We start from the raw sequence: 63,151 nt of genomic DNA on the forward strand, positions 1-63,151 counted from the left end.
ATAAGAGGACTTTCGAGGGAGACGTCGTCGCAACAGCCTCCATCGGGGGACGTAAACAGGTAGCAGCGCTACAACCACGTGTCTCGATGGGTAAGACACCTACACCGGTCCGGTCGCAATCAAAGCCGATGGCACCAACAACAAACAAAAGAACCAACACAAGAGCCCGATGACTCCAGTCGTCACAATGCGGATCGCAATCAGGCACTGTGGAACCAACACAAGGTACTACCTTGCGTTGGTTTCACAGTATTTCACCTATCCATTTCTATTTCAATCTAGCGACGGAACCGCTCGCGCAGCCGGTCCGGCACGTGGCTCAGGTCGAGTTCCTCCACGTCCGGCGGGGGAGGCTCAATCCGCCGCTCCGGCGTGGTAGTTGCCGTCGCGGAGAGCCTTTCCTCCCGTTCTACTTGCTGGTCCTCGCGATCTTGATCCGACGGTTCGCATCTTGCCTCGCCCGTAGGCGTCTTGGTGGAATTAGGAAAATTTTCCTTCTTCCTTTCTTGAATTCCGAGAACTTCACCAATGGTGGTTTTGCTCTCGAGCGCGGCTCTCGGGTGCGGTAATAATTCTGCCACCACTTGGCCTTTTTGCACCCTGACAGAGTACGTCGTAAAATTGGCAACGAGTAAACGAAATGGCCGGTCAGGCTCGACCTGAACAACACCATTTGTCCACGTCAGCCCGTGCCTTTCGTACAACGTCGAGTACGGCTGAACCACAACCAAGCCCGCCCTCTTCGAGGTGCACTCCACGACGCTTTGCGTCCCTGGCTTGATAGTCGTGGCTCTTGCCACTTTTACCTTAGGGGAAATTCGCTCCACCTTTCCATTATTCTCGTCCTCTCCCGGGACGAGATTCTTCTTCCCTTTTCTCGTCGAGAACCGCCTAACTATGGGAACCTCCGAGCAATACGCCAACCCAACCGTTTTCTTCCTTGGATAAAATGCTTCCACAAACCGGTCACAGTAGTCCGCGCCTAGAATTAGCGGGACGCCTAGTTTTTTGCATACAATAAATTCGGCTGCGGCCACAAATTTTCCAAGCCTCACAGGCAATCTAATTGTGCCGAGAGTCCGGAGTGGCCTATTGTTCGCGTCGCAGATATCTTGGGTCGGTCCGTAGGACACTAGAGATTCCATTCCAGCTGGGAGTTCCGATTTTCACACAAGGTTTGGTCCCGCGCCGGTGTCTAAAACAGACAACACCCGGCTCATCAATCCAATTGTGGGTCCGATGTCCGCGTAAACTTTGTAGTTTTTTCGCGCAAGGACCAAAATCTTCTCTGGATACTCCCTTCGCTTAACCCTGTACCAGGGTCTTCGAACTTCTTCCAGCGGATGATCTCGGGCTCGGCTCAAAATTTTCTTGACTTGAGCTGGCCCTTTGGGCTTATCCACCAATCCAACAACCTCCTCCTCGAGGCCTGATTTTTCCTTTAGAGACGGGGAACGGGGCTGAGCCCCGGGCACAGTACGTCGACCCTGTGCCTCTCGCGACTCATGCGAGATTCCCCTCTCTAGTTTTCCTGCCGCTGCGGGATCCTTCTCACATCCGACGGCGCGGACCCCGCGGTGGGCCCTCTGAAGGGTTGGTTCGACCTCGGCGTTGAAGCACTCGGCGTGCTCGCTGTCTGCAAATCGAACCAATTCTTGACCTTCAGGTAACTCGTCGATGGTATCCCTAACCTCTCCATCGGAGACAACGCCTCATAATTTTCCAAAACTCGGTGCATTTCCCGGAGGGAAAGAATGCACGTTGGCGCGGCGTGCCCCTTTTCATAGCAATGATAGCACACCAGACCGTGCGTCTTAACGGGATACGGCGTCCTAGGTCCTCCACGGGCCGGCGGCCTTCCTTGGCGTTGCGGCCGTCCCATCCAGCCTGGCCTTCGAAACGTCGTACCCTTGTCTTCCATCGGAATGCGCGGCGCCGGCGTGTGGCCGCGCCCCCGAAACATCATCACGGGATCCGTGGGCTCCGAAAACGACTCCGTCGTGTATGCAGGCGTCGGTAAAGTTGACGACCCGCTGTCCCCGTAGTCCTCGTGTCCGTAGCCCTCCGATGGCTCAATGAACTCGCCTTCGGCTACTAACGCTCCTTCGTAGTGATTTTCGCTACTTCCATGCGCACCGCGCTCATCTGACGCGGACATGGACTCGGCTAAATGGACTGCGGCGTGACTTTTGCGACCGGGATAAGAAGCCCTCGGCTTCTTCCCCGTCCTGAACGTCGACGGCGTCTGAATCGTGACCTTCTTGGTCTTCTTGTCCTTAGCGCGGCTTGCCGAGCCATGCGCCTTCGCGAAATTCACTAGTCTTAAAAATGAGACGTCCCGATTGTCTTGACGGTATTGAGATACCATCGGCTTGATACTCGAATCGAGTCCTTCAATAAACATCGTCATCTGTTCTTCCATTGAATATACGTTTCCACATCGGTTGCTTGCGTCCGTCAGACGGATATAAAATTCCATCTCGTCTTCAGGCGGTCTTTGCTGAACTTCTCGCAATGCGAGCACGGCTTGACGGATCGCCTCGTCGGTTGCGAAACTCCTCAACAACCACTGTACGGCCTCTGGCCAAACGGATATCTTTCCGTGATGGGCCCCGGCCGTCTGAGACACCGAAGTGTACTGTCTCAAGGCGATGCCGCTTAAAAGTTCAGGCAACAGGCGGATCGCTTGCCCCTCGTTCATTTCTTGAGTATCAAACTCTTGAACTAACTTTGCCAAAAAATCCAACACAAGGACCCCCGTCCTCTCCTGTGAACGTGTTGTCCTTTTTCACCTTAGGCGGAATATCTCTCCTAATTTTTCGCACGGCGGTCCGCCGGGAACTTGACAAATATGTCTGCGGGTTCCGCAAGCGGTACGTTCGGTACGAAAGTAACTTCTTGAAGAGGTAGTTGGTCGGATTCAGCTCCTCCAACTCCTCCCATCGCGGCCCGCGCCGCGTTGCGACATCTTCGGGCTCTGCGTCCTTGTCTCTCCGCGAGGCGGACGAAGTGACTCCGCCTCGTCTGGAGGAAATTTTCTTGCTTGACGAAATTCCGTTTCCGTCTTCTGAACGGCGTTCGGAATCGCCCGAATGGGTCGACGATCCGCCGTTACCATCTTCGGAGGGACCAAGCGACTCCGACTGTGAGTCGCGGTTCTCCGGATCGTCACTACAGTGACCCTTGCTTGCACGTCGCTTGTCCTTCTTCGAGGGCTTCGACTTAGAACTCCGCTGCCGAGCGGGCTTGTCCTTCTTCGACCGACGGTCCCCCTCTCTACCCGAAGGGAGCGGCTCGTCGTCCGATCCTTGCGGAGCTTGATCCGCGGCCTGCTCGAGGTCCTTGAGACGTTGCGCGGCGCGATCGAATCGGTCATCGATGCTTGTTCTAAATTTTCCTAAGGACTCCAAGGCTTGATTCGCGTCGCGCCTCGCGTCCTTGACCGAAATTTTCAACGAGGCTAGGACCTCCGGCTCCAGACCGTCGGTCGCCTCACCTCGCTCCTTCTCGACGAGATCCACTCGAGCCAACAGCTCTCCCAAAACGGTGTGGAACTCGGATGCTTGCAACTCCAGTTGCTTCCGGACGAGGGCTAATTCAGCCTCGAGATTTTTCTTCGCTTCTTCGCAAATTTCGCTGCTCATCTTCTCCAACTTCTCGTCGAGGTCAGTCTTGTCGGCGGCTATCCCCGTAGGGGATTCTTGATCTCCGGGGTCCGTGGCCGTATTGGCCTGGCTCCGGGTGCGAGGACCCCTCGGGATCCTCGACGCTCGTGCCGATCCGGCTCTGCTCGCCCCGGGACCGACGTCCCCGGGTGCGCTTGTTGACATCGCTCGTACGAGCGGACCTACGCAGCAAAAAAGTTACAAACAAAAAGAAAATAAAAAAGAGTCCGTTACCCAGACCACTTTTGTAGTGTGTCTTCAGACCGAGACTGTCGTCGACAAAAATCCTAGGTCGGGTCTCCTGAACAATAAACAAAAATTCTAGGTCGGGAGACCACTTTTGTAGTGCAATGCGCCTGTCGGGCAGAGACCGCGGTCTGATGGTCCAGCAAAAACAAAAACAGCAACAAAAAGAAGAACTGCCGACGGCACAGCGCTACGGAGTGTCCGACTCTCCCTTCTCCGTTTAAACGAGCTTGCGACTCGTAATAGCTCGGATCCCTGATGGGGGGGGGGGGGCACAAAAAAATAACCCGGCCCGGGATCGGTGTGGTAGAGACTTGCGAAGAGATCTGCTCGACGAGTGTGGAGTGGGGCGCGTACATAGGTACCCCGGTTCCACTGGGTTGTAAGGCCAATGCTCGTTGAGCTTCTTCGACACCTTGTAACGCGACAAAGCCTTCGACGGGGGCGTCGCAACGCAGCCCGACGGGATGAAATGAAAGTAGCAGCGCTACGTCAACCGTGCCGCCCGATGGCTCGAAACACCTACACCGGTTCGGTCGCAACCGACACCGATGGTACCAACACTGGCTCGTAATACGACGGAGCCCTTCGAGGGAGACGTCGTTACAACGGTCTCCGTCAGAAAATGGGTCACAGTAGCAGCGCTACGTCAACTGTGTCGCCCGATGGCTCGAAACACCTACACCGGTTCGGTCGCAACCGAGGCCGATGGCACCAACACAAGATAAGGGAAAAATAGGTAGAATTAGAGATAGAAAAGGATAGGGAAATAAAGGAAAGAGAAAAGGGAACCCCGAGCGATAGAGGATGCCGTAGGCTTAGGTAAACGGGAGCGTCTTGAGAGAGACGGACTTCGACCAAGGCGACATTCAACTCCGGCAACTCGGGTTGGTTTATTGACTTGTTCGGTCAAAGGGCTAAGTTATATAGAGCCCCGCCGGGGCGAGTACAGTAGCTCCCGGCTCTAGATTCTAGATCTAATCTAGTGTCAGCAAAATTAATGCCAACTAATTAACTAAATAAAATAAAATAATTAAAAATTAAAACTGTGCAATTATTCACACGTGTGTCCCCCAAACCCGGACTACTTTTCATATCCAAATGTTTTCCTTTCTTTTCACCCCCCTTTCCAGGTGCGTATTGCACTACAGGCCGGTGTCGGAAATGACGAGCCGACCCGAAGGGAGATTCTGCAGAGGATTGAGAGCGATACTGTAGAGCCAGAGGATACCCCCGCAACTACACGTGGTGGAAGCACTGCGACGAGTACAGGTGGCAGCAGCGCAACCACGCGTACCGCTGCGCAGGTTACGTCCCGGCAGGCGAAAGTGGACTAGGAAGAACTACTGTACTGGCATTGAAACTGGTGTAGAAGGAATTGTAAGCCGGAGGTGCCCCAGGTAGCACACGTGGTACGCTCCCTGCCACGAGCACAGATAGAAACAGCGTAGCCAAGTGTAACACTGTGCAGGCTACTCCCCGGCGGGGTACAGTAGATGTACTCTCCTGTAGTGATCCGAAGTAGAATTGGATCACTACAGCACTGCCCGGTCGCTGGAGGTCAGAGTACTTAGGTACCGAGGCAGTACGGCCCCGCGGTAATGAAGAGCAGCGACCACGTGACGTCTAAGGAGGCCCTATCGGAAGAAAGTGTCTACTCGTCCGGCGTGGGCCTCGTCCGTCTTACAACTTCTAAAGCGCCCGCTCCCCAGAGGGTTCCACACATACCTGGTGGAAGCGTATGCCGAGCAGGCCCCCTCCCGCTACAAGGTCGCCTTTTCTCGTCCGTCTTCGGTACTCATACTTGCTAGTTTCGAGAGAGGTCGTTGGCGTTGTAATCTACCCCTACTGCCAGGGCCCCCTCCACATAGGTCGAAAACGCCCTCTGGAGGAACCCATTCCGTTACAGACGCACACCCAGTCCCCTCCTGCACACAGCTGGACCACGAAATAGCTTTCAACGTCTTTGTGGCTGCTTTTGCAGCTTCCCACGTTTTAATCTTCTCCTGTGTGAGGTGGACAGCCTCCAGTTTGCTTGTTGGAAGGGGCGATGGATATGTCTCCTTCCCGCCTTTCTTCCACCGCCGCGTCCAGACCTTTCTTCGCCCTCTCGCTGCGCTTCTTTTCGCAAGAGCGACCCAAGTGGTCCTTCCGTCCGCAGTAGTAGCAGGTTGCCGAAGCGAATCGCTCATCCGTTGTGGCTGGGGATTGTACGGTTGGTGACTCGGTGGAATTCGACTGGGTCTCTCCGTTGCGACATTCACCATCTTCTATCGTGCGTACGTGCTCCGGTCTCAATCTGGGCTCGCGGAGGCCATCTGACTTCGTCCTTCCCACCATCGAGACCCTGCTCACACCGCCTCAAAAGTTTCATATATGGCGGAGGCGTGGTCTCCGCGCTTCACGCCCAGAAACTGGATGAACCGATCGAAAAGTCTTTAATCAGGCACACGTTCTGGTAGGGCTGCCGCCGCAGTGCGCAATCCATGCGTAAATTGACTGACTTATTCATTGCCCTCGTTCCACTGCATCGTATCGAACATGCCTCGAGGGCTTCTTCGATGGCTTTCATTGCATAGTCGCGCTTGTAAGAGCACCCAGAGTCCATCAGCGTCCCAGTCTATTTGAGTAGATGCGATATCCACGAAAATAGCAAGACCTGTGCCAGAAATGCACAATCCAACAGGCGAAGATGGCATCAAGGGCGGACCTGAAAACCTTGGCAAATACTTTTCCAGGATTTCTAGGCTACGTAAAAGTGCGCGTCTCCGGATTTCAAGACCTGTACCGGATCCAGTGACCTGCTATATATTTGTACGCTATCTACGGTGGTAGAAATAGCGCTTTGCGGTGTGAGTTTGTGCTTGCTTTCCCTAGTGTCCAGCACCCACCCTGCATTCAGGTCCTTCACTTTGCCCTGCACTTGGCTCCTGGGCTTCTCGAATACCTGGTTCACCAGATTCTTTTGCAACGGGCGGGCTGCAGGGGACAGCAGCCGAACATCTCTATATGTTTTCGGAAGGACCAGGCATGGCCTTGGAAGAATCGGTGACAGAATTTCCTACCGTGACGAATGTTTTTGTGTTCCGACCCATCTACTCTATCATGCCTTGCGTGAATTCTCTCACGCTTGAAAGGGCTCGAGTCACCCTAGGTCCCAGATCACTTCCAAAGATTTCTGAATCATCTTTGGTAACTGTCTGGGCTTGACCAGCGCCACTCACACCTGTCGCAGCTAGCCTTGAAGTTGCCGGCGTTATTGGTTCGGACATATCCGTAACTACTCCTGTCACAGGGCTTGATAATGAGAACTCTTCAAACTTCCCATTCAATGCACCAAGATACGGATTATCAAAACGTTTTCTTTGCAAACAAATGACTTTCGCACAACAATGCACCCCTTGTTCCTTTTCTCAAACACTATACAGCAGCCTGATAACACACTACCGCGATCACTTACAAGCTTGTAATGATGCGACTATCCCAATCGCCTGGCTCCGGACAACCTGTCGGAGGGGATTCCGCACCCAATTCTTGATATTGCTGCGTTTTCTGCCTTGCCTTCGTATCTCTGAGGGTTGGCCGTTAATTAGTCCTTCCCCGAGGAGCCTCGACTCTGTCTGATCCTCTCTCCACTACCCCCTCCGTCGTCCCTCTTCCTCGCTTGGCCCGCCAAATGACTGCGCACTCGCTCTCTTCTCTTCGCTTGCCCAACCGACAACCTCACGCTGCCACCGCCCCGACTCATGCCGTCAGGTGCTGTCCTTGTTTCACTTCGGGGACTGAATCACTCGCGTCTTCGATTCCCTACAAGAGCGCGCATGTCCTCCAGTTCTGGTTCGTGGACCAGTTGTCCAAGTTTCCACGCAGCTCTTAGTCCTTCGTCAAGAGTACTGTACAGACAACATCATCGTCTAGTGTACCCCCATGCAAGGTTCCAACAACATGCGATATTCGCATCTTACACTAAAGAATGCAGTAACACAAAATACTCATTTACGAGCGCCTGGGGCCTCTTGGAACGACTTTACTCTGCGTGTGCAGCCACCAACGCCCGTTTTGCACGTGTGCAGCACGAATTGAATACTCGATACCAGACTTATTCACAATTTCCATCACTCCCTTAAAACAGCTAATTACTTCCTCAAAATCTGGAATAACATAGTCATTTGATTCTATCTCTTTAGTTCCCTCTTCAATTGTGTTTTCAAGTTCGGATACATCCGTCCACGTTTTAATTGTTAGCAAGCCCATCTCTGTGTCGTCCATCAGATCATTGAAAAAAGATTCCCTCACTTCTTCTGCCTCTTCAATATTGGCCCAACCAGAAATACCCATGTCAGTCACATCGCCTAAGTATTCATTCAATGGGGCGTTTGTTGGTAAGTGTACTTTCAAATACTGAAACGTAGTCACAAGCATCTCAAAATCCGAATCCCTGGGAAGCTTCCCTGTCCGAGCAACTGTTTCGTAATACGAGATCAAAGTTATCTCGGGTCTGGACGGTATTACATCACATTTCAACCAACATCTCACAATGATCTCTTCACTTATCGCCTCCAAGACATACGAATCATGTCGTACATCTCTGACAAATGACGATCGTACCCTTGCACAATCAACTTGATGCCAGTTTTCGAGTTTGGCGCCGCATTTCTGAGTGTCTTCCTCTTCTTCAAATGTTCTAGTATACGCTGTAATAATTCATCTTCATACCACATCCTCCACGGCGCAATTATACCGGCATCTATAGGGTGCCGAGCAGTGCAGTTATGAAGCAGTGTACGAATAGTGACCTGTTCTTGAATTTCTGTCAAGCCTGTCCCATGGGGACCGAAATTATCCTTGAGCAAAGTAACTTTGTCTGACGAATGTTTTCCAACAAATGGTAGAGACACATTGTAGTACCACTGCGGAATTGTTGGGGTATCCGACCAAGCGTTATTTAGGTGGAAGTAAGACAGGCAAGGAGACTTATTGGTGGAGACGCTCTAAATTTGAATCATCTGGGATTTTTGGCTGTGCCAATTACATCCACAGAAAGCTTCAATGTTCCGCTAGCGTTAGTGAAAATATAGACAACGGTGCAGTATTTTGCCTTTTTTGTTGTTCGTCCCCCGCACAGTCCTGCAGTTCTCATGCATAGAGATATACATTTTTAAGAAACACCTTGCAAGACAAACCAGTCTCATCGACGTTATAGAGGTTCTCTAAAGAGCGTGGACCACGTTTTTGGAGTACCTCAGCGATTTTACTGGTAACAACCACAATGTGGACACTATCTACTTAAAAATGAACGGGAACATACTGCAGTCGCACAGATGCAGCTACACTTCCTTCCGAATCAGTAAACTGTTCTATAGATTATTGTTTCCCCTTCTAAACTACTATTTTGTTAGACAGACAGTGCAGAGCATCATCGCTTTCATTTGAAAGACATAACGGGTCACGGGCATACGTGCAGATATAGAAATGGACGTAAAGTCCATTAACGTTTGTTAAGTGGAGATCGAGATGCCCTCAATGTTTTTGGTGTTTAATGAAGTGCAGTAAGTACAAGAGAGTTTGAGGATTTGCAATTTCTGTCTTTGGTCGATCTGACTGTGCGCTCGCAGCAGCCATACACTTTCATGATTGAGGGAGCTCGTATTCCTTGTATCATATTGGTAGCTATGTCCTGCTTCTCGGCAAGGGAAACACGAACTCTTCTTTTCATGCTGCGTTATGGTTGTGTTGGTGCCCTTGCGTTTCACTCGAGTAAGACGGAAAGGATCTGTGCGGTATGTCGGAAATGTTGATCCGTTTACTGTTGGGCATCGTTGGCTGCGTCGACTTGATCCCTGTCTTGGACAGCTGTCTAACAGCAATGCAGGGTATGCTAATCTGTGTTCACCGAGAAACCCCTGCATTACTATCACAACTTTTACCAGAGTCTATCAATATCGTAATCCCTAAGAGTGTGCCACCTGTCCCTAGTGGGTGGCACTACCTCACGTAGACAATTCAACTACCTACAACTTGAGGATCCTCCTAAAGGATCCTCATTACCTAAACGGGCAAACGCCTAATTAAGCCTGATAGAGGCACATTTATAGGTAGCACCCCACTAAAAGGGGGGGGGGGGGGGGGGGGGGGACACCTTTATTCCCCCCCACTTGGCGTCGAGTGGGGGTATAAAGGTTGAGGACGAAGACGGTGAACGTCTTCGTCCCCACACACAACAACTTACCCCAGCAAACCCAACCGCACCACCCGCAGCAAACTAAAAGGCCCGTCCTCCTGCCTTGCACCTCGCGCCACACCGGCCTGTGCCCCCCCTCGCGCACAGAGCGCCAGTGGCCCGCGCCCCCCGTGGACACGTTTCAGATCACCCGCCCGCTCCCCGGGCAAATTCCGACACTTATAAGTTTACGGACAAAGCCCCCTGGAAATTTCAAGAAAATTATGGGTTCCTTACACACTACCAATTTATTACTGTCTAATAATTGCTAGTGTGTAATACCACGCACGTGCACACGTGTGACCAATTTATTGGTACTTTTTATGGCACGGCTCAAACGAGCGGCCAACGATCCAGCTGTACTACGAGAAGCTGCTGCCAAGAGGGGACGCATTGCTGTTGCAGTCGCCGATCGCGACTCCGCCGCCGCCGATCGCGACTCCGCCGCCGTCGATCGCGACTCCGCCGCCGCCAATCGCGACTCCGCCGCCGCCGATCGCGACTCCGCCGCCGCCGATCGCGACTCAGCCGCCGCCGATCGCGACTCCGCCGCCCCCGATCTAGATTCCGCCACCGCCGCCGCCGACCGGAACTCTCGCCCAATGACACCTGCCACCTCTACATTCGCCACTGACTCAGACTACAGTGAGTTTCAGGCGCCGCCCCTTGTGGAGATAGAGGCAGACGGCTACCGATTGGACGAAACAACCGCCGCCCGTTCCGCCTCCTCCGCCTCGTCGACCATCGATTTAGTCGACGAGGACGAACCGTCGCCGCTATCCGAATTCCGGGCACGCTACATCGCGCGTGTGGCAGAACAGCGCGCACGTCGCCGACGCAACTCGCCTCCCCGCAATAGAACGGTGTACACTTGTCGCCCGTGCGCGCGTTCTTTCACCTCGCGGCTACAACTGTCCTTCCACGAGGCGAGTGGCCGACATGCGCGCGCACAAATCCGCCTCCAGGATCTCGCGGCGCGCCTACACTGTCAGCTCTGTGATCTCCCGTTTGCCGACAGACACAATTTCGAATCACAAAATCGCTCCCGGATCCACTTTAGGAACGCCCGCCGTCAGCGAGAGGCCCGCCTCAATTAAAATTAAAATTTTACGCGCGCAAATTTAAATTTGACTAAATCTCAACGTCAGGAATTAAATTCCTAAAAACTTTGAAAAAGACACTTGTCGACATCGATTTGAAGAGTACACAACACAAAACACAACCTACACCTACATAATCGTGTACACGTTTGCGCACAGGTACAGGTGTACCACCAATACACGTGTGCTGCACTGTACTTCTTCAAGTTAATTTTGCCTTATATACGCGTGTATAGCTATATACACTTGTCAAGCGTAGGACACGTATCTAGGAACACACAACTGGACACGTATCTAAGGATACACAGTTGGACACGTATCCGAGGTGACATATTTGGACACAACAGGTGTGTGTATTCTTCCATATTACTACCTTCAGTATATTGGGAAATTAGCGTTACGCATTTACGCTACTATGGTAACGTTAGAAGTAATAAGGGCAACCCTTGACGGCTACCGCCCGTCTTCCTCGACGCAAGCCGACATCAAAGCCGCCTTAGCGACTGTCATTTCCCAAGACCCTCAACTTTCAAATGAAGAATGCGTCAACACCCTCCGTGACGACCTCCCGCCCGAAGTGTTATACTCAAGCGAGTTACTGAAAGGACCCACCACGCTATTCCGCATTCTCAGGGATTATCTCACGGTTAAGGGACTACAATATACCCCTCACCCTCGAAGTAACCGCATTGCGTATGGCCTGGTCGACATGTTCTTCACCGATGTGCCCGACCGCATTATTGCCAACGCGAACCTGTCTGCATGTCTTTCCTCTTCGACATCACCGTCGGTCAACCATAGCAACCAGAGCAGCCAACCCACCTCTCATCTTAGCATGGACTCAAAGATAGCGCATAACATTGCTTCTCGATTCAAAAGAGAGGAACGCTATTCCGGAAAAATAGGTGAAGATATCAACGAGGTAATCGATAACTATTGCGACGCCGCTGATGATTATAACGTCAACGAAGAGCAGAAGCTGCGATACTTTCACAATGTGTTTGATGGCGAAGCTAAAAGATTCTATCGCACTTCTATTGCTGGTACCCAAGCATCCTTCGACTCAGCGGTCCAACGGATGCTTCAAGAGTTCAACAGCATTACGCGGCAGAACAGAGTTACAAAATTATTGCAGAATCTTCGCCTGTCACAGATTCTCAAGACAAAAAACTGCTCCGTCAGCGAAGCACTAGAAGAACTTCGCGAAACCATCACTCGGTACACACCACAAGGGCTCCAAACGCATCGATCAGATCCCGATAAGACAGAGTACCTTCACGACGCCGTGATAGGAACAGAATGGGCTAAGCCTGTTCTGACTCAAAGCCTTGCTTCCACGCCGCCTTGGACTTTTCAGCAGATGTATACTGCACTTGATGCAGCTTGGCTCCAAGAGCAGAAACAGAACGAAAGCCGTAAGCGTGACCCCTCAGAACGCCGTCAATGATGCCAACCCTCCCCGGCATACATTTCCAAAGACAAAATACATACGGTATACCCCGTCGACCTGGATCCTCCTCGTCAAATCCTCGTGGCAACTTCTCTGGACCGTCCAAACGTTTTAAGGATTCCATAAACGGAAAAGACCGTTTTGGGAACGTACGATGCTGCCACAACTGTGGTAGCAAGTATCATTTCATCCGAGAATGCCCTAAACCCGCCTCTGTCATACGCAATGTACGACGCATGATCAAAGCGCGCCCTAACCACGTCAAGGACATACTGTATGAACTTAGTAATCAAGTGGAAGACATCATGCACCACAATGACACTTGTTTCGAAGACTTCGAAGAACCAAATGCCCCAAACAGTTCTGAGTCACAACACTCAGATGAATCTGACAGCGTGACTGACAGTGACACCGACGAGACAGAAGAAGCTGTAAACAACCACGTGAAAAACGAATCCTTTTACGGCTACAAGACCAACTCTCATCGGACTATAGATCCTTCGGATTTTTAGCGAGCGACAGTTCCCATCTCCAAGATAATACACCTCAACCTGTTTATTTTGAAACTGTCCGCGCTAAAAAGAGATGCAAGTTTAAACTTGAACGTCGTTCTGCGATAAGTCGCCTTATTCGTTTTCCACGCCACAGAGAAAGAAGACCACGTCACCACGAATTCGTTGTCTACAACCAGAGCCACATTGCTTCAACTCAAAGGATTCCTTGGCAAGGAGCATGTCTTGACACTGGTGCACAACGCACAGTAATCGGCTTAAGACAGGCTAAGGCATACTGTCGATACACTGGCACGAAGTTTAGACTCGTTTCCAACAACAACCGCTATCGCTTTGGCAACGACCGTCAACCCTCGTTAGGCTCTTTGACCATTACGATACCACTTTCGGACGCTCACGCTACCATGGAACAAGTAGATGTAGTTAACTCAGACGTACCACTACTAATAGGCTTAGATCTACTAGATAAGTACGGAATATTCGTCAACACTATCACGAATCACCCTCATTGTCCTCAACTGCAACTACGAACTCCTCTGCTTCGCAAGAACGGCCATGTCTATCTCGAATGGCCAAAACGTGAGCACATATTCTTTTCTTCTCCAGAACTCTTGCGCCTTCATAGAGGATTCTCCCATCCTGCCACGGATAAACTCTACAACCTGCTCCGCATGGCTCGACCTTACGAAACGAACCAGGAAACCAAACAGGTCCTGGACCAGATTAAACAAGCGTGTGACACTTGTCAGCGCTTGGGACCAACCCCCATTCGTTTCAAGGCCTCCCTTCCAACGGAGGATTCCGTTAAGTTTGGGGAAGAACTATCTATGGACCTCATGTTCCTAGACGGAAAGGCCTTACTCCACATCGTCGACACGGCTACTCGTTTCTCAGCTGCTGCCTTCCTCGATGAAGACTTCGACTAAAGTGTTGAAGGTATTTGGTTAGCCTTCATTCAAATGTGATGTACCATGTACACCGGTTACCCAAACCGTCTCCGAGTTGACCAAGGATCATCCTTTACTTCTGATCGCTGGCGCCAACTCACTGACCATGCCGGCATTCAGCTCAGAATTCCCGGAGTCAAAGCTCACAGCTCCCTTGGAATCGGAGAGCGACTCCACGAACCTCTGAGAAGAATTTACAGAAAAGTGCGAGCTGACTACCCCCAAGCACACAATAAAATTCTTCTCAGCATAGCGGTAAAAGCTATGGACGACACAATCGGAGAAAAAGGGCTTGTACCCTCATTTCTCGCCTTCGGGATAACTCCTCGTTTTCCCATCATCAGCACTGAGCTTCCAACACAAGAAGAACGAATGAGACTACTGACGTCTGCTCAGATGGAAATGAATGCAATCATAGCCGAAAGAAGAATACAAGCAGCATTAACAAGACAGATACCTCCAGCAGCCGATAGGACATATCAACTAGGGGGACGAAGTACTAGTCTTTAGTGAACAGGATAAGAACTGGTTAGGACCATTTATAGTTATGCATGTTCAAGGAAGAATGATAACTATTCAGAACAGGGAAGGAACATACAGGCAAATGTTCAACGCCTTCCAACTCAAACCATATTACCGAGATCACAGTCCGATTACCCACTATCAAACAAGAATATTCCGTTCTCCCCTTGCTCCAAAGACTCCCTTCTCTTCCTTTATCACTGAAGAAATCAAACCTAGTGACCCTAGAGCACGCCAGTTCTCTGCAGCTAAAAAGAAGGAGATAGAAGGACTCATCAAGAGGGAGACCTGGAAAATTGTTACTAATGATGAAGTACCACGTAATGCTAACATTATGGAAGGCCGCTTCGTCTTAACAATCAAGGACTCCGGTACGAACAAAGAAGTCTACAAGGCTCGCTCTTTTGTTCAAGGTTACGCTGACAAGCTGAAATCTTCTTTAGTTCACGATAATCCTACGGCCAGACAGTTTTCAGTCAAAATATTAATAGGGTTAGCAGCAGTATTTGACTTCCGACTATTCTCAACTGACGTTATGCAGGCTTATCTTCAAAGTGCAGAGAAGCTAATGAGAGATGTGTACATTAAGCCGTCACCAGAATTTGAACTTGGTCCCAATCGACTACTTAAGCTGTTAAAACCACTATATGGCCTCGCAGATAGTGGAGATTACTGGGGAAGGACCTTAAGAGACCACATTTTGAAAGACGTTGGAATGAGTGCAAGTACCACAGATGGTGCACTCTTTTTCAAGAAGGTTGCGAATCAGCTCGCCGGTCTGTGTGCTACGCATGTCGACGACTGTCTACATGCCGGAGACGCAAAGTATTTAAAGCTAAGTCAAAGTATTGAGAAGAGGTTTCAGTGTAGAGATAGAGAATTTGACAGGATACAGTTTAGCGGTGTCAATATTGAGACAACCAGCAACGGATTCTGTATCCATCAAGAACGCTACATCAAGACTGTTGATTCTCTACCTAAGGATGTCACCTTTGCGCAGTATAGCTCTCATCGAGCGAAGCTAATGTGGCTTCTACAAACCAGACCTGATATAGCATGTGCTGTCGCTCAATCAACGCAAGTCACCGAAACAAGGTTCAACTCAAATCCGTCAACCCACAGAAAGCTTCTCAACTCCGTTGTTCGTCATATCAGAAAAACCTCCGAACAGAGACTTCTCTATCCAAAGTTAGACAAAGGCTCTCTCCGACTACAAACGTATTCGGATGCTGCCTATAGCAACAACCATGACGGAACGTCCCAACTTGGGTACATCGTGTTCCTGGCTGACAAGAAAAACAAGTGCCAGCCGTTGTATTGGTCATCACACAATTCCAAAAGAGTTTCTAGATCAGTCCGAGGAAGCGAGACTATGGCCTTCGCCGACGCCTTCGACATGACTTTCGCCATCAAAAAGGACATGGAGATAATGACGAACCAACCAATTCCTATTTTGATGCTCACAGACAGCTCATCGCTCTTCGATGTGATAACCAAGTCAACAATTACCACAGAAAAACGATTAATGATCGACATCAAGGTGGTTAAAGATTCATATCAACGGAACGAACTACGGAATATTGGTTTCATCCGCTCCGAGAACAACCCTGCTGACGCGCTCACAAAGGTTAAGCGATGCACTGTTCTAGATCAAATACTGACAGATTCAACACTACGTCACCCTATCGAACAGTGGATCGACAAGTCGTGAGGCACCCGAAGGTGCCGACTTTATTCTTAAGAGGAGTGTCACAACTTTTACCAGAGTCTATCAATATCGTAATCCCTAAGATTGTGCCACCTGTCCCTAGTGGGTGGCACTACCTCACGTAGACAATTCAACTACCTACAACTTGAGGATCCTCCTAAAGGATCCTCATTACCTAAACGGGCAAACGCCTAATTAAGCCTGATAGAGGCACATTTATAGGTAGCACCCCACTAAAAGGGGGGGGGGGGGGGGGGGGGGGGATAATCCTCACCGTAGCACCAGCACTCCCTTTCTCCGGCCAAGGANNNACCCCACTAAAGGGGGGGGTGAGTACACTTTTAGTCCACTCGACTTGGCGTCGAGTGGGAGTATAAAGGTTGAGGACGAAGACGGTGAACGTCTTCGTCCCCACACACAACAACTTACCCCAGCAAACCCAACCGCACCACCCGCAGCAAACTAAAAGGCCCGTCCTCCTGCCTTGCACATCGCGCCACACCGGCCTGTGCCCCCCCTCGCGCACAGAGCGCCAGTGGCCCGCGCCCCCCGTGGACACGTTTCAGATCACCCGCCCGCTCCCCGGGCAAATTCCGACAATTACACTCGTGGAATTACTCAATTCGGCATTATTGCGCGAGTCCTCTCTGTAAACTTTACCAGAATTTTTGAGAAAAGCCCCCTTTGTTATCTCGACTGTGCATGAGATTGCCCCAATTTGGCTCGCTTGCTGAATAGAGCTTCTTCATATGTATGTGGCAGGGGTCACGTGTCCATATCAGAAACAGTTCGGCTATCCATCACTTTGGACAGAAGCGTTTACTAAGGCACGCAGAGAAAGGGGGCAATCGCTTTTGTGGTTCGCGGCGAATCGGGGCACGCCTGTCTTGGTCTGTCTACACACATTTCCGAACTCTGGGCTATGCCTTTATGGTGCTCGCAAAGAGAAATGAAATTCAACAATCAAATCGCAACTCCATCACTAACGTTCGTGCCGACCGTGCCTGCCTGCAGTTCTGGTCTTCATCCTAATCTCCTCAGATCGTCATGGTGTCCTCGCAATGCGAATTTCAGTTTCACTTTTGTGAAAAGGCGGTCGCACGCCATCAGAAATACTATACATATGCGGAACGAAGTCTCTCTTGCTGACACGATCCTCAAAGCACTTGAGAATGAATTCAGGGGCAAAAGCATCTCGCGTGTGATACAGTCTTTTCGCAATGTCGTAGATGGGAAGAAATTGGAAGTCAACGAGGGTGAAATCACTCACCAAAGGGCGACGAGTTTCATCGAAGGCCTCGATGCAACTCCGTTTATAGAAGATTTCGATAACGATTATCAGTGGGTTCGTCATCTGGAAAACAACTGGGAAACTATTGCTGCAGAACTTAGAGAAGCTATGAAACAAAAAGACATCCAGAGGAAAGGTAACAATATTTGGGCACCTCCCGTAGTCGAAGCAGCAAATGCATACGGCCCAGACTGGAGAACTCTTGTTTTACAAGATAGGGTTTGGGATCCAGTGAATATCAACCTTTTTCCTAAGACCACAGCCATTCTCCAGGACAGTGAAGCGCATGTACCATCGGTGGAGGCCTTCTTTGCCCGTCAGGCTGCTGGTACTGGAATAAAACTGCACACTGACGATTGCAACTTTATTCTCACGATGCATTTAGCTCTGAGCGCTCCAGAGAAGCAGTCCTGGATTGAAGTGGCCGGTGAACGAAGGTATTGGGAAAATGGTAAGGGTCTAGTCTTCAACACAAGCTTCTTTCATCAGACCATGAATGAGTCGAACGAACAAGACAGAGTTGTGCTCCTCATTCGTTTTTGGCATCCTCAGCTGCGGCCCATTGAACGGGAAGCACTCAGTTTCCTTTTTCAGGCCATAGATAACCCGGATGGTCATCCCTCAGTTGTGAAAGCTCGACGGCAACTACGGGCCCAAGGCTCGAGCCCACCCCAAAGGCCTAGAGGCCGTGGCTTTGGGGCGTAGAGTCGACGGTAGTGCCGTGGCCGCGCGTACCTGCCCATTTAGAGCAAAGGGCATTGTATGGACTTCAGGCCACCTTGAATCTGAGAATGTTGCACTTGTTGTCTGGCATTTGCATAGCTGGCAAAGACTTATCGAGTTTCCGGCGTATGAGCGGGGGTGGTGCACCAGGTAAACGGATATCGTTTTCTCGCTCAAAATCACGTCTCACGGTTTCGATTTCTTGTTCACTCTCTGCCCTCTCAAGTCTCTGAAATAGACGCATATTTGTTCTGTCGCTTTCCTGGGTAAGTTTTTCAGCCTTTCGGTAGGCTTGTTCCCACGCTTCCATGTCGATATTAACGTCGCCCCTCGCCTTTGCGTCCATTCGCTTTGCCAGCTGCTGGGACACAACTTCCTCTGGTGCTTTGATGTCGTTTCCATTCACATCCACCATGTGGACATCTTTGAGAACCGCCTCTCCCTCCGCTCTGATCTCAGTATGCCCAATTTCTTTTCCAGGGCTAACAATTGAGTTGTCGTCGCTTTCAAAATCAGATAGGGGACCATCGAAGATCTCCGTCAACAAGTCCACGTTAAGCTGATAGCGTTCGTACGATTTTGCGCGATCTGATATCACTTCAGCAGAGTCTTTCCCCTCAAAGTATGCCGCCGCGTTCTCTACGATATGAACGATAGCGGGACCGGCCCCGTTATATGCAGCCTTGAACTTGATACCTGCTGTGCGCGCATGCATTTTTTGCTTATGGGATGTGTTGTACCCCTGCGGCATGTTTTGCACAGGCATCGAGGTTCTGCCACTCTTTGATGAACTACCAGCGCTATTTCTGCCAGCACCGGAGCCAGATGCTTGAGTCGGAAAAGAGGACTGGTTAGTTGGCAGTGCTCCAACTAATCTCTCGGAGCTTGGTGGTCTGGGAGGAAGGTTTGGCCTGATCGGGGATGGTTGTATGCTCGCTGGTCGAGGAGGTGGACGCTTTGCTGAGGCTGGGAGGGCGGCAGGTGGTGAAGCTCGAACAGATGTTCGTGGCGGTGTTTTTGTCGAAGATTTCGGGTGGGCCCCACCGATCGGCTTTCCTGGCGTGTTATCTGCGGGCAAGCCCTTCATTGCTTCTGTTGAGTTTTGCCCTCCAGCAGACTGCTGAGCACGTGAAGCACTACTGCGATCGTTCGTAGTTAAACGATGAACGAAGGCTGACGCGTCCATACGGCCAGAGTTTTTCGGGATATACTCGGCGAAAACGAAGCCTGGCTTGCCTTCGTTCCAGAGGGACACGAATCTGGCCATGTCTACTTCCATTTCACTCTTTTTTCTCCTGGGGGTGGAGTAAATGTAGCAATAGCACCTGAGCTGATCCCTATTGTATGAGAGAATGTCCTGAAACGTGAGCTCTTCGATGGGTTTTAAGTTCTTGCCGCGCATGCGTTGTCGTTTGATGTCCTCAAGCTGATCAGCGGTAACAAACACAGAATCGCCAACGACCATCCTCAATCCTTTTTCAGTCATGACAGGACGGGGTTTGTCATCTGTCTCATCCTCTCCAGTATTGGCATCATTGGCATTAGTGGCAGCCGCATCGGTTTCATTCTCGCGAAGGGAAGGCTCAGTCTTCGGAACGGAAGACTCACTCTTGGCTTTCACAATTTCTGGAACGGTGACGGCCTGAGCGTCCGGTCTAGCTGCATCTGCTTCTACATTCAGGGGCTTCGTAGATGCTCGCGGTCGCAGAGTGCGAACAGGAGATAAAGCGGATGCCTTTGTAGAGAGACGACGGGAGCGTTTGCGGGATGAAGTGCTGGGGGCCGACGATTCAGCATTAGGTGTTTCTGAAGCGGATTGCTGCAGTTCATCCTCCGACGGTTTCTTTTCTTCTGGTGCGTCCGCGTCAGAAGTCTTTTCATTTGGATTGTCGGCCGCCGTTTCAGAGGGCGAATCAGACGCTTGCGCGGCAGATTTTGCGCTTGTCAAATTAGTGGCTTTGTCGTCGGAATTATCAGCTAGCGTCGAAGAGGGCGCGGCGGCGCCGTTCCCTGTGGGCGAGTGGGTCGGCACTTCATTCTTTTCGCTATCCATTGCGGTGTGGACATTTGTAGAGGGCGGGATTTCCGCTCGTTCTCCTGGGGTTATTTGAGTGTCAACTTTCTCTGACGTTGCCTCCGTCTCGGATTCTATCTTGCTTTCCGCTTGGGTTATTTCTGGGACCTGACCTTTCGCGGCCTGCTCAGCAGAGTTTCTAGCGTTCTCGTCTTTTTCCTTATCGGTAGTACTCATGTCGGGCTCTGGAAGGTTTGACGCTGTTGGCGAAGAGGCAAGCTCTTCTTTCTTGTCTGCAGGGGGCTGGGCTTGGGCGACTGTGTCAGGTGTTTGATCTTTTTTCGCATTAACGGAAGGAGCTGGGACGTATTCCAAAGCCTCCGAACCAGCAGATATGGCAAGCGGTTGTTCGCTCTTGACGGCTGCACTGGGAGAGGGATTTGGAGGGGAGGAGGACATTGCTTGCTGTGGGTTGACCAGAAAGGACAGGGTGACGGCTACGCGCAATGGAGGGGAGGGGGGGAGGGTGATCCGTTCCTTGCTGTTGAATATACTGTAGGGCGCGAAAAAGAACCGGGAAATTGAAAAATATTAACAAGGAAAATCATCATAAGTTTTAGCCGAAGTCACTCATTCGGCACACAAACGTACAGTACCCTTCCAAGGGCACCACGGGTACCCTTCCCCGAGGGGGCATTTTGGTAATTATTTTGAGGGAGCAAGTGATTTATGGCACTATCCTGGGCTACCAAAAAGCGTCTGCTACAGCCAGTGGGATGTCCATGTGCCATAGACGACGAAGGGGCGTGGGCGAAAACAACCTGTTTGAAGCCATTTGACATTTTCACACACGTGCAGAAAGGGCTCAAATGAGAAAAAGGGCAATTTGGTAATTTTAGTTATGAACCGGAAAGCGACAACAGAGATTGCACCATCTCATCTTCACCGCCTTTATCCTTCCTGAAGGCGTGCTTCGAGAGTGTACGGCTCATTGCCGCACCGTACCTCGCCCCAGACGTGGGCGACAAATGCTCGTCGCGTGCGGGATCTGGTTTACTGATCCCGACGTTGACTTTCCACGGCCATTTTCACTCGACAATCGCAGCTGTACGCGCTTGCGTTCCTGTTCTGCCTTCTTCTCACCTTTGAGTCGCCTTTCAGTAGCTAGTTTTACGTCTCTCTCTTTTCGGCTTTCAATTACTTCGTCCAATTTCAGATAGAGAGCAGGTGTCCCTATTTGCAAATCAACACTTTTCGGACGACTTGCGGTCGAACTCTTACTTTTCGAGGAACGTGTGCTTATCATAAGGATTTTGTTCACACTCCTGCTCTTGCTCAACAATATTTCAACATCACGGAGTGCTGATGTGGGGTCATTTGCTGCCTCCAAAATGTTTTTTGAGCTTGCGAAAAGTCTGATTGTCGGGGTTGCGAGTTCTATTTGCGACATTTACTAAAGCTGCCTGGCATCTTTTCGGGTCATATGACACCGCATTTGGTTCTTGTCTCTTAAACCTGTCGGGAAATGAAAAGTTCATTGGCCATAACAAAGTCTTTTCGAAGCTCAACGTAATCTATCCACAGTGATATCACTGTAAGCCAATGTCACCACCATCAGATTTGAAGGGAATGGCATGTTATTTCGGTCTGTTGGAGTGGCAAGATCCATCCACTCATTACGTTCTTACCCTCTACAATGAAAAGGGCGGTATTTTGTGACCAGACGCAGAACAGCCACCCAAATTGTAATATGCTTGTTTTTTTTCTAGCTTGACACGCCACATAACCCGCCATGATTATAAAGCGAGGACTCAAGTACTTTAGTTCTCAATCCATATTGGCGTTGTATAGCTGTCTCGTGGTTACAAAGCTGCGTCGGGTCCGTGAATATGCTTGGATGGGAATTTTGAACTTTTTTCAATGCTTCAGAGAACGTTGACATATGTGTAAAATTCTCAGCCGCCAACTTTGCCACAACGTAGTTCTCACTTTTTCGGTAAGTGATGTCTCTATTCACTGTCCGCCAGTACCGGACGGTGTCTTAAGATGGGCTGCCAGATTATGTGCCAAATCCTGTACGCCCATCAGACGCTATCTCAGTCATAATATTCGGCACATCACTATTTGAAAGTGCGAATCCCTTTTCAGCTCCATACAAAATCCTTTTCTTAATCAAACTAGACTCTTGTTCACTAATAACTGGCCGGCATTCTCTGCGATGGGCTTCGAGAGATAGGAGGGCGACGATTCTCAATTCATGCTCTTGCGGAGCGTGATAAATGCGATCTACTGTTGCCCGGGGTACTAGTGTCGCTCTCACGACGACAGACCTTTTCATACCTGTAGTACAACGGCGCGAAGGCAATCGCACCACCGCTGCCGCCCCGGGATACAGTACGATGGGCTGTAAGCGCGAGAAGAACGGTAAGGAGTTATATTTACAGCACACGGCCGGTGCGGAGTACAGTGGTACCCCGCTGGTTACACGTGTAGGATCCGAACGGTAAGTAATTAGTAATTAGTAGTTAATGGCACAAATTGGCCATTTTAGCACAGTAGCTGGTATACAGTAAGTAACAGCTACTGTAGCGGGACAGGTGTTCTGGCGTCCCACTTAGGGTTAAGACCGGGGGCACCTGCCCCGTTCCAGTAAACGGGGGGCAGACTCGCCTCCCTTCCCTTTACGGCTTTTTGCTAACTCCGTCCGGTTTTACCTCTAAGTCTCAGGCTTCTAACCCGTGACCGGCCGTCCGGATCTAACACCACCGACCGGCTGCGCGTCACCGGCCACGTGAGCCTTCCCTCTTTTCGAGTCCTTCCGTACGGTTTGCGCTCGCGTGGGTTACCCAGCGGCGCGCGCTCCCTTACCTCTAACCCCTCTCGTTCCGAGTGGTCGGGACGAAGGTAGTTATACCACAATACCTGTACGAAGGAGCGCGGTGGCCTTCTCTCGCTGCGTTTTTGTTAATGCGCCGCGTTCTTGTCTTGTTTTTTCAATCGCACTCTGTATTCGCATGGAGAGTCCCATGACTCACGCAATTCTGGAGTTGAAGTCATGATGTCGGTGCTACAGGAGAGAGGTTGATGAAGGTTGGGACGTCGTGGCGTAGCAGGAGTTTGAATTTGGCCGGACTTCTGCAGCGTAGGGCAACTAGGGAGGACGTACTTAGTTGTACGAGTAGTGTTGGCATGTGGGCGGAGCGTTTTGGAGATTCTGGAAGGGGAAGACTAAAAATTACCAAATTGCCGCGATTACCAAATTGCCCCTTTCAGGAAGGGAACCAAGGGTACCGTTCTCAGGGGCTCAATTTGGGACAGGGCTTAATTTGGGACACCTTTTTTCTATGCAACGCGTTCACATTTTTAGTCATAACAAGTAAAGGAGTGTTCTGATTGCGCCAAAACTTTCCAGACATCATATACCCACTGCGCGCGTTCCATAGATCTCTCCAAACGCGAATGTGCGTGGAAAATGCCCCCTTCAATGCGGTCTCAAGCCGTCGCTTTCAAAAAGAAGACACAGCGAAGAAAGGATGAGAACAAAAAGCGAGAGAAAGCCTTTGAGCTATTCCAAGCGCAAAGGAGCTTCAGGGAGACGTCCAGCATATCGAATGTGAGCCGCTCTAAAGTTCAGCGCATAAAAAGCGCCTATGAAGGGGGTCAGAAGGAAGCACTTTCAAAGTTGCTTGACCCCCTTCATCACTTCGCAGGGCGAAAAAAGTTCTCGAAGACGCCGAGGAAGAACTATTGTGCCACAGGGCTATCCAGGCGTCCCAAAAAGAATTTGCAATTGATATTAGTACAATGCAAAGCATGCAAGCGAAAATATCCAACGACGGCCGTCGCGGATTTCGCAATAATGTTCCCTCCCCCGCCGCTATCCGCTCCTTTCGTGCCCGAAATCGATCTCTAACGTATCGAAACTCCGAGAATGTTACCGCCGCTCGTCTAGGAGCAGAAAACCTCGCCCATGTTACGACACTGAAAGATGTTCTCTTGCAAATAGAAAAAAAGCACCCGGGCATTTTTGAAGACCCAAATAGGCTGTGGAACTGGGATGAGACTAGTGTGCTGGCAGAGTACGGGAAACGGATTCGCACTTTCACATCGGCTACCTCACACCATGGCGGAAGACGACTAGCAGTCAAAGATCACGGAAAGCATGTGACTGCCGGCATCTCTGCTTCCGCATCAGGCCTCCTTGCTCCTCTATTTTTAATTGCCTCTGGGAAAAAAGTAATGTCAAGGTGGTTGGAGCCTTTCCAGGAAAAAGACTTCCCATGTCTGGATGGGTCATTGAACTGGCTCACGAAAACGGATTGGTGCCCGCCCTCCACCCGAATATGTGTGACTCCAAATGGCTCAATTGATGGTGAAGTCATCAAAGATGCAGTGGAGCACGTGACAGAGTTCATTCGCAAGCATGTTTGCCCCGAAAAAAAGTTGTGCTTATCTTGGACGGGCAACCGTCCCGTAACAGTCTAGAATGGCTGCAGTATGGTGCAGAAAACAACGTCGAAATCTTTCGCCTTCCTGCAAACACTAGTCATTTCTTGCAGCCCTGTGACCAGGCAATCAACCGTGTATTTCAGCAATCCATTCGAGCTGCACGCGATGGATTGCTGTCGAATTGCCATATTGGGTTTGCCAATGTTGCCTTCAAACCAAAACTAGCAGCAGCGGGATACAAAGCCATAACAAAACCAGTAATCGAGAAACCTTTCGTCACTGCTGGATTATGGCCTGTGGACTACAGGTTTGTTTCTGCTGTGCAGTTTGTGCTCGTGCTCGAACTACTGCGCAGACTGGTTCAGCGCTATCGCAAAGGGCTGTGATACATTTGGCCTGCAGCAGCTGCATCAAATGAAGAGGAGGGAGGCAGATAGACGGCTTCTCAGACGCGTTCGGGAGATTTGTGACAAATCTTTTTCACCGTCGAGAGCACTTTCTGAAATTTCCTTGCTGACCACATCGAAATATTTCGCTAATACTGTTTTGCAGGAACATAGTGGTCCCACGAGAACTGAAACGACGTCACCTTTGCCCAATTGGGCTCTTGTAGGTGGCAAAGAGGCGAAACATTTGACCGTAAAAAATTTGCTTGAAGAGTTTGAGCAACGGAAAGCCAAAAAGGCTAGCGGGGGAGGAAACAGACTTACAGCTCGAAGGAAGAAACAGGTGGGACATCCTGAGGGCATTGAAAAAGAGAATTGTGGAGTCGGTTGCGCAGTGAACCCGACATTTGTGCGTGAGGATCGATTTTCTTCGATTTGCGAAGATTTGCCCATAGCCAGATGGTACAGCACATTGGAAGGACAACCTCCACGCATGGTCACGCCCAAGGGGGGTGCCTTGCGCGACGAAGCTGCTTCAGCACTCGTAGGACTTTCTCTTCCACGTTAACGTGAAATTTTTCTTGTCGAGGGTGTCCCAAATTAAGCCCCTCGACAAAGTGGCCGTCTGCAGCGTGGATATTTTTCTTCAAAAGCATGGAATAAATTTCTGAAAGTTTATATTTTTGGGGTGATGGAAAGTGTCCCAAACCAAGCAAACGGTACCCTTCTACAGTACCCATGTTACACTGCAGTACCGATAGGGTAACTACGTACAGTACCTCAAGTATTGCAGTTGCGTGAAAGCACTTTGAGTTTGGGGAATATCAGTAGAAAAGTAAACTAAGTGTGCAAATAATACAGCAACGCAGATTATAGCATAAGTTGTGCATCATATCTTCAATTGCGAGTCCACTTTCAAAAACGGGAAAGCCCGCCTTTTTGTGAGATATGCCTCGCAGTTTCAGTCTACTCCAACTAAACACTATAAAATGGAACAACTGCGCAGTTGATATAGAAAAACCACTTCTTGCAGCTGCTCCTCATTTCTCCCACTCTTTTTACAATTTCAAAAATGAATCCCTCCCCCGCTGTTCAGGCTCTTTCGCACATCACCAACCGACACGTCAATGAAATCGTCGATTACATTGATGACGACGTGGTCGCCAGCGATGATGAGAACGACTCCAATTGTCCGATTTATGACACGTTTTACAATGACGGAGGTTCTCAATCTATTAAGGCAATGTGTAATTTTGATTCTTCTCAATTCTTCGAACTGTGGCTTATGATTGAAGACTACGTGTCAAAGAATTGGAATGTTGGCAGAGGTAAAAGAACAAAGTACAAGGCCCAGGATGTTCTCTTTATGACACTTACTGTACTCAAGCATGGTCAGCAATGGAACTTTACAGCTCGTCTATTTTCTGTTAAATGTTCTACTTTCGAACGTTTAATAACTGGATTTCTACGTATGATATCAGAATAAATGTATGATATATGTGTGGCACGCGTCGAGGAAAAATGGACAATGGCCAAGTGTCGTCTGGAGGACCGGGTGTTTTCGAATTTTGAATACGCGAGATATGCTGTCGACGTCACTTTTCAGCAGAGCAATCGTCCAAGTGGAAATATATCAGAAGGGAAGCGATACTTCTCCGGGAAGCATAAGCTGTATGGGTACAAAGTGGAAGTTTCAGTACTGCCTACTGGGCTTGCTATTGGGTGCACAGAGCACTATCCGGGCTCCGTGTCGGATCTGGAGATATTTCGTCGTAATAGACCCTTTCATGAGGAGGCATCTAAAAAGGGGGTACGTGATTTGCGGTTTACGGATGAGGGACGATTGAGCGAATTTATGGATGACTACTGGGCCATACTGGCGGACAAGGGATATCAAGGTGCAGCCGAAGATCTACCTGTGGTGCACCCGGGGCGCACCCCGGCACGTTCAACGCTGTCATTGGACGACGTGGACTACAATCGCCAAGTATCTTCTGATCGTGTCATAGTAGAAAACTACTTTGGGAGAATGTGCAGTTTATGGACTGTACTTTCTCATAAGTGGCGCTGGGGAGAGGGATTGTACGAGCACGTGTTCAAAGCGGGCCTGGCGTTGACCAATCTGAGTCTCAGGGCCCGCCTCCTCCGCTTCGAGGACGGGCAGCACAGCACTGGTGTACGTAATCGCCTACGGGCCATATCAACTAGTCAGATGCGAAAGAGGCGCCGTGTACACGTTGAAAACACAGAAAACCGCCGCGTTCGCATGTCTAGTGGCACGCGTCGTGCACTGTTTGATGACAGTGACACGGAGTAGGGAAGTGTTACGTGCGCATCTCCTTCCATTTACGTGGTTTGTTTTAGAGTACTGTACGGGTAATGCATTGTGTTCTCTTTGATTTTAATCAATAAATGCGGTGAAGGTGCTGTACTGTGCATTTCCTAGTGAATTACGATTTTACTGTGTAGATATGAATTTGGTGCGCGCGAACTGGTTTTCTACTGTACGTGCGCATCTACTGACAGATAGTATTATTTTTATTTGTTTTTGCGCATTTCATCATCACTCGCGGTTTGGCTCTGATGTACTGTACGTCACCTTCATTCAATGCGATTTGCAAGCCAGTTCAAGCAATACACTGACACATCGAACCGGATCACAGCCGCTTCCTTGCCAAGAGACACAACGCTGACACCGCATCGCCATCCCGTCCGCGTCACACTCCATCTCATTCCCGAGCGCGGGGCGATATGCGTCGCTGAGACGTGCCCACATCGCCATGCCACCTGCTCCCTCCTCCTCTTCCAAACCCACGACGCAAACGCCAGGCTTTCACGCCTCCCCCCCTCCAAATTTCGTGCAACGGGGTTCCGCGCCACCTGGACTTTTTGACATACCCAGTGAGGGGCTCTGGATCTCGAACACCAAATCTTTCCTCGCTAGATTTCAAGCGGGTATAAGAATAAGAGCAACCGAGAATGGCAAGCCACAAGAGAACCATCAATTGGACTCCAAACCACCCATGGCCGTGATAAAACCCATACCCAATCCCGAAGCAAAGTCACCATCGCAGCTGCTGACTGAGAACTCTCATCAAAATCCCTCCGCTTCAAACCCTGAAATGCCGGCTCCATCGACACCAGAACCTGTTCCCCTGCCTCGTACCCCGCGTCGTTCGGGTCCGTCTCCTGCGGCCTCCTCCCCGAAGACCACCGCCTTGGAGGCGCGTGCAGACGAAGCGGAAGACGTGCTGATCAATGAACTTCCCCAATCTCCCTCAATTATTTCAGAGAGCCGCTCCTCATTCCCAATTCTCCGTTTCTGCGCTGCAACCGCACTGCTTGACCAACATGGCATGGAAACACTATCCCTCCCCCTCGGTTTCGTTTGGGCTCCATTCGGTCCGGCCGTATCCATTCCTCGCTTGTCTCGCCTCCCGAGTCGATGCGGAACTTGTGGTTCCTTCCTCGCGCCTGCGAATGGCGCGGAACTGGTCAGGAGCGGGCAACGGTCCTGGACATGTGTTTTCTGCGGTCGAGATGATAACGACAGCGGCGAAATTGCTGCGCAGCATAGCGAAGACAAGATCACCTTACCGGAGCTGACTGTCGATTTTGTCGAGTACGTACACCCTGATGGTGCTGCACGATCACCGAGTGGACGTGGTGCTGTAGTTCTTATCGTTGATGAAAACTTAGACCCCGAAGAGGTTAGCTGGTCCCGCGCTGCGGCTGCCTCTGTTCATGCCTCGGCTACCGCGAACGGCTCGCGTTTCGCATTATTGACGATTGGTGCCGGCTGTTCAGCCGCTGTTCACTACAAGAAACATGACGAAACTGTTCCAGCCCTAGAGATGCTGAGTCAGCGACAAGCTGAGAGGCTTCATCCCGAAGAAAAAGAAAAGTTTTTTTGGCCTCCTCCGGGTAAAGAATCGTCTGGTCAGTCAAGCATTGTGGACGACAATGCTTCCGCGAGCCCGTATACAAACGTATTTATTCGACCTCGGTCTCTGCCGATGCATGAGAGGGAGCAAGTTGAAGACGGGGAGCATATCGAGGAAACTGACGATGTCCCTCTGAGGCAAAAAACACGCGTTGCATCAGAGGAAGAATTACGGAGGCTGGACATTGCCATAAACGTCGCTTTTGAATTTATCTCTGGCATGGCCGACGCTGAGAATTCTCGTATCTTGTGCCTGCTGACTGGACCACCCACCCTTCCTCCTTTGCCTATTGTCGAAACTCGAGCGACAGGCCTGTTCGGAAAGGCCAGCCCAGACGCCGAGTCTGAAGGAGCAGTACTTTCGCGTTTGTATGACCATATTGGTACAAAGGCGGGTGACTTACGAGTCGCCCTCGACTTTTTGTGTTTTGGAGCTCCGCAAGGGTTTGCAGGTACAATGCTTCTGGCGGCTGCAAAACGGTCACGAGGTGGATTGGTATACGCTGCATCACACAGCTTTTCTACCGCCGCAGCATTCGCCGAAGCGGCGACATTTCTTTCGCAAAGGCCAACAAGGCCCGGAGTTGTGGCGATACGTGTCTCTTCTCCTTTGGCAGTAGCACGGGTGATAGGGCCTGCGTTTCCGACCGCTGCACCGCAGACATACGCAATTCCAGGTGTTGACCCGACGGCAGGGTTTACTGTTATTCTAAAACCGAAGCAGGGGATTGAAGAGCAGTCTGACTTGCCGGCCCATGCTGTAGTGCAGCTGGCAGCAAAGTCGCTGGAGTCAACGAGAGTTGTGACTGTGCGGATACCCTTGACCACTTCGATTCCGCATTATTTGAAGAACATCGATGTTGAGATATGTGCTCTTATCCTTGGCAAGGCTTGCGTGGTATCGGGTGGGGCTTTGTTCCATCCGCACATTGCGGCGAGGTCGATCGATGTGTCTGTACGACGGCTACTTCGTGGATCGGAAGCCTCGGCTGGCGTTGTGCGGCTTTTGTACGAGTTGAGGAGAGGCCTGCTAATTGAGCGACAAGTTGATCCAGATTGCTCCCTTATCCTTCGATCGTTTTTTTTGAGGGCCGAATGTTCAATAGCCTCCTTGCTAATGTCCCCGCGCTTTTTCACGAATGCAATGTCGGCTGAGGGAGGTGGACTCATGACGGAGGTACCCCTTCAGAAGTCATACGTTACAAAGGACGCCGTACTCGTCTTGGACACTGGGTTTAATGTATTTGTATATGTGGGAGAAGAAGCCTCCCCTCAGGTAGAGGAAGCCATTTCGGAGTCTGCGCGTTCTGTGGCAACACAAAGAATAGCCCCATGCCAGTTGTGGAAGCTACGCCCAGGGCATGATGCAGATTATTTGCTCGAGTCATACCTCTCACCAACGGACCCAGTCAAGAGTATAGGCTCCAGTATAGGCTCTGCAACGCCCACAGAGCAGGGATTTATTCAATATTGCAAATCGCTCGCTCCCGATTCTATCACCGTGCGGTTATTGCAGAGCGCGTAGTGTTTCGAGGTTTTCACAGTATCCCAGTAGGTTAAACGTTCAAATGGAAGTGTTTACAACAGCTCAGCAAAAGTTCCGGTTTTGGTAGAGCAAGAAAGTCGCACATAGCATTAAATGACATATTCAATGACGAAAACCTGTGAACAGGTTGCAGCGATTTTCACGTGGATCTAGTTGACCACGAACAGCAAGGATATAGAACTTGCGATAACTTTGAAGGACTACAAATGGCGCCTCTTCGATTGCAATTGTGCACGATAACGGACAGGCTGCTAGCATCCATACCTTGGACCCAGCTTGCGGGTTAATACTACCTCCGTGTACCGAGCATATGTCTCTCATGCTGATTAAACTATTATGGTTGACAAACGAACACTGTGGTGATGACGTACATACCATTTCGTTCGTTTCTGTACTCGTTGCAAGCCAGGACATCATCCGTTTGGAGAGGCGATTACGACAAAGAATATATGTTAGAGATTTCCATTACAATTTCAGTTTCACGCAGTGGAGCGGAGTTCAACCATTGCTCAACTTACGTCAGTGAGTATCCGCTATCTGTTCGGGAACTCCAATAGCATGAGGTCGCGGAGCGCATGCCTTGCTTCAAATTTTGGACGACCATGCATGTGACTGTTTCGATTTCAGTGAGGCGCGATTCGCAAATAGAAGCTCTGCGGTCAGTATGACTTCATGGCATGGCACAAAGCGGCAGCATAATATGAATAGCATGTACATACCAATATATTTGTTGTCTCGATCGACCTTGACAAGGGAGCGCACAACAATCTCTACAATTTGGTTCACCCATATCGATGTCGCTTCGTGAGAATAGTCTGAATCCCTAATGACTTCGTCCACAGTCTTATTAACAACATCCTTGATGAAGTCTTCTCCCCATGGCTTAGATGGCCCCGGAACCGCGCCTGGGATATCATCCTTCTTTGTGACGTTTGGGTGACTCAAACCATCCGTCTCCACTTGGTGAGTGTTTGTTCTTGTTGCATCTGCCATCAGGTGATGGTTCTCTCTTAGGGCGGTCGTCGCGGGAATAGTGAAGTTTTCAGTCATCAATGAGCGCTCCGTGACGCTGTGCAAGCCTGCCTGAAGAAACCTGACAGATCAAGGATGTGGACGTAGTAGTGCAATTTTGATAGAATGGGATGGCGTCGGGGTGGATGATCGATGCACGGCAATTTGTAACCTGCTCAGGGAAGCTTCCTTTAAATCCTGGAAACAAAATTTTACAAGGCTCAAGCACAAGCAAGGCTCTGCGTAGAAGGGGTAAAACGAAGAGGTGACATTATAGCGCCTGCTGTCTGAAAACCCAAGAATCAAAATAAATTTCCGCTTTAATCGGCCCCTCCACCGTATCCTGAATACGTGGACTCGCCAATGACGGATCCTGACGTGAAGCGGTCATTGTTTCGTTTGAAAAGCAAAGCGCCGACAGGCGTACACCGTGTATTCCCATGCCTCCCCACCCGTTGACATTGTTGATAGCAACGGCAATTGCAAAAGCATGTGTTTCTGAAATTAAGGCGGCACTCGCGACTCCAACCCCTCATATCACATCATACCTTCTGCGTACACTACGTAAATACTATCTCTCCACTGATCCTCACTGATGCTCTCTCTGTACGAAGAGCAGTTGAAGACGGTAGTTCACTGTAACTAGGTTACAAGGCGGCTAACGCTTCAATGGCAATTTCCATCGATGAACTGCAGCTTGACTTCGGCTGAGAAATGGCGCTGCAGGCGTGTTTCAGAAGCTAGCAGAAGATTCGCCACTGTCGTTGGCCCTCCGCTTGGCCACGTGAAGCCGCAAATTTTGCAGTTGTCGCTAGCCTTCCCTTTTCGGAGGACTTCAATTGCTCTCCGTGAATAGGTCAACCATCAGACCAAAGGACAGACACCGAGGGCTCATTGCGATACAGTATTTAGAAAAGGACTTGCATCGGCCAAGGGAACGAGTGATACTGTATCAACCGAAAATACAATGATATTCCAATGTTTTGTGGTTGTCGATCTCACAGAGCATTGTGCCTCTATTGAGAACTGAAAGACCGGTGCACCAGCGTCTGGGTACTCATTCAGTTACTGATTGTGGTCCCCATACGAGGAAGTTACAATAGAGGGTAGTTATACATGTCGATGATGTTTCTTGGAATTTGCGATACAGTTTCTGTTTTAAAAAAATACACTGCGGACGTCGTCATTACCAAACGGCTTTCCACATATCGGACACTTTCGATTTCTCGTGGCGATCAGGTTGTCCGTGCATTGCCTACTAAACAAATGCCCGCATCGCAACAATACCACTTCCTTTGGTCGGTTGGTAACGATGGAACAATTCAGTTTCTTCCGCAGTTCCCGGATAATCTCGTCGCGAATAGAATCCACGTCTGAGGCCCGCCCATTCTCCATGCTCTCTCGATGTGCTTCTTCAGCTTTTTGTACTCGCTTCTCAGCTTCGACAAGCTTCTCGGACAAGCGCTTGGCATGGAACTGGTCCTCGTGGTACTCTGCCACCAACTGCTCCACCCGTGCTTGTTGCGTATCTAGTGTTCGTTTCAGTTCTTCTTTCTCGGCCGTCGCAGCCCTGACGGAAACCGTGGCCTCATCAGCGATTCGTCTTCTCTTTTCCAGTGTCGCAGCCAAGGTTCGAGATTCTTCCATGCTCTTGTTCATTGCAATTGTGGCCTCAGCAGATGCTTTCTTGGCTGCTGTGACAGCTGCGGTAAGCGCTTTGATTTTGTCGGCGTCTATGTCTCGCCCACTTGTTAAGGCACGATTTTCCTCCTTCACTGTTGTTAACAGCTGACGGCCGCGCAATCGTTCTGCCATTACTTTGGAGAGCACTTGATCTTTTTCGATTACTAATTTTACGAGTCTCTCATTTTCGCTTTCAACTTCTGAAAACATGGTCGTCAGCGATTCCACCTCTTGAATGAATCCAGTGGACTTAGCGCGCTCGTCTTCTATATCACGTTGCAACCCTTCAATGACAAGTTTGGTGTCACCAGACTGTGAGATAGCAGTAGAGAGTCAAACAGAGCAGAAAGAGCGAAAAGAGTTAGTATGGTCTTGCAGTAAAGACAAAGGGACTTGCAGTAATGACAGGCGGAATCGAAACCGTCTGTGACCTGCGTTCCCATGAGTCTACGCTAGGAAAATAATGGTTGATCACACAAGGTACACTGCCAGATGTGTCAAGGCACATAACTGGGTTCCGTAGATATTCATTGGGGTCCGCAAACCGGAATTCTTCGCACCAGCGAAATTGTGCAGGTGCAAACCCGGGTAGTGCAAGACAAGTAGGATAACTTACCGATCGTCTTTCTTTCAATTCATTTCGCAGGTCAGTTATCTGGGTACGAAGCTTCTCCGCATCAACCTTCATATCGGTGATGGTCTGGGTTGCTTTCTTCCTCATTTCCTCGCTAACGTTAGCCCGTCGTTCAGCAGCAGAAATGACTGAAGCTGCATTGCCAGCCTCCATTTTACGCGCCTCGTAAGTCATAACGACTTTGTCCTTGTCGATCTTCGCGGCATCAGCTATTCTCCGCAAATCTTCCATTTGCCGTCGCATGTCTGCCATGCTCTTTTCATGGTTTGTCTTGGTCTCCTCCAGGTGCTCTTCCCAAGCCTTTCTTTCCGCTTCTCTGTCTTCGTTCTGTTGGTCGCGCTCTGCCTGCGACGTTTGTTCCTTCAGGTACAATTCCTGCAGTGTTGCTTCCATTATTTGGTACATGGCAGTCCCTAAGATCGTTTTGAAGGGCAAGACATTATTCTCACGGCCGGCGATGTCTGCTTTCAAAGTTTCGTTGTCGACAGCTAAGCGTTTGACTCTTTCGTTCAACTCTTTGAGCTCTTCGAGGCGATCCTCGCTGAGTTTTCGTGCAGCTGCTTCAGCCTCTTTTAGTTCGCCATTTGCAGACTGTGTTGCATGGTTGCCCGCTGGGTCAGTGGCATCCTTTATGATGTTCTCTGTCTTCACGGCACCATACGGACCTTCAGCTACTCTTGATTCCTCCTTCTTCGCGGACAAAGCGGCGGTTAGGATTTCCTGCTTTTCCCGGATATGAAGCTCCAGAGCGACAATTTTTCTCCTTTGCATGGACAACGTCGAGCGGAGGTCATCAGACTCATCTCGAAAGGTAGTAGATTCAACCAGGTGGGTTTTGTCTCGTTCCGCGTAACGTTCAAGTTGATCGGAAACCTCCCTGAGGCGACGATGTAAATCTTCATTCGCTTGCTTCCGCTCTGGTTCGACATTAGTGTTGAAACTCTTGGCCTCATATGCGAGGATGAGCTGCGCCGACAGCTCCCTTAACGCGGCAGGAATCTCCGCTAAAGATTCATTTGTGACAACTTCGGCATCAAGAAGGGTGGCGGCAATAGGGCACTGTGAGAGATCCAACTCAGCGGTGAGTCCGAGACGTGCCAGAGTGATTGTGAGGTCCTCTCTCACAGCATGCATGTGATATAAGGCGGCGCGAGGCGCTGCATCAAGAACGGCAACAAGTTTCTGCAGCTCGTTGACCTTATCTCTCAACCACAAGAGGTCACGATTTTGCTCTTCAATTTTGGCCGCCAATTGAGCGCGCTGGAAGAAGACGATGGGATCTGGTTCCTCTGTGGGTTCACTGTGATTGTCGTCGGGTTGACGTGGAACATTGCTTGAGGACGGAGGAGCCGGGGTATCTGGTGGGCCGGAAGCATCCGCTGAGGACCGGGGCTCTGGTTCATCAGCGGGGCGCAATTGCTTTGTAGGTGGGAGATTGGAGGGTGTATCAGGCTCTGAATCCGCGGGCCTCTTTTTGTCCATGGCCGATGACAGGGCGGGGCGGGGGTGTGGGCCCAGTACTGTGGAGGCGGTGTAACGGGTGCGGAACTTAACGGCGGAAGTGGAGGACAGAAGTAAGTGATGTAAAAGATTTGAGTGAAGTTAACATGTCGTTGAGAGATGCGTGGGAGGGAGGGAGGGGGGAGGGAGGGGGGAGGGAGGGGGTGAGGGACAGGAGAGCGGAAGATGAGGCGGTGGGGATAGTGTGAAAGAGAAAGCGAGAGCGGGGATTCGAAAACACGGGGCGCGGCGGGGGGGGGGTGTGAGAGTGGCTTCTGAGCAGCGGTTGGAAGGATGGGTGCGGAGAAGCGGGTCGGGGCAAGCGGGGGGGGAGAGGGCGACTTGCAGTTTGCAGTTTTGAGTAGAGGTATGAAAAACGGCGGAGAACATATTGTTTGAACGATTGAAATGCCCACCTTTCATGTTTGCTTGATTTCTACTTTTTCGCGCGCACCCGACCCCCGTCCTCATCCCGACACTGATCCGGATCCCTTCCGCATTGTTTATGCACTATCAGCCCACACATAACTCCCTTGTTTCCCTATGCAATCCCAATCTGGATCCACTCACCACAAGGCACTGTACCCTTTTCTGCTGTACCATGTCGTAACGTCTGTACAGTAATCTCCTGTGTACCGCACGGCTTCTATACACTGGCCCCCTGCCAAATCCACTTTCCTCGCAACACCACCGTCACTACTGTCACTAAAATCTGCGTGATAACGTCATTCCAGCCGTCCTGGCACTGCAGCATGGCACCCTTCCTTAAGCTGAAACAACAAAAAACCAATTCTGCCTTCGAACCAGAGCCCGGGAATTTATCCATAAGGGCCGCTGTCTTACTGGTTTAGAGGCATAACTTGCATGAGCGTAAGTGAAAATCTTAGAAACTCCACCACGTCGAAAACCAAAAGCTTCCGTTGCTGATCTGTAGCGTTAATAACAATGCCGCGGGACCCACACTTGTTCGCGTGATTACAACTAGCCCATAAACTGCTCACCCTCGTCCCCGTGATCATTGAAATAACTTGCACTCAGTTCTATTACCAGGGGATAGTGTTTGCGGATGAAAAGAACGCCGTCCCAGAAACCTGCCTTTCCATGACGTCTCCCCTCCGTTTCACTTTTAACGTTGCAACAGTGCCCAATTCTCTCTTTTCTTTACCAATTGTGGCTGTCCTCCTCGATCCTCTCTAGACTCACGTCCTACATGTCATTGGCGCTTGACCTGATCGGGGAAGCATTGCACGCAGTACCACCTCAGGTTATCCTTCCCGCCATCCGATGATTTCTGAGATGCGCCATCCTGTTTACAAGATTGGATCGGAAATCTACTTCTGCTGGCCACGCACTACCCTTCGGAGGGTAGAGTACTGTATACGCATGCAGCCATCAAAGCAAATCCAGATTTTCCTTATACTGTAAGACATAAACTGTAAGGCACAGGCATTACACATGACGCCCAAATTTGTTGATTGAATCGATTTCTATCGAGGGGAGAGACCGACCAGGGTCTTTCTCCGTCCACCTTTCGGACTCATCCTTGTTCACACTTCTGCACAGACAGACCCTCACCGTATTGCTCTACACTTCGTTCTTCTACGCTCATCAAAACTACCTTCCCTCGGTCTCAACCCAGGCGGCACCATTGTCCGTCAAACAGTCGTCCGTCCCAGTCACAGTGCAGGACACCCTGCGTCACCTAGAGCAGAAGCATCAAAGATGAGTGGAACCGGTCCTTCGGCTGGGGGAATGCGGCAAAGAAGAGGAGCACCCTCAGGAAAGTCAAGGTCCTCCGCCTCCGCCCCGACTCCCGGTAGTCAAGGTGGTACCGCAGGCGCTTTCTCAGTTCGCCTCTACAATGACGCGGCACCCGGCTTCAAGGTCGGCCCCTTCTTTGTCGTCATGAGCTCTATCGTCTATCTCGTCGTGGTCGTCTTGCTCCACATCTGGGGCCGTCTAGGATCCAAGTAACTCTTCTACTGTTGTCTTCATTGTCAATGTCGGCACGCTCGATGCAGCGTTTGATTGAGTGACGCGTGCCTCGAATGGCCAAAAGGCTATTTCAGAAGAGAGCTTGCTACAAACACGGGCGCCGTACCGTGCTTCCATCTTTATCATCTTGCCCGCACTTTTGTTGCACATTAATAAACCGTTGTTACTCACTTTCGCGTTTGCCGAACTGTAGTAGTAGGAACTTTATTTCGGTGGATACTCGCGCGCGCCGAAAATTGTGCTTCCCACACGAACAGAGTCGCTTCCCATGCGGATTGCCGCCTCGAAATCCGCACTCATTCCCATCGACAGCGTCAGCGTCGACGCTGCCCTTTCGACCACCTCCGCGACAGCATCCCTTTCAGTTGCCAAAATTTTGAAAGCCTCTGGCTCGTCGGATGTATCGAAAGCTCCTATAGTCATCAAGCCGACAAGCTCTAGGTTGTCACATTCTGTGTCCACAAACTTTGCCAGTTGAGCAGTCTCGCCGGGTTGGCATCCCGACTTCGACTCCTCCCCAGATGTATTCACTTGCACCATAACCTTCAGTTTCTCTGCACGTCCAACAGCTGCAAATGCTTTGTTTAGAGCTGTAGCAGTCTTCTGTCTATCTACACTTTCAACCATGTACAAGTTGGGTACCCCAGCAAGAACCTTGGCCTTGTTGGATTGCAAGCCGCCGATAAAATGCCACTTGATATCGGATGGTAGTTGTGGCGATTTCGCAACTATTTCCTGCACGTAGTTCTCGCCAAATGACCGCTGCCCAGCTTCGTACGCTTCCAACAAAAGCTCCACGGGCTTTGTCTTAGAGACAGCGACAAGCTCCGGCGGGGGCCTTCCGCATCCAGAAGCGGCAGCTGTAATACGCTCCTGAACTCTTCGCAGAGCCTCTGCTACACCGTTTGTGACGGAGGTCGTTTCAGAGCTCATCGATGTTGAAGAGAAGTTATCGACCCAATGCCTTTTTGTGCACAGCACAGCTTTGTTTGTCGTGCTAGAGAAGAATAATGGCCGGGACGGGATGAAAGATGACGCCAATGAAATGGTCGTTCTCAAACCAGTCATGGAGCGCTAGTCTTCGTTCTCCAGAACGCAAGTCCGACTAAAAATTTAGCGCACGGCACTGTGTCGCTTTCGGCTTGGTAGGGTCAGCTACGCAGGTCCAATCTTTTGACAGCGTGACGTGTTAGATAACCCAAGTATGTACGGAATGCGGGAGAGACAAAGGCCTTGGCAAGATTCTTCGTGAGTCGCGAGTAACTCGCCTTGCACCCCACACCAGATGGTCCTTTGCCAAACAAAATAGAGCCACACATTCTACCCTACATGTCGCAGCAATCTTATCTTCTTTCAAATTCTACACATAGGGCACAAAAGAAACCGTAAATAATTCTTACAGAAAATCACGATCCTCATGACCCAGCAGGGCACGGGCGTCTGACCTGGGTGTCTAAGAAACCGTCCTTCCCTTCCCTTCACGTGCTAGGAAGATGGGAAATAAACAATAGTACAGTATATTTTCGCCGGATCTCTTCCCCTAAAAACAAAAAAGTAAGCCAAAGCAGGAACAACTAGAGACAGCGAGAAGTGATTAACGTCAATGACAATTCATAGTTAGCGTTTACGTCATGCGAATGATGTCGTCTTCTCAAAGTTTTCTATCGTGATACTGGCCAGAAGAGCCGGAACTGAGTTCATTTTCTGGACGTATTGCTCTATCTCCTCCGCTAATCTGGAGGTGTACTCAGTCTCCATAAGAGTCATTGTCCCAGTTTCGTTCATACCAAACTCAAGCAAATCTCTTGGCCCTTCAGCATAAATGGAGCTAATCCTATAATTAGCGCCATAAACATTCATAGACCACCCAAACAAGTTATACACTGCTGCCCGTACTTCTTCAATTTTTTTCTTGGCGACCTCTCCTAAACGAATACCAAGTTTGGATTTCTTGGCTAGGTCCTCGTTCTTCGACTCTAACTCACGGATTTCCTTCTGAAGGCCCAATATCCGAGAGTCTAACGCACCATCTCTTCCCGGAGACAAATCCCCGACGTCCAATCGCATCCTTTTCTTTCCAGCTTTAATTTGCTCTTCTTCTTGTGCTCGTTTCACAGCTTGCTCAAGAGGGTTGCTTTTCATGTGTACAACTTTTGCTACCGCAGGATCGTAGTCAAATTCAGTTTCCGTCTGTACCTTCCGAAGCCGCTGTACTTCTGCTTCAAGTTCCTTGGCGCGTTTCTCAAACATCTCGGATTTCTTGATTACTTTTTCTTGTGCGTCGATGGTGCTTTTCATTTTCTGCAAAGCTTTGGTTATTTCTGGACCTCTTCCTTCAGCGTCAGTAACGACTTTTCCATCTCCCGGCCACTCGGATGATGCTTTGATCAATCCTTTCGCCGTCCCTTCAGCGTTTCTGCGGTGCTCATTCAAAGCAGTTTCAAGCTCTTTCAATTCTGATTTGTACTTCTCACACGACTTCTCGTACATCTCAGCACGCTTCCTCAGCCTTTCAGCATATTGATCTGTGCTCTGAGGTTTGTCGAAGTCTGTTTCTATTTTCTCAAGTGCTTGCTTGAAAAAGCTTTTCTCGTATTCAATAATGCCTCGCATGCGCTCATGTCTTTTTCCAGAAGAGAGTGAATTGTCTCTTGCAAGTCGCATTTGGGTGAGCTTTGCTGCCGCATCTTCCAGGCTTTTTTTCAGCTGTGCTATTTGCTTTGCTTGGCGTGCTAAATCGTTCTGACTCTGCTTCGCTGTATTCTCAAGTTCTCTGTTCTTCTGGCTCAGTACGTTACGTTCCGCTATTGTCATTTTACCCTTAGCCAATCCATCGAATTTCGAAGCCTTCAAAATCTCCAAACCTTCCTGAACATCACAAGTGGGTGACAGGTCTCGAATCATTCCGGTTAATTCTTCTTTTTCGCGCGCTAAAGCCGAGAGGTGGTCTTCAAAATTCGCTGACTTCCTTCTTAGGTCTCGGAGAGAACGTTTTTCCTCCCGAAGAGCAAGCAGTTCTGCCCTTTCGCTTTGCGTGTTTTGTATTCTTTCCTTGGTGTCATCAGCAGCTGCCTTTGCCCGTGCGAGTTCGCTCCTTTTCGCAATTAATTCCTTGCTCTGTGATGCAAGCTCCGACTTTAGAGAAGCATTCTCTATCTGCAATTTCTTGGCTAGCGTTCTAGACGTAGCAACTTCTTTTGAAAACCCGCTTGTATGTCCATGTGATTTTCGCAACCTTTCAACCTCATTTTGCAGTGCATCAACTTTTCTCCAGGCACGTTCCATATCTCCCACAGTTGCTTTCATCTCAATTGCATGTCGTTCTTCCGTCGCTTCAATTTCCCGTCGCATTCCATCTAGCTTAGACTCGGCTTCTTTACACTGAATCCGAAGTCGGTCTTTCTCCGCGATAATACTTTTATGTCCAAGGTGATCTTTCTCCAGAGTCTCTTGCAAAAGAAAAGCTTTGTCTCTCGCAGCCAGCAACGCGGATCTGTGCTCTTTGACGAGCGCATCGATGCGTGTGCTCGCTTGTTCCACAATTTCGTCATGCTCAACTTCTTTTTGCGTCAATTGCTGTTGCAATTCATCAATTTGCCCCTCCGCACGAGCAGCTCGTTTTCGGGCGTTGAGAATATCTTCCTTTGTGCGTTGACGCTCCTCTGCGGCTTGATTTAGTTCAGTTCGCAAGTTGATGATTAGTGCGTGAAGTTCAGCTGGAGAACTGGAGTCGAGATGCCTCTTTGACCCTAGCGCCGGATTCAAAAGATGGCGCTGTACTTCCGGGTCTCGGTACACGGCCAAATCTCCAGAGAGCTTTCGCAAGGCCTCTCGGGCTTCAAGAACGGCCTCTGACCGGTTTGGTGTAGACATGCTGGATATAGACTATGATTCAAATGCAGTAATGGAATTGCGGACGTAGTGGGGTATGGGCTCTTAACGTGAACAGGTTAGCGCGAATAGTAGTAATGCACAACAACAGCGCGTTATTTTCGAAATGCGCGCATTACGTGCCAAAAAGACGTAGATGGTCACTCCATAACAGCTTCACCACAAGCGCGATTCAGTAATACAATGAGCCGATAAGGTTAATAGATGCCGCCGAGTGAGTCGCACTCCCACAACTTCGAAGCAGAGGGCGACTGCTTGATGGCAACCCCCTTCGTTCGTCGTTCACAGCGACACTTGAAAATCCGCAGCGACGCCCGAAAGTTGCTGTAAAATACTGGCGTTGTGGCGGAGGAGAAAAAAGCGCTTTAAACGTCAAAATCGATCAACGAGCCCTCGTGGGAGAAGAGATAGTTGGCACGGGAGGCAGGATCGCCAAGTGTTTGTGAAAAACGTGGATCAATTTGTAAAGCACACTGTAGAAAGGAGGAACCAATAACCGCTCACGTTTTTAAATACGAAATTATACTTTTCTTTGAGTGATATACTGTAATGCCATTCTCACAACTGTCAAGACATGACTATTGACAGTACAGCAGCATCCGGCATTCGGCTCATCGTAGAAACCGATTTTGGCGGCCATGTATGTGTGTGGGGAGGGGGGGGGGGGGGGGGGGAAGAACTACACTATGGCAAAGGGAAGTGACGCGTTGCACTTGCCTTTTCGCGAATGGAAGGGTTGATTACAACACATCCATTACAACAAAATGCGATACATGTGACCCTAAACTCCGCAATAAGCTATGATGTTGCAAATGAACTGCTTCTATTAACCTCATTTTTCTCCAGACTAATTTCGAATAGACGACGGTTGATAGTTCCTTGGAAAAGCCAGCTTGACTTTTTCCCGGCTGGACACGTTCGCATTGACTCTCTTTTCACACACAAAACATACCCATATGAATTTTTTGACCGCGGCAGGTGCGAGAGAAGGCTTCTGTGGGATCAATTGACGGCAGACGAGCCTCATTTTGATCAACGTCAGTCCACTGTACGATGAATATGTATTGCTTCAATTTGACAGAAAATGTCTGAGCTTCCGAGCAACAGAAACAGTGACTGAGCAGCACGTCGACACCGACTGGTTCTGTCCTTAACAAACACCTTTCGCTTCAATATGTCTTCGTAACAAGGCAAGAGAGATGATACAAGGGATTTCGTTCGTAATAGGTACGGAAAGTGCAGTACGTTTGTTATCTTTTAATCTTTTAATACTTGCAACAATTACTTGACTTTCACAGCATGGACGGCCCGATATCCATTATTTCTCTAATCAGAGAGTTGAGGAGCAATGCAATGTTCATCGCCGTGATAGGATTATGGTACTGTACGCACCTCTGGTGCATTTACCGCTGTGCGGATACATCCAATTGAGTGCTTGAAAGGCCGTTTCATGCCAAGTGGTTCCATCCATTTGTAGGCACCACACCGTACCAGTATCATACTGTAATGTTCTGAAATCGCACTCGATCTCGTCAGCACGTCACATCGACCTCACGGAGACCTCGCGCAGGGCGCTTGCCTCTTTGGCTCACTATTTCCCAAGGACCCGGGGGCCCTGGTCTTTTCTCATTCTCTGGCCTTTGGTGATGCGAACCTCCACAAGTCTTAGCGTGAATTAACCCTTCATTCTGCCACTTTTGAGCTCTCTCAATCCGGATTTGAGCTCGTCTCTGCTGTTTATTCGTACATATATCCTGTGGGAAAGCTGAAGCGACATTCTTGGCATGGAAGCGTTTATCCCGGGCACTCCTTTACCTTTAAGGCGGATGGTTTCGCAAACGGCGAATGCCGCAATTTCTAACGCCACGTGCAGTGCAGCTGCGAAAATTTTCGCTACTAATGTGTCAAGGGCTGCCTCCGCTGCTTTGATAGCTGCCGCTTTAACAGTAGGACCGCTTTCACTGCCTAGCCCGGCGGAAGCTGCTGGAACAATGAAGCTGCCTCCTATCGACCGCGCTAACCCGAGCCGCTGCATGCCTGCCTCTTCTTCCATCGGACAGGCAAATGCCGCCCGTGACAAAGTCCTTGACCTCCGGGAGTGTGATCTTCGCGGGAAAGATTTGAAGTCTTTTGATCTTTCTGGCGGAATTTTCTCGGGAGCCGACCTATCTGGTGCTAGTCTCATGGACGCGCAGCTATCTAAGTCATACGCTCCGAATGCGAAGTTCAGGGATGTCGACTTTACGAATGCGATTGCGGATCGCGTCACCTTCGATGGTGCAGATTTGACCAATGGGATCTTCGCCAACGCCGTTCTCAGCGACTCGACTTTCGAGAACGCCAACCTCGAAAATGTTGACTTCACAGATGTTTACATAGGCGACTTTGCACAAAAGTCTATATGCCGCAACCCAACCGTAAAGGGCCAGAATCCCGTCACAGGCGCTCCGACCAGGGAAAGCCTTGGCTGCCGCTAATTCTATCCAAGTCGAACAGTTGCAGTATTTGAAAATAAACGTTACACATAAAACTGTGGGCTGGTTCTCGAGCAAGGGCTTTACGCTTCATTCCCAAATGTGTACGGTTAGACGTCACTAACTTGCTAAGAGAATGAGTCAAGAGAGTCCCTGAGTTTCGCAATTTATTATGATACAAACCAACACGTGTGTTACAGTACGTCTCTTGAATGTGGCCACCCGTTTTGCATGTAGCAAAGCGGCCGTCTCCCACAGCGGAATGGTGGGCTCTAATGCACGGAGACGTTTGGAAGAGATGCGAAACAGTCATTGAGTACCATACTCGATGCAGCTGCAGTTAGAAACTCAATCGGTAATGCGTGGAGTCCATTTCCGTCTTAGACGCTTATTGCGAAGATGCAAAACGACGATGTTGAAAAGTGGCGTCATACGAGGCCACTTGTTACCTAGGCACTAGCGAACCAGGCTGCAAGGGGTACCCTTTGCTAGCAGCGGCACCACCCTACACAGAATTATTCCCATCGTTCGCTTTTCGCTTATCGCTGCTGTCTCCAACGGCGAGCAGCACACCAGCAACGACTATGAGCCCCCCGCCCAAAATCTCTTGCGGCGTAAGCTTGTCAATCCCAAAAGCGCATGCCAACCCTGCGGCAAACAGCGGTTGCGATGCATAGAAAATCGCCGCACGCGACGGTCCAACCCGTTCCTGCCCCACAACCTGCGCCCAGGTGGCCAACGCGGTGGTAGCCGCGCCAATCCAGAACGACCACCACACCGCAGAAAGAATTTCCGCAGTCGGCATCTCCAGAAAGTTGGCCACGTACGATCCAACCTCCGTATCGCCACGGGCCATCACCAAAGCCACCGCAAACGCAGACCAAACCACTTGAGTAATGATCTTCGTCTGCACGAGCGCACTAGCTCCTATCGTCTTCTTCGAAAGCCGCTCGAGCCGCAACACATGCAAACTATAGCATCGGCCCGCACCCATGTCAGTTTCCGCTTCTTCCCACGTCTCAGCCACCATACACACGCACAGCGCCAAAACATAAAGACATCTGTCACAACAAACCTGTACAACACCGCAGCGGCGACAGCGATCAAATCGCCTGTGTTAAGCGCGCCGACGACGGCGTGAGACATGCCCCCACCACTTCCGTCAGTGCTCTGTGCCAGTACGCCCGCGCCAGCCATGGCGACGCCACAGGCCGCAAAAACTTGAGGCTCGACCTTCTTCCCCAGGGCCCACTCTGCAAGCGGGACCACGACGGTGGTTAACTGCACCAAAAAAGCGGCCCTGGACGCGGATGTGCGCTCGATGGCCTCCAAATTAAGCCAAGTGCCTATGTACAAGTAGGTGCCAAGCTCGAGGCCGGCGCGGTAGGTGTCGTAGTCGGGGACGGACTGTGAGATTTGAATGCGGCGGACGAATAGGAAAGAGAGAAGGGCGAAGGAGAAGGCGGTGAGGTTGAGAAGGGAGAGCGGCATGGGAGTGGGGGTGTCGAAAAGGTACTTTGCGGCGACGCCATACGAGCCCCAGAGGAAGGGAACTAGGGAGAGGAGAAGGCCATTTTGGGCTTGTGGAGGGAAAGTGTCTAAGGGGCCGAGGGAGGAGAGCTGTGGGGAAGGGCGGAGCGTAGGGGAGGGGGGATTTTCGGGGATTACAGGCTTGATTTTCGATGGGCTTTCTTCCTTGAGGATGGCTGTAGTGAGGTAGTGGCGGGAGTGGAGGAGTGGGCGGCAGAGGGTCAGAGGGAAGGGGCGTTGGGAACGGATGAAAGGAAAGGGTTGGCAGAAGGCAAAGAGTGCAGAGGATTGCCTTCGAATATTGATGTTATTAACATAAGGCATGGTCAAGAGCGGGTTGGTGACCGAAATGGTCGCAGGGATTTAGGTTGGAAGGAGGAGTGCATCTTTCGAATAACGAGCTGTCGTGGGCACTGTACAGCGAGGACTGCGCTAGCCCTAAGCGACTGGCAGTGTCCGCGGCGGTGCGCCGCCGGTCCCAAAATTACAAAGGGGAATTTTACCGGGTACTTAAATCAAGGGGAAATTAAAGGGACTAGAAATCCGGGGGTTACTCACGCACTCACGAGACAAGACCCCCGGTGGCTTTTGTGGCCTTTCGCTTCGCCTCGCTCGATCACCTCCGTTCCGCTCCCTCCGCTACGCACGTTCAGGGAAACCGAGCCTCAGCTTCTACTCGAGACTAACATTCCTACCACAGTTATGGGCCCAGGGAGTGGTTCGGCTCGGGATCGCGAGAGCCGTTAAGACCCTCCCTTCTTCTATCCGGATGGAGATCTTCAGGATTGGCGGCGGAAAATCCCTCGCTGGGTAGACCTTATAAAGTCTGCCGCTGAGCGTGGCACGGATCGCGTGTACGCCACGGTGTACGCCACCCTTGGGCGCCAGCTCTATGAGCGTGGCTTGCCCAGTGCTCAACAGTCAATTGTTGACGAAGCACAGGCAGCAAGAACGATCGATTTTAAACAAAACGATCAAGTCGCAGCCAGTCGAGACATTGTGAATCTCATCGCCATTGACCCCCCATTGCTATGGTATCAAGGCTGATAAACTCGTTTCACAAGGTATCAACCTGCCGCCGAAAGAAGAACGAAGATATCTCTGTTTTCGTGTCACGGTTCCGAGGACTGGCTGCGGAGCATCTTATGCATTCCAACGCCTCGACGTCTTCCCAGATTGGTGAAATCCTGGCAATCACTTCGTTGAACAATGCCAACCTCGAAAAGGGCACTCTGACTAATGCCAAGCTGCAGTTAATTTTGTTGGCTGAAGCTCGGACTTTCGAAGTGAATCCCCCAACAACGAGGTCGTTCTCCACCAAAGATCTCGACGAATTCAAGTCTGTTATTGAGAGCGCAGGAGAGCTCCAAGGTCCGTTGTACTTCCGTACAGACGATGAAAATGGTCTACGGGATGCCCTCCGTAAGTACCGCTCTCAAGCACGAGGGACAGGAAAGAAAATCCAGGACGCATTTCAGAAACTGTACGCCAATCCGCAGGAAGATGAAACGCCTAATAATTCAGTAGCGGGTATCATCTTGTCCAAGGCGAAGCCTTGCAAGCTTCACTTAGATGACGCCGTTTCTGTCCTTGGAAACTTGACCCTCACGTCAACCCAAGGTCCCTCGATGAGCATGAAGGACGTTGAAAGCCTCGTGCAGCGCAACGTTCGACAAGCACTTCTCGCCGTAGGGCATAAGGCTTCTGGAGCTGGATCCGACAACTTCGCATTCAATGACGTCGTACGCAATGGAGCTCGTGGACGTAGTCGGAACCCGCCCAGAGGAAGACGCGAGCGCCCTCACGAAGAAGTTGGAACACGCTCCTACAGGACCACCTGTGCGGACTGTGGTGAGCAGGGACGCCTCCGTGGTGATCTGCGCTGCTCAGCGTCCGACCATCACGCGAAAAGACGAAGAACTACTGGGAACGACCGTTTCCGGAACACTGGGAACGAGTACAAATCTCCTGCTTTTTTTCGTCCAGGCTCCCGTCTGGGACGCAGAGACAACTAAGTCTCGTTTCCAGGCGAGGAGCCAAGTCCGACGTCTTCTCCTCACGTGAGGACCCCAATCCAATTTTTGACGTTGGCTGTCCGAGGAGTGTCGGCGGCATCCAAGCCGCGGCTACACTCTGCGTGAAAATGGGAATCAAGCTATCCATTCGTCCGCTCGATTGCAAACCATTCTATCACGGATATGGAATGGAATGTAGCAAAGCCGAGCTTGTGGTTGCCATATGGAATATGCCTATTACGGACATGTATGGGACAAACATAACAATTCCGTTCTACGTCACAAAGGGAATTGGCTTCCTCCTTCTCGGCAACGAAGTGCTCCACAAGTCAAGATTGCTCGGACCAGAGAACGCCCTTGTCATACCACCTGGAGTGTGCGGCCTCTCACAGAAAGAGGTCGTGCTTCAGACATATAGTGAACAAATCTCCCCGGAAGATAAAGACGCCAAGAGAACGTACTTGTTCGTGGTACCTTCAAAGACTTCGTCTTTCGAAACGTACTTCGCATCTTTGCGCTCCCTCATGTCGAGGCAAATGGGGCATCCTTTCGGAAGAACCAAGTTTATGGACGGAAAGGTGGCAAAGAGGTTTGCGCTCAAGCTTCATGGCTCTTCCCACTTGCCCCTTGACGATATGCTCGAGTTATGCAAACGAGGATCTATTCTCTCCTCAGTTCTTAGGCAAGCCCTCACCACAGTTGCATCGAAATGTACGTCTTGCAAGAGCACCGGAAGACCTTCCAACTCGAGAAAGGTCTCTTTCGGAAAGCTCCTCTCATCTTTCAACGACCACGTTCAGCTAGACTACATGTACATCACAGAGCTGGGTAATCAGCCCATGCTCCACATCGTCGACGTACACACCGGGCTTTCCGTTACCTCACTCATGACTACACGAGAGATGGACGAGGCATCCCGTGTGTTCGATAACAAGTGGTGTGATGTACACGGTCCTCCAGCTGTTGTATCATCTGACCCAGAGTTCAATAACTCCGTGTTCAAGGGCTTTTTGCAGTATGCAGGGGTCAAATTCCAGCCCCGTCCTGCTCGAAGACACAACAAGCTTGGAGTGGTTGAGAGCAAGAATGCGGTGGTCCGGTTGATAGCCCAAAGGATGACCAAAGATGCACAATTCTTCATGCAGACTCGCAACGTGGAAGTGGAGAAGTCCGACGTTCTTTCCCGTGCAACATATGTGAGCAACATACTGTACGGTAGCAAGAGAATGACCAGCTTTGAACTCGCTAGGGGCTATACTCCTTCCATCGCTGGACTCCCAAAAAGTGTTGTGACGGACCAAATAATCGCTGCTCACGAAGAGCAAGTTGTCCGTCGGGCCCTCTTGATGCTCGACAAGGGCCGGTCACCCAACACCGTCCTTCCCGAAGACCTTCGACGTGGCGTTCTCGTCTACTACTTCAAACGCAACGTCAAGTTTGGCAAATGGGAATCCGGGTATGCACGTGCAGTCGAGCCGCACATGGTTATTGTCTCAAATAACCCGTAACATCGTGGAAAGCCAATTCGGGCTGCGTATGAAGATGTGCGCATAGCTCCACGGTCACCCTTGCTGTTGGATCTGAACCAGATTGGTTACGTTTTCCCCCGGTCGTACGCCGTCGTTGATACGGATGACACTGAGGTAGCGATGAACCAGCATCAAACCGACAACGCCGAGTCCCGGAGTCAAGTTTTGCCGACCGAGGATGATCTCCCAGCAAGCTTTCCGTGGGAAGAGGGAAACGACGTCCACCCTCCTCTACACGATGACATTCTTGAGATCAGAAAAGACAGAGAGGACTCAAGAGTACATGCTGATGAAGATGTCGCAAGGTACTTCGAAGAACAGCCTGCCTTCTTTGCGAATACTAAGAAGTCTCCAAGCTCACGCAACCTTGAGAGACCCCTGCAGGAAGAAGTCTCTCCTTCAGATCCGGCAAGGCAACAGGGCACTCTCAACAAACCGTTTGACCCACCTCGTCCCGAGAAGGACATCCGTGAGGTGAGAGTCACGCCTCCCCCGGAGCTCCCGTTTGAACTCCATTCCATGGAGCAGGACGTCCTGCGGCAAGTAAAAGGGATCATCGGAGATAAAACCGCTTCGGAATTTCAACTGCAGTTCGTGCCCCGATGGCTGCTTGACAAAGCCATAGCTGCAGAGAAGAATAACTACGACGGTGCTTTTGAAGAAGTCAGGTTGAGTTCCATCCCTAGAGGTGCCAACATTATATCATCGCATCATTTCTTCCAAGTGAAGACCGATGGGGAAGAGGACAAACTCCGGCTGAAGTGTCGAATTGTGCCTCACGGCAACCGCGACAAAGATAAGGAGAGTTTCCGGAAGGATTCCGCAACTGCACAATTCCCAGTGATCCGACTGGTGTTGTCCATCGCCGCCGTCTTGAACATGGTCATAGCCACAATCGACATTGAGGGTGCGTACCTGCAGGGAGGTTCCCTTTCTCGAGACATCTATGTTCGACCGCCAAAAGGTTGGGCGGCCCGAGGGATTCTGTGGCGACTTCTCAAGCCCGCCTATAGAATCGTCGAGTCTGGAAGACTCTGGCAGCTGACCATAGAAGGTTGGATGTCTCGGCAAGGCATTGTACCAATCCCTGGCATGCCACAACTCTTCATGAAGTTCGGCGATGGAGGTAATATTGCTCTTGCTATTTGCAAGGTCGTGGATGATTTCCTGGTAGTCGGTTCACCAAGAGAAGTCAACGACTTCCATGTTGCGCTTGCAAAACGATTTGAAGTTGGCCGGTTCGTCGTTGACCGCCCGCTAATCTTCAATCGCCTCCACATTTCGCAAGGCACTGATGGTACAGTGCACATCGATATGAAAGAGTACATGGAAAAAATCGAGTTTCCGGCGCTGTCTCGGGAACGGAAAAAGCAGTTCCACGAAAGAGCCACCCCGGAAGAACTCACGTCGTACCTTGGCTTGGTAGGATCACTGAACTTCCTTGGTCATGGTGTCCTCCCGCAGGCTTCTTTTGCAGCAAGCTACCTCCAGCAAGCTGTAGGCAACCTAAGAGTCTCTGACTTTGTAAACGGCAGTAAGGTTCTGAAAGAACTGCGGGGCTTGACTCCACAGCTGAAGTACTGTGCTCCCCCGATGCTAGACAAGGACCCTTCGTATTTGTGCTTCTCCGATGCTAGCCATGGTTCCACTTCATATGGGCAGACCGGATACCTCTCCGGGATATACCTGCCTGCGGAGGGTGCCGGTGTGTACCATGTCCTTGATTGGCATAGCTGCAAGCAATCCCGAGTGGCGTTTTCGTCAGTTGGAGCTGAAATACTTGCCGCAGCAACGTCAACAGACCGTGGATACCTAATGGCCGAGAGCCTCAAACGAGTGTACGGATCGGACGTCCCTCTTCCGTTTATCCTCACGGTTGACTCGCACGGCTTGTACTCAACAGTGACGACGCTCCCCGAAGGGACAGATTACCGTCTCCGACCCACAGTACCACGAATGCGAGACTCCTTCGAAAACGGAGAGATCGCTACGATGCAGTGGATTGCCGGCAAACTGAACCTTGCCGACGCCTTGACGAAGAGAAACTTGGAAATGTTCCGAAAGCTGAACAAGGTCATGCTGAATGGAGTGCTGGACCCTTGCATGTTCGATAAGGCCAAGCGGATCCAGTTTAATTAGCATCTACGGCTCATCGATTACCATCCTCCTCCTTGTCTGAGAGGAACCAGTGGTAAAGGGCTTCTTCTTTCGCGAAACATCCTTTCGCTTACGTTGAACTTCGGTGGATATTTTCCTACCACCACCATGACGCTTGCGCTTCCAAACTGGCTGTTTGGTGAGGCGACGAAGCTCCGGAATGCCGAGTAGGTCGACCCCATCACCAAGACAAGCGCTCAAGGTTCCCCTGCCAATCTGTAGTGCAAAACGCTCTGTGCAATCATACACGAGCTGCATCTTGGCATCCAGAACGACGACATGGTCGATTTCTTCTCCTGAACTGTCCATTCCCCCTAACCTGGACAAGAAGATCCCATCACGTTGGGAAGCCAACCACTCTTCTTCGTCAACACGGTTCGGAATCGAAACCTTTTCCAGGCGGTAAGAGCCCAACCGCTGTTCGAGCCACGCTCCAGCTTGGGCGACGCTCACGGCTGGCATCGGATGGATATTCATCATGGCTAGTGCAGCCACTTCTCCAGCCAGCGCGTATAGTCCATTCCCGATCGCGGCTCGGAGACACTGGCCACGTGGAGAGAACACGAAGCTGCGAACGTTCGTACGGCGGTGGAGCGTTGCAGCCGAATCCCCGCGAGCACCGGGGCATCGAAGTCTGAAGAAGTGGCCCATCCGGCGAGTGCAAGCCCGGTGCAGATTGTCCAAATATCTCGCCTCGGCGTGAGCATCAAAAACTATCTCCACTTGCAGGCCGCTCCCGTTTTCCTTCACCTCTAAGTCAGAATCGACCTCACTGCTCAACTCCAACATCTGCTCCAAGCTACCCACGGCCCTGTGCGACTTCATGGTGTAGAAGTCGATGGGCCAGAAGGAGCGATGTCCCCCGCGGTCGTCTGCTGAGGCAAGGAACCCCCGCTCGCCAAACCGTACGTCCTTCCCGGACGAAAACACAATACGCCGAATAGTGTAGTCCGTTTGGTCAGCCCCGGGGTCCATCAGCCGAGAACCCCAAAGGGTCAAGAACCCGAGTTCCTAAAGCATTCTTTCGGTGAAAAAGCGACCACAGCGCAACGACAGCCAATCCCAGAGCTCGCCACAAACTTCTCGGGGCAATCGCACACTCCTTATCAGTGCCTCTTTTGTCACTGACACCACTCGAGAGCCACCGTGTAGCTGAACGCGGCGCTCGCCATCCAGCATCTCCATTCCGGAAAGCAGTGCGCGATTAGCTTCCATCGAGACCCACCGCACGTCAGGCATCGTGAAGCCTCACGCGCACCCCTCCGTACCGTGGCCCGCGGGCGCTTTTATCGGTTTCGGTCAGGGCAGGCGCGAAGCGGAGGATGACGAGACGAAGCGGAGGATGACGAGACAAAGCGCTCGACGCCGAGACGAAGGGCGGAGCGCGCGGCAGCTGCAATGGATGAGGCCCCAGTAGGGGAGACTGAGAAAGTGATGCTTGGCGCGGTGGTGTGGCGGCGCGGCGAGGGAGATTGTGACCACGGAGCTCCAAACGGATCGCGAGATGCGCGACGGGCTCAAGGAGAGGAGCGGGAAATGCCGCTCGATTGAAGAAGCGGGTGTGCGGCAGCGCGAAATGAGGGACCGATCGTAGGTGGAGAATGCCGTGTAAGGCAAGCGCTGCAAGGTAAAGGGAAGAAGTGGATAACTCCGTCTCGGAGGACGCGCTGCATAAGGGAAGCCCGCGGACCGGGGTCTGCCAGGGAGTCGGACCACATTCCCAACGGATATACTCCGCCGTCGGCGTGCGCGTGTAGTCGGCCGCCGCTGGCCGCCGTCGAACGTAGCCCGACGGGGGGTGTGTCGTGGGCACTGTACAGCGAGGACTGCGCTAGCCCTAAGCGACTGGCAGTGTCCGCGGCGGTGCGCCGCCGGTCCCAAAATTACAAAGGGGAATTTTACCGGGTACTTAAATCAAGGGGAAATTAAAGGGACTAGAAATCCGGGGGTTACTCACGCACTCACGAGACAAGACCCCCGGTGGCTTTTGTGGCCTTTCGCTTCGCCTCGCTCGATCACCTCCGTTCCGCTCCCTCCGCTGCGCACGTTCAGGGAAACCGAGCCTCAGCTTCTACTCGAGACTAACATTCCTACCACACGAGCACAGACAGTGGGTCTGAAGTGCGATGTGTGGCGGGTGAACGAGAAGAGAAGGGGAAGATGCATTGCTGGAGCTCAACGAGTGAGGTTCGATCCTCTGAGAGGCGGATTGACCTGAAATTAACTAAATTCTTGCACAGCAGGGCCCTTGGCAGCAATGCTTGCAGAAAGCGCCCCCCTCTCATGCATTCCATAATATGGAATGCATGAGAGGGGGGCGCTTTTTGTGCACACAGTCGGTAATATTATTACCGACTGTGTGCACAAACGTCTTCCTCTCCGCCTGCTCTAGTTTTCATCCTCTCTCACCTTCACCCAACTCTCAACTGCATTGCACCGCATCCCTCGCATTCCGCCGCACTGCCTAAAATGTTAGGCGTCTTCAGCACGATCGGCACCCTTCTTGGCGCCATCTACAATGTGTACGCCTCCATCTGTTTCTCCGTCTCGCAGTTGTGGGTCTTCTTCGAGCTGTACGGCTGGCGCTTGCTGATCGGGGTCATAGCCGGCGGGCACTTCATGCTTCGAATCTTAGAGGAGAGTGAACGGCGCGAGAAGCATTGGCGCGCGCGCGCCGTCGCGGAAGACACCTCGAGAAATACCGCCCTCAACGAGAGGAGGGAGGTGACCATACAGCGCATCGGCCAGACGCATCAGGAGACCGTCGAACGGAAAAAAGGTCGGGATGACGAGTTAAGGCGCGAAAGGATTCGCGAGCTTGAGAAGAAGGTTGGCGGGTCGGGACATCGCCTGGGCTCCGCGAGTGAGCAAGCCCATTGATGGGCCGGGCTTTACTTGTACTAGACATGCACCCAGCGCAGATAATACATATCAAACAAAACTTCTTCGTAGTAGTTGCAAAAACATTTTGTGATCTGGCGAAAGAAGCAAGGAAGTACGACAGTCTAAGATGGGCTCGTTTGGAAGCCGCTCCGCTGGCGCAACGAGCCAACAAAGGAGGACGGGGTCGCGGACGCAGCGACAAGAAACGGGCTATGCGCGACACTGCCTACTGTGTGGCCATAGTAGCTTCCAGAAATATCCTCGTCATCCTCTTCGTCATCTTCAAATCCATCTTCGATATGGACGGCCATGGGTTTGGAGACCGGCTCTACATACTCGCCGGGTCGTGGCACAGCCGTGATTGGACGATCTTCAATCTCGCGGATGGAGGGCTCCTTGTCGACAAGCGGGACGTGTACGGCGGCCTCCTTCTGCCGTTTGCGGTAATCCGCGCGGAGGTTTTCCCAGTTGTACAGGATAGTCCCCGCAATGAGAAGGGCAAACCCTGCTAGTTGGAGGTATGAATATGGGGTCCAACTCTCGCCAAGCGTACCATCCGTAAGCACGTAGAAGATGAGAAGATCAATCAACCACACGCACAGCGTGCGCAACGTCTCAATAACCACGCGATGCACGGCGCTGAGCGAATCAGTAACCTCCATGCCGCAAATATTGTAAAACAACATCATAGTCATGTCGGTAAGAATGATGCCCGCGACGGACCACGAATGTGTGAGCATGAACAGGGCATCCCACGTATCCTCGAGCCTCCCGTGATCGCTGCCCGGCAAAAAGTAGAGGATGGGAAAAACCCAAAAGACGCAATGCATGATGCCAAACACGCCTTCCCACGCGACGACACGCACAGACGACATGCGCAAGTCTTGCAACAAGAACTCCTCCATGACGGCCTGCGCGGCCTGCAGCACCTGCCCCAGCAGGATGACGAGGATGCCAAAGACCGTATCCGAGCGCACACGCTGGTTATCCTCGGCCCAGATATTGGCCAGGCCCACGAGCGTGATGCCCGAAACGCACAGGCCGATGCCCGCATAGTTTAGACGCGTGAGCCGGCGACCGAGAAAGACGATGGAGAGCAGGGCGGTCCACACCAGCATGGCGCCGCGCAACATCTGGTACACTGACACGGTGGTGTACAGCAAGCCGGTGGTGCCGCACGCGGTGGCGAAGAGGTCGAACAGGGTGGGGATGCTGATGATCCAGACGGACTGGGATGGCGCGGGCTCCGGGGCGGAGTTCTGCAGCAGCGGGGACCGCTCCGAGGCGATGCCTGCCGCGCGTGAACGGCGCGGCAAGTCGAGCAGAATGCACACAGACATGCCCGTGAACATGGCCAGGACTTGGAACCAAGGCTTCTCGTACGGCGAGACGTTGCCGTAGCTGTCCATGGCGCGCACGGAGTAGATGAGCTTGGCGAGGAGTGAGCACGCAGTGCCGAAGACAATCATTCCGCCCACGGCAGTGGGCGCGGACAGCTTGACCATGGCGCGGGAACGGAAGCGGCGGTGCGTCGATCGGGGCGAGGCGCGATGGGGCTGGAGGGAGGGTATGAGGAACCGGAGTGAACGGGGGGCGGGGGCATGGAGATGGAGCCTGCACGGAACGAAGCTCCCTGCCGGGCAGATCTCGATGACTTCGGGCCTTAGAAGGTTCCATGCAGTTGGGATGAGAGACATGTACGTATGAGACAATGCAGTGCTTTCCATGCTGTGCAGTACAGTACCGCCAGAAAAAGCGTACAGTATAGTAGCTGGGGGCCGCGATTGGCGGTGGAAGGGACATTACAGTAATTTCAGGAGACTGGGTGTTACGGAAGTGATGACCCCGAGCTCGTCAGAGGCTCGAGTGCTGCGCAGGCACTCTCTCGCGAAGTGTGCCTGCGCCAGTGGAAAACGCCGGTACTGTACAGTGAGGGCCGTTCCTAACGACGAGCACGGTGTGCTGGCACGCAAGCACTCTGAAACTTGGCATGAATGTATTGGTTGAAAAAATTATTGGAAATGCTTTTACTCCCGTTCAACCAATCCATTCATGCCAAATGTCAGGGTGCTTGCGTGCTAGCACACCGTGCTCGTCGTTAGGAACGGCCCTGAATCCTCGCTAAGAGCACCCCTACTGGTTTAGTTATATTTAGAGGTTAAATATGAGAAATTTAGCGTTTGGAGATAACGATTCTTGGCGCAACACTACCGGTTAGAGGGCAAATTCAAACGTGTTGTGCAGTGATTGGATCTTTCGGCAGCCGTGACGGTCATCCAGTACGAGGGGTGGTAGTGGTGGTGCTGTACGGATATACTGTGGGGGACGTCTCCGGTTCCCATCCCCTCAAGCCCCACATGACACCATCATGCCCTGGAGGAAGGGCGGGGAGGAGAGGAGGAGGAAAGGGAGAAGGGAAGGCGTCAGGAAGAATGCAGGAGGGTGGCAGTGGCGGGTAAATTCAGCTTGGGATGGAGGTGTTGGGGATGTTCCCTGTGCACAGAAACAGTGTGTTCCCACTGCACAGAGAATATTGCTCGCGCCAAGTCAATAGAATTGACGCGAGTTTTTGGTAATTTTTCCAAGTGGCGCAATTCTACTCGCATCTCTATTTGCGCAAATGAGTAAATCTGTCTCCATCCGGTCGGCTGCTTGGAGATAGATTTACTCAAAATGGTAAATATTTTAGAGATACTCACTCCACTAGAGCTGCTCGTGATCAAATCTCAAGTTTCACCTAAAACCTGCTCAAATCGTGAAACATTAAAAAGATGCGGCCCAATCTATCAGCAGGGGACCTTACATATCAACCATGCAAAAAACGCTGCATAAGCCTACTATTACTTCTTCCACTACAACAGTAAGTAGGTTTTGTAGCATACGTAACCCCGCATATGCAAATAAAATCGACATACTACGCATCTGATTTGGCTGTGAATGTTGTTGTCCAATCATTCTCCAAACTCTGTATCTCATCTTGAGTTTCAGTCGAGCAGGATCTCGCGACTGTTACGTCAGTAATAAAAGACATCACCACACATTCCTCATCAATTACAACACAGTAAAGGTCATTCCAAACGACCTTCAATAAAATATGGAATACAAAATATGAGCCGTTCTGGTCCATGATTGGCCATATATTATGTTGGAGGGGTGGCATGCACTTCTCTTGCGGCCTTCGCGCTTGCAAGTACCACATGAGACGAGCTCGTTCTTTGCCGCCAAAGTACAAAAATCGGATTCAAACTGCTGGGCTCCTCATGAATTCACATTTCCATTCAGCAACTACTTCAGCACCGCACTTTCTCGAAGGATGTCAACCGATCCTCAACGACAATGCGACCGATTCCAAAACACTCCAGACTCACATCCCCTCGCCAATCCTGGTGAAGATTCCAACGAAAACTATGGGTACGGCCATGTATTTTCTCCGTCCCAACTAATCCCCCCAACGCCTTATGCGGAAGCACAAGACCACCAACGGACAGAAAACGCTGATGAAATCCAATTACAGCCCTTAACCAGCACCCTCAGTTCCACCCCACGCTGCCGGCCTCTTAACGCAAACGAGAACTAGCCTCCCCTATCTGGCGCGTCAGTGCTTCGAAACGAACCCACGCACCCTCCGGAGCCAGCAGCTAATGTATGCTCACAGGCGACTCTGTCCGCCGCCTGCAAGAGAATTGGAATGTCTGGATCTGGAGCGAAAAGTACCCTTATTGCCCGCTTAGTCAGAAACGGCGTGGCATCTTATTCCAAAACATTACAGCTGAAGCAACTTGATGAAGAGGCTGGTCCTGACATTACAGAGGGAAATGGACGGAATCGAGCACCAAACTGGACAAAAGAAGAAAGTGCAAGGCCGTGTCACGTAATAGCAGATTCTCGAAATGCCACTTTGGTCGCCAAGATGTATCAGCGCATCACGACTAGGGCCGAGTTGGATGGTAACTGTAGTACAATTCCGTACCACAACCCCCGGCGAGATGATAACCGCGCGGGAGGGCGGGTGTTACTGTAGCGAGCAGGCGTACACGGGGTACTACTGTACACGGCGCCCGGCGCCTTGTACAGTAGTACCCCAAGGGTCCGACGTGGGACAGCCGGTAACAGCGGGCGTGGCCACGGGTAACACGTGGCACAACCGTCAGCCGGGATCATGGCCACGGGCACACGTGTATAATCCGTACGGTGGCTAACTAGTAATTAGTAGTTAATGGCACAAATAAGCCAATTTAGCACAGTTGCTGGTATACAATAAGTAACAGCTACTGTAGCGGGACAGGTGTCCTAGCGTCCCATTTAGGGGTTAAGACCGGGGGCACCTGCCCCGTTCCAGTAAACGGGGGCAGACTCGCCTCCCTTCCCTTTACGGCTAATTGCATTCCCGTTCCGGTTTCCCTTTTAGTCTCAGGCTTCTAACCCGTGACCGGCCGTCCGGATCTAACACCACCGACCGGCTGCGCGTCACCGGCCACGTGAGCCTTCCCTCTTTTCGAGTCCTTCCGTACGGTCTGCGCTCGCGCGTGGGTTACCCAGCGGCGCGCGCTCCCTTACCTCTAACCCCCCTCGTTTCCGAGTGGTCGGGACGAAGGTAGTTATACCACATTTTGGTACTCTTGTGGAGGGGTATAACTACAGAGGTTGAGACCGCACCGGATCGCCAGCGCGAGCAATTACCGATCGGATTGAAAGAGGTCGAAAATCACCCCGTCGATCGCCAGTGATCATCGACGATGAACCGTGCGGATTCCGCCGGAGAAGATACCGCCTCCGGGCGAGCAAGTACCCGCAGTGGCAGAGGCGCACGGCGCCCCGGGATCGACAACCCGGAAGCCCTGCTACGCCCGCCGTCTACCAGGGGCTAAAAGACCCCTTCCGTTTCGGACACCACCGCCGGGCTACCGGCTGGTGGGGGGAACCGCGTACAAGTACTGTACGACGCGTTACTCCCGCGACTGCAAACCTGGATGGAGGATTTCCTCGTTGAGGAACTACCTCAGGTCGTCCAGGTTTGCCTCGACCGAACGGCACCAAGACTGGTGGCGGAGCATGCGGACACCGCGCTCCGCGCCCTGCTGGACGAGAAGATCGCCCCCCTCGTACGCAACGAGGTGGTGGCAGCGCTCGCGGCAGAGGAGGACGAATCTCCGACCGCATTGGCTCTAAAGGGAGCTATTAGCTCCGCCGTGGCCATCCGTCTGGCCACGACATTTACCGAAACGGGAGGCGCGGTACCGCCGTGGGCCCAGCGCCGTGAAACCGTTCCGGACTCAAGCTTTAATATCGCTGATCCGATCGGCGCCGTACCCGGGATTGATAGGATGGACCCTCACCCGGAGGGCAGAGCCATCTATCTCCCAACCGTTCACAGTGCTACAGGGAGGACCACAGAAAATGTCCTCCCCATACTCGCCGGTACGGGCGGCCCCCGCGGGACAGAAAACCGCCTGGGGCTCCCCGAGACAGAGAATCGGGACCCGTACCGGTTGAGCAGAAGACGTGCACCCGGCACGCACAGGACCGAAGCGGAATACACCCGGTATTCCGAGGCAGAAGACCCCCGTCACAGGACGGATGAAGACCACCAGGAACGCCGCTGGCGATACCGCGATAACCGCGAGGCACGCCACAGGCGATACCGCGATGCCGGAGGGGGAGGATACCCCTCCGATGATGACCCATCCGGTTCGGAAGACTCTCGCAGGCGGGGCCACAGGGCACGCCGCGATAGAAGCCGAGACCGGCACCGGCACGACCCGTCCGACTGGGAAGACTACCACACCGAGTCGGATGAGGGGCTTCGTCGCTCGAGCAGACGCCGCCGGGCTGCCCCGACGAGCGACGAGCGACGGCCCACGGTAATCAGGCCCCTCAATGACCTGTTTACCAAGGCCGTCAACTACAAGACCTACCGCCTGGAACGGCGTAGCTCGCGCTACGACTCTACAGTAGCGCGGCACATTAACCGTTATCGGAAGAAACTGGACGTGCAGATGAGGTCCCACACGTTCAGTGGTCAAGATCCGATTGCGGTATTGGGATTCCTCGCGCGCCTTAAGATGGCGTGCGACCACAACGGGATCACCGAGGGAGCCGCCGTGTGGTGCCTCCAGTTCTACCTCACCGGTCAGGCTCACGCCCTACTCCAGTCCCGCCTCAATGGAAATACCATGGCGGTTGACGTGGAGCGGCGCGAGTTGCTCCGGACATACCCACAGGTAGTCAACTTTCTGTTGCGCACCTATGCTACCGACGAGGTAATTTCCGAAGCGGTTGAGGATGTGACCCCCTTCCGTCAAAGTTCAAACATGACGGAGGAGGTCTACAGTAACCACCTCTGGGACAAAGCACTCCGCTGCGGTACGGTATTCTCCGACCGGCGGTTGAAGTCCCTGTTCGTAGAGGGGTTACTGCCCGCCACGTGCGCGCAGGTTCGTAATTACCTCGCCACGCACCCGGATGTGGACTACCAATCTGTCGCTCGCTATGCGCAGGCGATCGGGGAAACCAATCGGGCCTCCCGTCGACAAGGGATGTCAGCCATGGCTCACCGAGAGCCGTCCGGAGCGGCTAGAAGATTCGACGGCACCGCAAGGACGAGGCCCGTGCTGTCGGTTGAGTCGGCATCCGACATCCCGACGGCCGGAGGATTGGCTGAAGAAGCAATCCTGGCCGTGACGGACCAAACCGCCACGCCGACCTCGATGAGCTCGCCACCGACGAGTTATTATCCGTCGCCGGCAGCCTCGACGGCGGGCGCCCCGGTTCCGACCGCCAACCCTGGCGACGTGCGCACAGGACCGTACGGGAGGCAAGGGCAGGATCCACGCGTCCGGTTCTCCGGCGGGAGATTTCCCGGACCGCCACCGTGCCGGTTCTGCCTGGACACCACGCACCGACAAGAGGGGTGCCCCGTCGTTGCCGATGCGGGCCTGCGGGCCAAGCTTCTGGAGGCACGAGAGGCCAACTACCAGAAGCTACGCATCCGGCAAGGCCTCCGCCCGGGATCCCCGTTCAACCGCCAGGGGCCGTCCGCTTGGCGAAACCAGCGTCAAACGGCCCCCGCGGGCGTCAACGTGGTCGAGGAACCGCACCTCGACCACACCGAGGACCCCGTGGCGCGAGCCGCGGATGAGACCCGTGAGGACTTGCTGCTGACGGGGGAAGCCGGGGAGGACGCGTAGAGGCGACGACGTCTCTCCCCGTGCCCAGCCTCAGAAGCTTAGGCACCCCCGATCCGGCTGCGCCAATGGAAGCGCAGCCGGGTAACCGAACGGAAGTCCAGGCCATCTGCTTCTTCAAGAAGCAGAATTACAAGATCTCCGCGACGGTTGGTCAGAAGCAGGCGTTGATGGTCGCCATCACGCCAGTGCTTGACTCAGGAGCCGACCCGAACCTCATCCATTTACGGTGTGTCGCCGAGTCGTGGCGACCATCGATAAAACCGGTTCGGAGCCCAGCGCTCATCGACGCGTCAAACCGCGCGATGAAGGCACTAGGGGAAATCCCCCTGCTCGTCCGAATCGGTGAGTTTGTGGCGCGCGTCCCGTTCCTGGTAGTCACGAGCCTCGCCGTGGACTGTATCCTCGGTACGACCTTCCTGGATCGCCACGTCAAGGCGATCCTCCCACCGCAACGGAAGGTCGTGTTCCACGACGCGCCACCCGTGGCGTTGGTCGGAACAACCCCCTCGAGGCACGACCGCAAGATGGCCTCGAGGAGCACCGCACAACAACTATCGCCGTCGGATAAACCCGAACGGAAGCAGGTGGCGTTCCCCGCCAACACACCGTCACGGAAGATCCGCCTCGTCAGAGGGGTTACAATTCCCCCGATGACGCAGGCCACGGTGAGGGTCGCCACGCCGGTGGGGGGGCTATGTTTTTTACAGAACTCCCCAAAAACCGCGCACAAGAATTTGACCCTCATGGCACAGGGGGTCATGGATGTTGTCCCCGAAAAACCGTTCTCGGTAATGCTCAGCAATTTTGGGCACCGCTCGGTCCACATCCCGAAGCATACCGTAATCGGACTGGCTCTTCCGTCGCCCACTCACATCCTGACCCTTGGCGACTCGGCCGCGGAAGCGGCCGAAGCTAAGGAAGGGGGAGGGATATTTAATTCCAACCTCTCAACCGCAAAGGATGGCGCGGAAGAAGCCGCCGATAACCGTACGGACAAGGGCGGGGCTGAACAAGCCACGACGCCCAAGGCGCACCCCGGGGCGGTTGGAACGGATAAACCCGAAGACACCGCCGCCCCTGAGGAGGACCTCAACGCCTGGCAGGAGGATGTCCCCATCGGTGCCGAGACCGACGAGGTACGCTCGGAGATCCTCGAGGTACTGTCCGAATTTAAGGACATGTGGACCGGCCGGCTGGGAAAAATCGGGGCCACGAAGCACCGGATTGAGCTCAAGCCCGGTGCTCGCCCGATTTACCAGGCGCCTTACCGCGCTGGACCAACCGCACGGGAGAAAGAGAAAACGGGGATCGACCGCATGCTCCGGGCAGGGGTAATCGAACCCGCCACGGCCGAATGGGCAAGCCCCGTGGTATTCGTCCCTAAAAAGGATGGTACCATGCGGTTCTGTGTCGACTACCGAAGGCTCAACGCAGTCACCGTTCGGGATTCCTATCCGTTGCCGAGGATGGACGAGTGCATCGATTCCCTCGGCGACGCTACTGTCTTTACCACGCTGGATTGCAACAGCGGGTATTAGCAAGTAGAAATCGCCGAGGAGGACCGCGACAAGACGACGTTCGCGTCGCATTGCGGGTTGTACCGTTTCCTCCGCATGCCGTTCGGGTTGAAGAACGCCCCCGCGACCTTTCAGCGGGCCGTCGACATCATACTGTCGCGGGTAAAGTGGGAAACCGCTCTGGTCTACCTGGACGATGTTATCATCTACTCCAAGACCGTAACGGAACACGTCGCGCACGTCCGCGAGGTTCTACGCCTACTGCGGGACGCGGGCGTGTCGCTGAAGCTGTCGAAGTGCGCCTTCTTCGACACCTCGGTCACCTACCTGGGACACGTGATTCGACCAGGCAGGTTGGAGGACGAGTTGGCTCGCCTCGTGACTTGCAACGTCTCACGTCTAAGTCCGGGCGCCTATCTCTAT

General features: G+C 51.9%; 13 protein-coding genes; 5 read left to right on the forward strand and 8 right to left on the reverse strand.

Moving 5' to 3' along the window:
* The first annotated feature begins 17,123 nt into the window (after nucleotides 1-17,123).
* On the forward strand, nucleotides 17,124-17,402 carry CHC_T00007293001 (hypothetical protein). The gene has a single exon (XM_005710888.1). It carries the CDS (start codon nucleotides 17,124-17,126, stop codon nucleotides 17,400-17,402), a length of 279 nt encoding a protein of 92 aa, XP_005710945.1.
* Nucleotides 17,403-17,493: 91 nt separating this feature from the next.
* CHC_T00007294001 (hypothetical protein) lies at nucleotides 17,494-18,366 on the forward strand. The gene has a single exon (XM_005710889.1). The coding sequence runs from the start codon at nucleotides 17,494-17,496 to the stop codon at nucleotides 18,364-18,366; it is 873 nt and encodes a 290-aa protein (XP_005710946.1).
* A 64-nt stretch (nucleotides 18,367-18,430) lies between these two features.
* CHC_T00007295001 (hypothetical protein) lies at nucleotides 18,431-20,857 on the reverse strand. The gene has a single exon (XM_005710890.1). It carries the CDS (start codon nucleotides 20,855-20,857, stop codon nucleotides 18,431-18,433), a length of 2,427 nt encoding a protein of 808 aa, XP_005710947.1.
* Nucleotides 20,858-28,589: 7,732 nt separating this feature from the next.
* CHC_T00007296001 (hypothetical protein) lies at nucleotides 28,590-30,701 on the forward strand. Its single transcript, XM_005710891.1, has one exon. The coding sequence runs from the start codon at nucleotides 28,590-28,592 to the stop codon at nucleotides 30,699-30,701; it is 2,112 nt and encodes a 703-aa protein (XP_005710948.1).
* A 25-nt stretch (nucleotides 30,702-30,726) lies between these two features.
* CHC_T00009472001 (Dynein light chain Tctex-type) lies at nucleotides 30,727-31,948 on the reverse strand. XM_005710892.1 is given in 5 exon segments: nucleotides 30,727-31,056; nucleotides 31,057-31,111; nucleotides 31,241-31,334; nucleotides 31,442-31,772; nucleotides 31,773-31,948. The coding sequence occupies 3 exon segments, from the start codon at nucleotides 31,770-31,772 to the stop codon at nucleotides 31,057-31,059; spliced, it is 480 nt and encodes a 159-aa protein (XP_005710949.1). The 5' UTR covers nucleotides 31,773-31,948; the 3' UTR covers nucleotides 30,727-31,056.
* A 56-nt stretch (nucleotides 31,949-32,004) lies between these two features.
* CHC_T00007297001 (hypothetical protein) lies at nucleotides 32,005-32,124 on the reverse strand. The gene has a single exon (XM_005710893.1). The coding sequence runs from the start codon at nucleotides 32,122-32,124 to the stop codon at nucleotides 32,005-32,007; it is 120 nt and encodes a 39-aa protein (XP_005710950.1).
* Nucleotides 32,125-32,134: 10 nt separating this feature from the next.
* On the reverse strand, nucleotides 32,135-35,532 carry CHC_T00010352001 (Histone ubiquitination protein). XM_005710894.1 is given in 3 exon segments: nucleotides 32,135-32,891; nucleotides 32,892-33,728; nucleotides 34,033-35,532. The coding sequence occupies 2 exon segments, from the start codon at nucleotides 35,530-35,532 to the stop codon at nucleotides 32,892-32,894; spliced, it is 2,337 nt and encodes a 778-aa protein (XP_005710951.1). The 3' UTR covers nucleotides 32,135-32,891.
* A 1,314-nt stretch (nucleotides 35,533-36,846) lies between these two features.
* CHC_T00007299001 (hypothetical protein) lies at nucleotides 36,847-37,716 on the forward strand. XM_005710895.1 is given in 4 exon segments: nucleotides 36,847-36,915; nucleotides 37,051-37,334; nucleotides 37,388-37,415; nucleotides 37,416-37,716. 3 exon segments carry the CDS (start codon nucleotides 36,847-36,849, stop codon nucleotides 37,413-37,415), a joined length of 381 nt encoding a protein of 126 aa, XP_005710952.1. The 3' UTR covers nucleotides 37,416-37,716.
* A 7-nt stretch (nucleotides 37,717-37,723) lies between these two features.
* CHC_T00009178001 (probable proline synthetase associated protein) lies at nucleotides 37,724-38,478 on the reverse strand. XM_005710896.1 is given in 2 exon segments: nucleotides 37,724-37,749; nucleotides 37,750-38,478. 1 exon segment carries the CDS (start codon nucleotides 38,476-38,478, stop codon nucleotides 37,750-37,752), a length of 729 nt encoding a protein of 242 aa, XP_005710953.1. The 3' UTR covers nucleotides 37,724-37,749.
* Nucleotides 38,479-39,139: 661 nt separating this feature from the next.
* CHC_T00007300001 (hypothetical protein) lies at nucleotides 39,140-41,418 on the reverse strand. XM_005710897.1 is given in 2 exon segments: nucleotides 39,140-39,174; nucleotides 39,175-41,418. The coding sequence occupies 1 exon segment, from the start codon at nucleotides 41,416-41,418 to the stop codon at nucleotides 39,175-39,177; it is 2,244 nt and encodes a 747-aa protein (XP_005710954.1). The 3' UTR covers nucleotides 39,140-39,174.
* A 1,802-nt stretch (nucleotides 41,419-43,220) lies between these two features.
* Nucleotides 43,221-43,913, forward strand: CHC_T00007301001 (hypothetical protein). Its single transcript, XM_005710898.1, has one exon. It carries the CDS (start codon nucleotides 43,221-43,223, stop codon nucleotides 43,911-43,913), a length of 693 nt encoding a protein of 230 aa, XP_005710955.1.
* A 136-nt stretch (nucleotides 43,914-44,049) lies between these two features.
* Nucleotides 44,050-45,764, reverse strand: CHC_T00007302001 (hypothetical protein). XM_005710899.1 is given in 2 exon segments: nucleotides 44,050-44,837; nucleotides 44,838-45,764. The coding sequence occupies 1 exon segment, from the start codon at nucleotides 45,762-45,764 to the stop codon at nucleotides 44,838-44,840; it is 927 nt and encodes a 308-aa protein (XP_005710956.1). The 3' UTR covers nucleotides 44,050-44,837.
* An 8,195-nt stretch (nucleotides 45,765-53,959) lies between these two features.
* CHC_T00007303001 (hypothetical protein) lies at nucleotides 53,960-55,751 on the reverse strand. XM_005710900.1 is given in 2 exon segments: nucleotides 53,960-54,146; nucleotides 54,147-55,751. The coding sequence occupies 1 exon segment, from the start codon at nucleotides 55,749-55,751 to the stop codon at nucleotides 54,147-54,149; it is 1,605 nt and encodes a 534-aa protein (XP_005710957.1). The 3' UTR covers nucleotides 53,960-54,146.
* Between the last annotated feature and the right edge of the window lie 7,400 nt (nucleotides 55,752-63,151).

The sequence above is a fragment of the Chondrus crispus genome, genomic scaffold (assembly GCF_000350225.1).
Source record: "Chondrus crispus Stackhouse genomic scaffold, scaffold_69, whole genome shotgun sequence".
NCBI lineage: Eukaryota > Rhodophyta > Florideophyceae > Gigartinales > Gigartinaceae > Chondrus > Chondrus crispus.

Bases quoted from the DNA above. Each gene is read 5' to 3' on its own strand.
- CHC_T00007293001 (XM_005710888.1), top strand. From the start codon at position 17,124: ATGTGGCAGGGGTCACGTGTCCATATCAGAAACAGTTCGGCTATCCAT.
- CHC_T00007294001 (XM_005710889.1), top strand. From the start codon at position 17,494: ATGCGGAACGAAGTCTCTCTTGCTGACACGATCCTCAAAGCACTTGAG.
- CHC_T00007295001 (XM_005710890.1), bottom strand. From the start codon at position 20,857: ATGTCCTCCTCCCCTCCAAATCCCTCTCCCAGTGCAGCCGTCAAGAGC.
- CHC_T00007296001 (XM_005710891.1), top strand. From the start codon at position 28,590: ATGGAAACACTATCCCTCCCCCTCGGTTTCGTTTGGGCTCCATTCGGT.
- CHC_T00009472001 (XM_005710892.1), bottom strand. From the start codon at position 31,772: ATGACTGAAAACTTCACTATTCCCGCGACGACCGCCCTAAGAGAGAAC. The intron at 31,335-31,441 runs GTATGTACATGC...AAATCGAAACAG, and splicing joins TCGAGACAACAAATATATTG to TCACATGCATGGTCGTCCAA. The intron at 31,112-31,240 runs GTAAGTTGAGCA...CAACGAGTACAG, and splicing joins GATAGCGGATACTCACTGAC to AAACGAACGAAATGGTATGT.
- CHC_T00007297001 (XM_005710893.1), bottom strand. From the start codon at position 32,124: ATGACCGCTTCACGTCAGGATCCGTCATTGGCGAGTCCACGTATTCAG.
- CHC_T00010352001 (XM_005710894.1), bottom strand. From the start codon at position 35,532: ATGGACAAAAAGAGGCCCGCGGATTCAGAGCCTGATACACCCTCCAAT. The intron at 33,729-34,032 runs GTAAGTTATCCT...GCTATCTCACAG, and splicing joins AATTGAAAGAAAGACGATCG to TCTGGTGACACCAAACTTGT.
- CHC_T00007299001 (XM_005710895.1), top strand. From the start codon at position 36,847: ATGCGCCATCCTGTTTACAAGATTGGATCGGAAATCTACTTCTGCTGG. The intron at 36,916-37,050 runs GTAGAGTACTGT...TATCGAGGGGAG, and splicing joins CACGCACTACCCTTCGGAGG to AGACCGACCAGGGTCTTTCT. The intron at 37,335-37,387 runs GTCAAGGTCCTC...GTGGTACCGCAG, and splicing joins AGAGGAGCACCCTCAGGAAA to GCGCTTTCTCAGTTCGCCTC.
- CHC_T00009178001 (XM_005710896.1), bottom strand. From the start codon at position 38,478: ATGAGCTCTGAAACGACCTCCGTCACAAACGGTGTAGCAGAGGCTCTG.
- CHC_T00007300001 (XM_005710897.1), bottom strand. From the start codon at position 41,418: ATGTCTACACCAAACCGGTCAGAGGCCGTTCTTGAAGCCCGAGAGGCC.
- CHC_T00007301001 (XM_005710898.1), top strand. From the start codon at position 43,221: ATGGAAGCGTTTATCCCGGGCACTCCTTTACCTTTAAGGCGGATGGTT.
- CHC_T00007302001 (XM_005710899.1), bottom strand. From the start codon at position 45,764: ATGCCTTATGTTAATAACATCAATATTCGAAGGCAATCCTCTGCACTC.
- CHC_T00007303001 (XM_005710900.1), bottom strand. From the start codon at position 55,751: ATGGAAAGCACTGCATTGTCTCATACGTACATGTCTCTCATCCCAACT.